Genomic DNA, 72089 nt, shown 5'->3' with positions numbered 1-72089 from the left:
AAATGTCACTGAACAAGTTAGATCTTATAACTTATCGGTGAATAAACTACAATTAACATGGGGTTAAATAGTGGTGCTGTGTTGACATGGATTTGATAAACGAGGGTCTTGGTTCTTCAATTTTGTTTTCTTTGACTATTCGAGCTATTTTGCTATATTCATTAAAAATCGAACCAAGTTTGTTTTATCCTTCTTTTTCAACACCCTGTTAATTTCTATTATGCATTGTTTGGCCTACTTTTCCGTATTCTTGATATAGCAATAATCGATCTTTTTATTTTGATTAAATCATGTTAATGATGGTTTTCAAAGAATGTCCTTTAAATTTGTATTCTTTAATTATGCAAGCCATTTTTCTATATGTATTATAAATTGTGCACAGTATCTGATATACTTCATATTTAGCACCCTAATTTTATTAAATCTTTATTGTTTTACCTACTTTTCTCTATCTGTTATTTTGTATTATTTATGATCTGCACATTTGCCCGTTTTTCTCTTTTCTGTACACCCCATGCAGACCCTCTTTTGTGACGAAACTAAAATAAAGTAGAAAAGAGCAGATGGTATGCCAATAAAACAATTTTGCACCTTACCAGAGAGAAGAATATTGACAGAACAAATATTGACACACCATAAACCATACCAGCCTGTATCGGCAATTATCACGTAATGGTTTATATCTTACTAACGGTGATATGTTCTGTGTTCCATAGTTTATGATAAAGTACAGAAATACTTAACAAATTAATATTTTATCATTGATATTCTACAGTTTTATCTGATCTTTTGCAAGAGATGAAGCATGCTATATATGGATGGTATTTATCGCTACGTTCTATGTTCCATAGTTTATGCTACAATACAGAAATACTGAACAAATTAATATTTTATCATTTATATTCCACAGTTTTTTCTGATCGTTTGCAAGAGATGAAGCATAATCTATATGCATGGTGTGTATCGGTCAAGCTTGAAATGAAATATTGATTAACTATTATTTTCTAAGAAATGTACTACTCGAAGTTATTTTGTAAACCAGTTAATATTTTTGTTTCCACACATCTACAAATGCTACTTAATTTTGGTCAATTAATTGTTGCTAGTTTAAATTCCTTTAAAGAATAGTAAGACACCTAAATTAAAAAGATTCATAAAGTATGTTTGATCAAAATGAAAATAGAGAATGGTAAATGGAAATATGTCAAAGAGACAGCAATCCAACCAAAGAACAGTTAACAGCCGAATGCATCAAATGGAACTTCAACGCATCGAAAATTTCCCACACTCAGAGGTGGTCCTCAGCTCGCCCCTGGATAAAATTGTGTGCCAGTTCAGTGCAAATGGACGCACACTAACTTCATTACTATTTTGCATATCAGTTATTAATTTTACAACCATAGTTCATGTTCTTCTGCTCTCTACATCAGCAAATATAGTTCAGCTCCTTCACTTGTTTAAAATTGAAACCTGTCCAGAGATTTGTTTGTTTACGCACTTTTTTAAGTTACTTGTAATCAATTTGATACGTATTACGGATATTGACCGAGATGGTTTAGATTTTTTTTACATGCAAACACTGTTCAACTGGACACCAAAAATGTGCAACGATTTCAAGTAAAAGTACACGGAGTCCCTATTGAGATATATAAAGTCTAGTACAAACTGTTGTTTCGCTGTGTTGCGTCTGGATATAAAATTGTTTTTGTAACATTATATGAGCATTTCACGAAATCTAGCTCATTAACTGAATATAAAAGTCATTTTGAACAAATACGTTCATCATATATTTATCAATGGACATTTATCAACCGGAATTTATTAGTCAATGACGTCGGTAATAATTTAGTTTTATTTTCCCGATATTTCTCAAACATATATTGTCAAAATCGGACAATACGGTTAACATCCTGTTTACGTTTAAAGAAGTTTATAGTGTTTGATAGTATATGTGACTTCTAACAATATTGCACTAAATTCAAATAGAAAAGAGCGACAGAAGATACCAAAGGGATATTCAAACTTATAAGTCAAAGACAAATTAGCAACATGGCAAACAATGACAAAAAATACACTTAATATAGTCAACAGTAAACTGAGCAACACAAATCAAACCAAATATTTTAGCGTGATGCATAATGGCAAAATGCGCATTTGGAGCAAAAAAATGGCTCCAATAATGTAATTCAAATATGAACTTGACTGCTACTGAAGTACTCAAAGATCGATTTAACTTTCTCTTTCGGGAAAAAAGTGTTGACAGTGACATTAAGCTGGACGTAACGATACAAAAAGGCCAAATTAAGTAAGATTTTAAGAGAATTGAAGACCCAAAATTCATAAACATTTCGTCAAATGCAGCCAAAGTAATCTATTTGTAATACTTAGTATGTTAAATGTTCTTATACAAAATGTGTTACGAGCGTAACGTTTTAAATTTCTGTTCTTTGCACTCTTTTTTTGTTTTAGTTTCTTTATTTATTTTTACGGAACCACCTCAAAATAATATGTACAGTATTGATAAACATATTTATTTTTCAGCATATTTAGATCAATAGATTTTCATGCACACAAAGATAAATTAAATCGAAATCCAGTTAAATGGAAATAATCGTCTAAATGGAAATTTTTCAGAGATTGCTTTTGATTGAACTACGATAAATCATCAATAATTATGCGCGATAAAAGATACCAAAGGGATATTCAAACTTATAAGTCAAAGACAAATTAGCAAGTCCATGGCAAACAACGACAAAAAACACACTTAATATAGTCAACAATAGACTGAGCAACACAAACCAAACCAAATATCTTATCCTGAAACATATTGGCAAAATGCGCAGTTGGTGCAGAAAAATGGCTTCAATAATGTTATTTTAATCACAGGGGGGGGGGGGGGAGTGTTGGTAACTTCGATATTCTTTTGGTAGGGGTGTGCCATTTTTGCCTAAAAAAACGTACCCATTCTAATATAACATCCACTGAAATTAATTCCGATAGTTATATAAATATTTAAGATAGAATGACCTATACTTGTAAACAATATTAAAAATATGATCCATGATTATATAAGCACTAACTCATCATAACTCATAATTCATAAATATACCAGCCACCATTAAGTTTTTATATTATATATGAATTGACATCGTTTGGTGCACATATATTTTATCGTTATATATACGCATAATAATTGACCATCAATAATATAAGTTTTATACATGATATGTAGAGCATACCCCAAATCAATATACAGTTATCAAACGTAAATGCATTTTAATATATGATGTCATTAAAAAAAAGGGTCATTTTTATAAAATCTCGCAAAACTATGACCCATATTTTTGGCACATCCCCGTATACCCAATAATAGGAAGTTAAATATGTACTTGACTGCTACTGAAGTGCTCAAAGATCGATTTAGCTTTCTATTATGGGAAATAAAAGTGTTGACAAAAAAAGACAAATTAAATAAGATTTTTAGAGCATTGAAGACCCAAAATTCAAAAACATTTGGTCAAATGCAGCCAAAGTCAACAAAAAGTGTTATGAGCGTAACGTTTTAAATTTCTTGTCTTTGCATTGTTTGTTTGTTTTAGTTTCTTTCTTTATTTTTAAGGAACTACTTGAAAGTAATATGTACAGTATTGGTAAACATATTTATTTTTCAACACTTTAAGATCAATAGATCTTCATGCACATACAGATAAATTTAATCGAAATCCAGTTAAATGGAAATAGTTGTCTAAACGGAAGAGATTGCGTCCGATTGCACTGCGATAAATTTTCATGTTCGATAAAGACATATAAATTAGCGTGAAATAAAATATATAACTAAGTTTACAAAAGTGAGTAAGCAGATTAAAAGCAAAGGAAATTATGCTTCAAAGATAGAAAAGAGAGATTAATAAACCAAAAATAGTTCAGTATTTATATGCAATAAAGATTTATGCATTTTCTTGTAATTTTGCGTGATAAAGATTTATTCATTTACCTTTTAGAAATGATATCAAAATTACTAATTTAACAAAAATGAAACGAGGGAACAAATGGAATGTAAATTATACATTGAAGACAAACAAACATTTCCGAACTTACGCCTCCAAATTAAAGTACATCTTTTATTATGTGTTGTAATGATTTATAGAGCTACGTGTAACAAAATATAGGAAAATCACTGGTCGAACAAAAATGAAGACACAAAATAAAAAGCAAACAAAATGATAGTACTTTCAAGTTCAAAGAAAAGAAATCAACCAGCAGACCGAATAAAAACAGATCATAAGTACGCATATGCAAAAACGGTTTATATATTTATAGTAAAATCATATTTATAGTAAACCAAAAACGAATGAAAAGATCAAAAAGCGAAGGTAGTCATCTCACTTTCAGCTTCATAAAAATATCTAATGAGTAGTGAAATAATTGAATGTACAAAAAATAGATAATATATGAGTATATCATCAATAATTTCGTGATTTAGACATTTAGTTAAAAACACTTGTAAAATCTCGTATAAAACAGAAAAAAAGTAATAGAATGACAAGCAAAGTAAATCATATAATTGTCAGCTAAAAAGCTAAAGCAAATATATAAACTTAAACTGTCATATGATAGAAAGATAAATATCCCCAAAAAATATAAGAGATGAAGGTGTAAGAAAATAAAGCAATATTACTAATTTACATAAAATAATAAACAAACAATACAAAATTAGGAGAATCACGTATAAGATTTTAAAGAAAGGCAAACCATTAAAGAAATTAAAAGGAAATCCTTCCGACCGAAAGTTTTAGTGTATCATTAGTAAATATGCACAATGAAGGTGTAATAACAATACAAAACAAGAATGTGTCCCCATTACACGGATGCCCTACTCGTACTATCATTTTCCATGATCAATGGACCGTGAAATTGAGGTCAGAACTCTTATTTGGCATAAACATTAGAAAGATCATATCATTCTTCCGACCAAGGGATTTGGTGTATCATTAGTAAATATGTGCAATAAAGGTGTAAAAGCAATACAAAAAAAAAGAGAAGAAATATAACGAAAAGCATAGAAAACCATAATATATACTTTCTGTGTCAAGAAAGATGTAACGAGAAGTAAAATTATAAAATAAAACAATTAGTTATTACCTCGGGAAATTATATAAACATAAACAATGTGCTTTAAGAAAAATAGTAAAATCAAGGTTTTACAAAAAAAAAATAAAGGAAGGAATAAAATTAAAAACAAAAGATATTAGTTTTGTAATACAACTGCTTCAGTTTCAAATGAGGGGTATTGAATATCACGAATATAGAACGAAGAGAAAAAATAAGAATGGATTCGATAAAGATATGAGTTTGCCATCAGTTGATAACGGTAAGTGGGATAATAATTTAAACATGATACAATAAAGATGAAAAACAGAACAAAAGTAAAGAACATCAAATAACTTTCTGTATGAATGAAATGCAAACTAATAATTCAATGTTAATGATAATAAAAAATCATAGATACCAGGACTCAAATCGCGTACAAAATTTGTAATATTTCGTGCGATTACTTTCCTTTATACAATATATACTACGTTTCGGCAAAGTAAGAACAAATCTTTTATTTTAAGTGTTCCATTTTTCGCCATACCAACTTAAAATTTGGTAGGCAGTATGAATAAGGATGTACGTTCTAGATTTTTCTTAATTCAACCTGATAAAGAGATAAGTGTTATTTTTATTCACACAAAGATAATTTATTCTTAAACGCAGTTATAAAGAAATAATTGTCTAAACGAAAGTATTGCAGAGAAAGCGACTGATCGAGCAGAGAGGAAATCATCAATTGTAATATGCGATAAAGATTTTTACAGACACGTGTAAGAAATTATGACATATTTACTGACTTGACAAAAAATAAGCATATGAATTACAATTGAAAGAAATATATCACTTTCAGCTTCAGATAAATATAAATAAATACAAACACAATTTTTTTTCTAATTATCACTGAACTAAGGAGTAGGTCCGGTAAGAACCCTTTTTGGCCCCAAAATATAACAGTTTTACAAAATTGTTAAAATGTAAACTTTAAGTTATTTATTGGCCAGTTGAATGCTTCTGCTACATAAAAATGGTCTGTTTTTGACAATACAATTGACATATATCAGGTTGTAGCACCATTTAATCATGCTAAATTACTGAAATCTTCAAAATTCTATCATTTTAGATAAATTTTAGACGGTTTCCGTGTAAAACGAAAGTGGTCGCATTCATGTTCATCCCTAATATTGAAATGTAAGTTGTATTTAATGATAATACATAACATATATAAAGGTTGTGGATGAACACGGAAGCGGCCACTTTCATTTTTGACAAAAACCATCTGAAAAGTGACGTTTTTTTTTGGCATATTTGAGAGATTTTGCATATTTGAGCTTGAATCGGATCGTTTTTATTGACTAAATCAGCTAAAATCTTTCACATTTACTAATTGAATCAAGTGAAATAGACACTTAAGTGTTTAAAAAGTGGTCAAAATCTTTCGTCTGATGAAACTGAAATTTGAGGCCAAAATGAGTCCTTACCCGAACCTACTCCTTTATATATATTTGTTTAGGGGCCAGCTGAGAACGCTTCCGGGTGCGGTAATGTTCCGCTGCTTTGGAGACCTGTTGTTAACCTTCTGTTGTTGTCTATTCTATGGTTGGGTGGTTTTCCCTTTGACACATTCCCCATTTCCATTCTCAATTTTATAGAAGATTATATTTAGTAATGTGCGATATAAATTTATGAAGTTTAAATGGTACAAACTGTCACTGATTAAATAAAATAAAAAGTTTATGAAATCACATCAAAGGAACGCAAAAATATAGAAAGTAAAAAAGAAAAAGAAAAAGAAAATCATAACTAAAAGTGTGCAAGTTTGTGATACAGTTTCGTGTAGGAAGTAAGATGATATAATAAATTGAGAAAACAGGGTTAAAAGCATTCTCTATAAACAAAAATCAATTAAAAATGATGGAAGAGAATACATCAAAACTAGTTAGTAAGTACAAATTGTTTGCTTTGAATATGTATATGGTTTGTAAAAGTTGTTAAAGTGTACAAATTATAATATGTACCAAATTTTTTACAAGATGTCAGTTATATGAATTTCTTAACACAAATGGTTGATACAAGCACACAGTCTTCATTTCGCATACAACATATGTCTGTCATATTTCAATTACTACATGACAGATCTAGAGTCTAATACTGGGCACTGAAAAAAAACCAAAACATTACAATAATACAAAAGGACTTTTTGGATTAATAGTTTATATAATCATGGTCTAGAAAATGTAGAAAAATCACTTACTTATAAAAAAAACCCAAAGGAAAAGTGTTAAAAATAAGGAAAACATATCACTGTCTGTATCAAAAAACATCAACTAAAGTTAATATAGAAGAAAATGAAAATAGTAGATCATAAGAAAGTGTGTGCGATAAAGATTTATACAGAAACAGTATATTTAGTAAACTCACTTATTTAACAAAACACGAAGATTTTAAATGAAAAGCAAAGGAATTTATATTACGTTGTATATCAAAGGAAGGAGAAAAAAGAATGAATTCAAAAACGATTAAAACATTTAAGAAAACAAATATAATAAAGACTTCGATGCATGATAGAATAAAGGTAGACACATCGTGCGTTGATAACGAAACAAATAAACCTATATTATATATATTTTAATAATACATTAAGAAGTACTCCAGTACTTCAAGGTATCAGTTAAATGCTCGCAGTTACAACGAGGGAGCTCAAAAACAATGTTGCAAATTAAGATTGAAACTAAGAGAGATAATGACAACCCTCTACATATCTTAGTACCGGAAATCAATAAAAAGTACATATAACTTATATCAGTACATTTATAAGAAAAAGCAATACTTAAATATTCTGTACTAGAAACTTGGAACAGTAACAATAAAATTGGTTGAATGAGCGCTTGTGTTTAACGTGGTCGGACAAAGCCATGTGCTCCTAGACAGTCACTGACATCCAGCAGATAAACTGGAGTCATACTGACCTTGCAACAATAATCTTACCATATATACCAGGATTACAATGGTGTGTGCTAGACGCGCGTTTTCTTATAGGCCTGGAGAAGAAATTTGATCATTCTCTCATTCATTATCACTGAACTAGTATATTTTTGTTTAGGGGCCAGCTGAATGACGCCTCCGGGTGCGGGAATTTCTCGCTACATTGAAGACCTGTTGGTGACCTATGCTTTATGGTGTTATTTTTCTATGGTCGGGTTGTTGTCTCTTTATTTGGCCTTTTTAACAAAATTGTTTATTCGAGCGTCCCTGATGAGTCTTTTATAGACGAAACGCGCGTCTGGCGTATATACTAAATTTAGTTCTGGTATATTTGGTGAGTTTATTTGATTCATTGACTAATTTCCAGTCTCAATTTTATTAAAGATTATATATCATCAGTACTTTTCGATTCTAAAAATGTTATTAGCAAGGCACTTTGTAATCTTTCTTGTGAATTTGTCAGAGTTGTATAAAAGGTAAGTCGAACCCAAATTAGCTTTTATATGTCCAAACAAATATAAGCCGAATTTTAAAAGAAGAAAAAAAGAAAAATAAAGTACGAAGTTAACGACATTGAGGACCCAAAATTCAAAAAATGTGTTTCCACATACAGATACTTAATCGGATAGACAAAAAAAAACCAATCAATTTAGAACCTTCACCAAATCAATGACATTTCATATTAAGGATATTGACCCAGATGGTTTGGATTTTTTTTACATGCAAGCACTCGACACTAAAAATGTGCAACGAGTTCAAGTAAGAGTACACGGAATCCCTATTGAGATATAGTCTAATATAAACTGTTGTTTCGCTGTGTTACGTCTGGCTATAGAATTGTTTTTGTAACATTATATTAACATTTCAAGGAATCTAGCTCATTAATTGAAAATAACAGTCATTTTGAACAAATAAGTTCATCATAAATTATGAAGTGATATTTATCCACCGGAATTTATAACTCAAATGACGTCAGTAATAATTTATTGTAGTGTTTTTTCCCGATATTTGTCAAATATATATTGTCAAATCGGACAATACGGTTAACTTCCTGTTTACGTTTAAAGAAATGTATAGTGTTTGATAGTATATGTGACTTCTAACACTAGTGCAAGAGAATCAAGAATGTAGTTATAATAAAAAAGAGAGTCAACATATACCGAAGGGACATTCATTTTCATAAATCAAAGACAAACTGACAATGTCATGGCATAGAACGACACATTAATACACATAATAAAGACTGCTGTTAACTGAGCAATAAAACCATCCCCCGGAAATAATCTCAGTTTCTCTAAAATGGTAAGCAGACCCTTCTCTATATGGAACACTGGTCGCGACAGTACTTTTACAAAAAAGATAAAAATTCTTTAAACACAAAAGAGTATTTTGAACTAAGGAATGTATAGTTACCTTCCTCACATAAAGCTCTGATCATTTGTCTAACTTTGCTGTACGTTTAAACAAAGGAAACAAAGGTTTTTACAGCAGAATCCCATTGAGTGTGAAGCCAAAGGTAATATCTTTTGTTAGCTGGCTTCTTAGCTGAACCGTAAAGTCATTGTTAGGTTAGGTAAATTACCCTATTTTAGACTAGTCCGACAGAAAACCAATCGATCTGTCCGTTGGATTAATGTCACCATGCTACTTTGAAAGGAGGGAAGTATACCTTACCTTATAAAGACTTCACGGTTCAGCTAACAAGCAAGCTAACCAAAGATATTACCTTTGGCTACACACTCAATGGAATCCGCTATAACAGAACTATTAAGTTGGAAATAGATGATACAAGTAAAGGTCAATTAAGAAACTGAAGAACACTCAGGACCCGAGATTCAGAATCTTTTGTGTTTGAGCTTTTGATTTTACCATTTGATACGGGACTTTTCATTTCAATTGTCCGCGGAGTTAAGTTTTTTTTGTAATTTTGCTTTGTGTCAAAACCATTAAAGTTATCTGTTCCTGGGCTAGAAAATCTTTAGTCTCTCGAACAACAAAAAGTTTTATAAATATCTTATTCATTAATATTCAATAATAAATGACATTCCATGACAATACACACCTTCTGACTACTTTTGTGTTGACACACGAGTTTGACAGTTCCTGAAAGAAGTTAATTTGAATAAGCATCAAATATTTATGCTGCCTTTTGATTTTGATGTTGTTTGCATTCATCGTGCAGTATACAAGTATTGTCGTCACACGATTAGGGGGTACAGAACACCTAAAAGACTTAACTCATTTAAAATTGTTCATATGTTTAATGGCTAGTAAAGAAAAAATCAGTTAATTTAAGATCAAAATTAGTGTTGGTAAACTACTAATTATTCAATTTAAACATTCCTGTAAATCGTTTGGTTCACAATCAAGGAAAATATTTTGTCAACGTTCTATGAAGATTTAACAAGCCAAAATCGAAGTGTTGGCTATCCCTTATTTTTTCTTTTACACGCATAGTTAGACAGTTTAAAAAAAAACGATGTACAATATTTGATAAACATCTTTATTTTTTCAACACTTTAAGATGAATATATATTCATTCACTCAAAGATAATTTAAATCGAAATGCAGTTATAGGGAAATAACTGTCTAAACGAAAATCTTTTAGATATTGCTTCCCATTGAGCTTAGAGGAACCAGCAATAATTATGCGGGACAAAGATTTATAAATTAGCGTGAAAGAAAATAAATTACTTACAAAAGTGAATGAACAGATTAAAAAGCAAAGGAAATCATTTAACTTTCATCTTCAAAGGTGGAACGGAGAGAATAATAAACCAAAAATAGCACAGAATTTATGTGTGATAAAGATTTATTCGTTTTCTTGTATTGATGTGTGATAAAGATTTATACATTTACTTTTAAGAAATGATATTAGTATCACTAATTTAACAAAAACAAAAATAAAAAAGGAATTCATATTATAAACCGTGAGCATCAAAGGAAAGCAAACCTAATACGAAAGAAAGAAGAAAACTGATTCTTACTTCAAAAATTTGGCGTACTTGTGATCTCCAACTTACAGTGCGTCTATTATCATGTTTAATAAAGATTTATAGAAAAGAAAGTAAAATCACAGATTGAACCAAAAATGAAGGAATTGTGAATAAAAACCAAAGAAAATAAGCAAGATAAATGCAATCATGTTTAGCTAAAAAGTAAACCAAATAAATATACATATAATAGATACTTTGGATTCATTTATTTTCGTGGGTACCAATTTTCTTGGATTAAAAAAAATCTTCGTGTTCGTTGATATTTAATTTCGTGGTTTTGCCGAGACTGTAAATATGAGCCTATATAAAAGTTTGTATTCGTTGAACATTTAATTTTGTGTTTCTGCTGTAACCACGAAATCCACGAAAATTGGTATCCAACGAATAATAATGAATCCACAGTATAAGAAATTGAACAAACAATGAATATTATAAGTAATTCTGTGTGATTATGGTTGAAGAAAGTGAAGTTATATCACTGATATCTAAAATTGAAAAGGAACAAAAGGCCAGGAAAATTATTTCAGCTTTAAAGGAACTTCAAAGGCTAAAAGTTAAAAAAGAAAGAATGAAATCAACAACAGCGTCTAACCAAGATTTTGCGTATATCATTTGAGCTTTGTGTTAACATGCCTGCCATTGTTTATTACTTTAAAAAATGATTTCAACATGTGCAATGTACTTTTATAAATATATCAAAGTCAAGGTTGTACAAAAAAAGGAAGGAAAACAATACAAAAATAAATGAAATAGTATATTATTACTTTCAGCTTCAAAGGAAGGTTTATGTAAAACAAAAAAATAGAGCATCATCATTTCCCGATATAGCTTTTCGCATGTCATCAGTTATCACGTGTAATGAATATTTTCACATTCACTTTCAAGAAAATCTTGTTAATAACTCATATAAACAAACATGAAGAAACAGAACAAAGAGAAATGAAAATCAAATAACTTTCTGTATGCAAATAAAGCGAATTATTCCTAGGAAGGAAAGAATGCTACAAAAAATAAAGTAGTTATGTGCTTTAGTCTCTAATGAATGCTTTTATCTATCTACTGAGTAGAAGTTGTATTTGGCTTTAACAAGCTTTCAGTAACTGCATGTACTCTGAAAGTGTACTTTCGTGTTGTTTTGATCTGTTAACACAACTTGTATAACAAATATCATATCCCTGACTTAGTACAGGAATTATCTTTAGTAGAAAACGGTGGATTAAACCTGGTTGTTTAAGTTGATCCTTGATATTTATTTGTTTGTTGAATTGTTTCACTCTAGTCATAGCTTGCTGTTCATTGTGAGCAAATGCTCCTTTTTGAAGGCCGTACAATGACCTATTATGGTTTACTTTTTACATATTGTACCTTGAATGGAGAGTTGTCTCAATGCATGGCACTTATACCACGTCTTATTATTTCTTATCAGATTTATACATTTCTTCATAATCTTATTAAATAGTAAAATGGTAAATCACGGATTTATATAATAGAATAATTTGAAGCACGTGGCATCATGTTCCTTTTTTTTTACCCAAAAATGAAAACTATACCTCTTGATTGACAAACCAAACTAATACTTAAATATGCCATATCTGATAAATGATATAAGATTGATTGAATATTGTTGTTTCATCATGGCGAGGAAATTTTTGCTATTGGTGTAGAAAGCTAGGTGCCGGGAGAGTATTCCAGATGAAGGTCTTTTTGGGGTACATTTATCTTTCCGGAGAACCTGATATCAGTTTTGGTGGGATTCGTGTTGCTCAGTCTTTCTCTGTTATGTTTTGTAAACTATCGATTGTTTGAGATATTTTGTTTTTTAGCAACTATATTATCTGTTTATTTTCAACATAAGTTTGAATGTCACTCGGGTAAATTTGACCCCAATTTATACATAAATTGTGTTTAACTTTGTTATGTTCCGGCAAATATCGTACTTAGTATGTACACGATAAATTTAATGCGGTCAATGGTCAGATTATTTAGAATAAACGCATTCTTTACTTAAAATTTCTACAGTATGTCAGTATGACCAAAGATGTACATTATTTTTCTTAATGGATAAGTGTTATTTTCATTCACAGAAAGATAATTTCATCTGAAATGCAATGAGAAAGAAATAGGTGTCTAAACGGAAGATAAGAGTGTGATCGAGAAGAGAGGAAATAATCAATTGTTATGTGCGGTAAAGATTTATATTGTAACGTGTAAGAAAATACAGTAGATAAACTACCTTGACAAAAACTTAGGAACTGAATAAGAAGTAAAAGAAAAATAATTTCATGTTAAAAATGGCAAATAAAAGAAGAAAAAAACCGAAATGTATAAAAACAATAGTGGATTATAAGTAATACAATTCGATAGAGATGTAAAAATTATTTGTTAAATCACTACTTTACAAAAAAATGTAGATACGGAATGAAAAGTAAATAAACTCATAGATTTCGTCCATTATCAAACATTTTTCAACTAATATGAAAAGTATAAACAAAAAATACTGTACCATAATTAGGTATGTATGATTAAACTTCATACAGCTATGTGTCAATAAATTAACCAAAATACACCTTTTTGCTTCAAATACAATCAATCAAAAATAGAAATAAATATTTAAATAAATAAGGATCCTGATATGATGGGGGTTTGCAGAATATTAAAATAACATAAAACAATGTGAACAGAGGACAATGGGTATAAAATATAAAGGATCTACAATAAATATTTCATTCAAAGGTAAAAAAGTGGAAATGGGGAGGGAAATATACAAAATACAGAAAAAAAACCAATTAAGACCATCATCAATAAAAGAAAAAAAGCGATATATATTTAACTGATTGTTTTGTTTAATCTATTCAATCAATATGGAATGGTTATTAATGAGTATTGGGGAAAATTTGTAACAAATTAAGGAGATAAATGTACGTTTTCTGATTAAGTTACTTGTCGTCTTTTTGTACATTTCTTTAATCAAGTCGTCTTGTTGATTAAAATGAATAATGTTATCGAAGACAAATGGTAAGAAAAAGCAACCACAATTTTGTCAAGTAGAAAAACGACCTGTATTTCGCATGAGTGACATACACATGTTATAGATTAGTTTTCATAGTGCTCGTGAAAGATAAAACTGCTATATTACTGTTAAATGGTTATACTAGTAGTATTGGAAGATTCACTGATATTTTAAAGTTAAATTGTCAGAGAAACTAAATTAGACTGCTATCTTATCGCTTAATTGTCACGAAAGTACTATTGGAAGAATAATTGCTATCTAATCGTTAAATTGTCATACTTAAGGTGGTACCTAACACTACAGGGAAATAACTCTTTAAAAATCAGCGTAACGTTTTAATTACGTTGTGTTGTTAAAGGAATATAAGGCTTCTCAATGATCAAAATTAGTGTTTGTCAAACTGCTATATAACCAGTATATGTTTTTTAATGAAATGGTTGGTTTGAAATTTTTCTATTTTCGTCAAATGGTCGAAGGAAATACTTTGTCAAAATTTTATGAAAATTAAACGAGCCATATTAATTTTAGTGATGGTGTTGGGTACCACCTGAATAGTACTTGTGGAAGATAAATCTGCTATTTTACCGTTAAATTACTACCGTTAGTACTATATTGAGATAATATTGCTAATTGACTGTTAAATTGTCCAGGTACTATTGGAAGACACACTGCTATCCAATCGTTAAATTATCAGAGCACTATAGCAAAAGAAACCCTGTTATTTTACTGTTAAATTGTAATAGCAGTAATACTATTGGAAGTTAGAACTTCTATTTTACCGTTAAATGCAACTTGCATTGCGTTAATGAGATTTAAAACATACTCTTTTGGTTGCATTATTATAACCAATCAATGCCGATCCTGTAAAATACCAGTTTCAAAGTGAGATCGCAACATACCTTGTATTAAAACGAGATCTTAACGAGATCTTGACCTATCCCAACGTAGAGCTCGTTACCTTTATGTATTGATCAGATAAGACATATAGCAATAACTCTATTATCATAGAAAGACGAACGGCCTTATTGTCAGAGTATTATATTCATTTATATTATATTTTCCCGTTAATTTGTCAGAGTATTATTGGAAGATATAACTGCTATAATAACGTTTAATAAGACTTGCATTGTGTAAAATGAGATTTTAAACATATTCCTTTGTATCTGTTATATTGTAATAACAGTAATACTATTGTAAGTAAGAGCTGATATTCTACCGTTAAATGCAACCTGCATTGTGTTTATGAGATTTTAAACATACTCTTTTGTATGCATTATCATTAACTTACCAAGCAATGCCAATCCTAAAATTATAACAGTTTTTAAGTTAGATCTCGACATACCTTGTATTAAAACGAGATCTTAAACATATATTTTCCCGCTAATTTGTCAGAGTATTATTGGAAGATTTAACTGCTATATTAACGTTACATGAGACTTGCATGGTGTAAAATGAGATTTTAAACATATTCCGCTGTATCCATTATCAGTAATTTACCGATCAATGCCAATCATAAAAATATAACAGTATTAAAGTGAGATCTCGACATACCTTGTATCAAAACGAGATCTTAACGAGATCTTGACATACCTCATCATAAAGCCAATCATGAAAATATAACAGTATTAAAGTGATATCTTGACATTCCTCCTTGTTACCTCTTAGTATTGATCAGATAAGACAAATTGCAATGACTCTATTCTCATAGATAGACGAGCGGTCTTAGTTAGCATATGTGATGATTGATACATGTACCTGATTGTGTACGACATAAGGATTATTTTCGCAAAAGGTAAAATTATAAACTTTTTAATTTTTAATTGATTATTTATACTGTTGGTATAATACACGTAAATTTGATTTAAAACTTACTCCTTTTATGAATTATCAGTAAGTTACCGACCAATGCAACTGATAATTTACGTAAAAATTAAAATCACAAAAATACTTAACTCAGAGGAAAATTCAAAACAGAAAGTTGCTTATCAAATGGCAAATTCAAATGACAAAACACATCAAACTAATGGAAAAAAACCTGTCATATTCCTGACTTGGTACAGGTATTTTCAAATAAAAAATGATAATCACGGATTCTCTAAAGGTAAAGTTAAAATGTAGTATTTAAAAAAAAAATATGTTGATATCATTAAAATAATTCAACTGCATATATATTACAAATCTGAGATTTTTTTTTTATGCTACGATATCGAATATATCTTGTAGCTAAGTCTTGGATTTTCTATGTCGATTGTGTATAGTGTTGTCTGTCTTGTAAGCCATGACACTGCTTTGACCATGCTGTGTATTTCTTACTTTGTTATCTAAACTCACAAATCAAAAAGTTGTATACTGATATTCTTATTTTACTAATAAAAAGTTTTTAACAAATAAAAAATCATAAATATTTTGTCAGTCAGATTAATTAGCCTTATTGATAATGTATTCGTTAGAAAAAAGTAATCAAAATAAAAAAGTCACATATTTTATCAAAATCTTTTAAATTTCAAATAAAAATATTAACTTCATCGTGTTTCTTCCATGTTTATGACTTATAAATCAGAAATATGTTATATGATTTGCTCAGCACCGTACAGTTATCGTTTCCGTCCCGGGACTAATTCCCTTTACTCCGTTTATCATTGATAGTGTGAAGAAGTATGCGAATCGAAGCTAGAACTGCCTGGGACTTTGATAATTTTCCGACCCGTCACAAGTTCGAAAAGAGTGTCGTTGCCCTTTTATATCTGAGTTTCCCGCATATTAGACAAATTACATAATTCTCAACTCAACCTTTTTTTTAAACTTTTTGCTACCATTCTTGTCTTTACTTCCATTTAGCTGTCGTTGTACCTTTGTATCCAACTTTACCGTCTTTTAAACAACTTACGCAATTCTCAAATTTTACACTGTCTGATGATATTCTTGTCTTGACTTAATATATAATAATGAACCGCTTATTTGGTCCTTTGATTGATAATTGATGACCGATGTTTGTAATATCTGCCGTTTAATGATGTTTGCTCCTCTATTTTTTTTAATTTTAGCCAGAGTTTCGGAATCCTCTGGTTTTATCCATATATTGACATTAACAAAAAATGCCCACTAACCCCTTTTTTTCTTTGCATATTTTTATTACACTCAGTTAAACAAGCCATATTTCAAAATCATATAAAATCCTTGTTATTTTTTCAAATTTTTTAAACAAAAAGTTGCCAATGTTGAATGTAGGAAAAATCTAGAGAGAATTATTTCCCGCCAAATTTTCAATGGCTGATATCTCGGAAACTAGCACACGGACCCTCCATTTTTTTCTGCTTTTTTAGTTTCTTTATTTATACACTATCAATTTATATCAGTCTTTTAAAAAGCTTGTTATCTTTAAACAGAGTAGCGAACCTCCTTAACGCCATTTAAAAAGACAACCGCGCTGATGCATAATTTAACTTCACCTTCCAATTACAAAAGCTTGTACAGTGTATTGTTTTTATGCATTAACGACATTGGTGGTCTCTTTGTGTTCATGTGCTATAAAGTGACTTTCTGGTTTGTTTTGTTTCCCTTTCGAATTAAAAAAAAAATGTTTCTATTTGCTGTTATAATTGTAAAAATAAATAAATTCTGTTTGATTAAAATCGACAAAGTCGTTTGTTTTAAACGATGATCACTTAAAAGTTATTCATACGTGAAGTACGCTTTCAACAAAATGTGCAAATTTCATATTTTCTTTCGTCAAATTTATTTAAATTTATAGCTTTGGTTATTTCAAGTATTTTTTTATAATCAAAAGTAGAAAACACATATAATTCTGTCTTTTTATCAATAAATGTGTTATTTCAAAACAATCTGCAGAGAGATTTTGTTTATCTTATCTCCATACGTTTAACAGTTTGATATCGTTTTGCTATCAGAAACATGTGTAAATTGTCGACAAATCTTATCTAAGTATTACATTTCTTTTATAGCGGATATTTATTCTATCGATGAAAACAACTAATTTTAACACACAACAAAGCAAAGCAATTGGACACCTATGTAGTTTTACTATATTAAGTACAGCAGTTTTTCCTGAGGTATTTTTTTAGCTCCATTATTATAATACTTTCAGGGATCGACTATTTAACTTCAAAATGCTGGCGATATTTATTTATTTTTTGGGGGGAGGGTATGGTTATCTTTTTTTAATCCCAAATTTAATTTAAATAATATATATTGTGGTCACCTTGGATACGCATGCTATGAAGCTGTTACTTTTGTACTTCTTTGAATTCATTTCACCCATTGAATGTTTATTGTTACATGGCTTGTTTGTTTTGTTTTTTGCTCTTCGGTTTTCTGTTGATTCATTGTTTTCCTCTTATAGTTGATGTGTTTTGTTCAGCTTTAGTTTGTAATCAGGATTTGTTTTCTCTCAATCGATTTATAACTTTCGAAAAACTGTATACTACTATTGCCAGTATTGTTGAGATTCAATCAATGAATGAACTGTATTTCATGTTATGGATACGTACTTTCCGCGTTTTCGCCTTTTCGCCTTTAAATTCTGAAGAACAACAACGGAAAATGTGAAATAGCCTTACGCGCGTTTCGTCTACAAAAGACTCATCAGTGACGCACGAATCCAAAAAAGTTAAAAAGGCCTAATAAAGTACGAAGTTGGAGAGCTTGAGGACCAAAATTCCTTAAAGTTTTGCCAAATACAACTAAGGTAATCTATGCATGAGGTAGAAAAGCCTTAGTTTTTTCAAAAATTAAAAAAGTTCTAAACAATAAACTTATAAATATAAGACAAAAAAGGACAATGAGTAATAATCAACTTATCCTAAAGTAAAAGAAATCCTGTTGGTTCCAGGTCCCATTAGATAGAACGTCTTGGAGCAGAATGTGAAACTCTAAACTTTTCGCGATCGAGGTATTTGTAAGTCGTGTTGGTAAACTGTCACTACATAGTGTTTAATTGAGGTTGGTTCTGCTTATTGTAGAATTCTAATCATTTACTTCTTTTTGGTTTAATTGAATGCATATGGTATTCAGTGTTCTGTATAGGGAAATGTCTAGATAAGGTATATCAATCAGCGTGGTTCTCATTTATTTTAGTTGTTAAGGGTAGTGAAGTAGGACTCAATTCACCCACACTGTTAATTTATGATTTTTCTATATCAAACACTCTATACTAGTATTTTAACATTCACATCGAAAATCGAACAGTTTAAATGAGTAAAATACCCATCCCTAAGCATACCACATTTTGTATCATGCTTTTGTTTAGATATAAGAAGTTGTGGTATAAGTGCCAATGATACAACTCTCTTTGTTATAAATGTAATGTACTGATTGAATAACTTTAATTTGTAAATTACATTAATTTACGCGGCAATCAAACGTTGCATTAAGAGACCAAGACGTACGAACTTGATGTAAACATGGTAATCATTCTTTTAAGATCTCGACTTTGTTTTTAGCTGTAATCATCTAATTTATTAAACAATATGATTTTGCTTTATATTTTCGAAGAAAACGAGTCTAAACACAGATGATTGTTTCGATGTATCTTCTTTTCTTTATGCCCTTACAACTTGTCATAAAAATGATTAGGAATTTCATATTGGATATACTGTAAAATGCTGTTTTCAGAACTAGGTATGGAATCGGTATAACAGAAATTGGTTAAAAGGAAGGACAGTATGTTTTTGGTCATTTCTTGTTCTTTATTGCCAAGAAAAGGACAGTGCATGAATACTTGCAAAATTTTAAGGATTCTTGGTAATTTCCTTAACACGTTAAAAAATTAACCTTCCAAAATTCACTAATAATCCGACAGCTTTCTCCGTTGCATTTCACCCATCTATTAATTACACAACTCCTTCTGGTTAAATATTTATTTTCTCCTATTGTTTACATTGTTTCGTCGATGGAAGCATGTTTGAGGTATAAAAGTCAGTGGATTGGCCTAATAACAGATTTTCATTCCATGAAAAAAATCAATCTCCGTTCCAATCGACCCTCCATGAATTACACGACTCCTTCTGATTAAATATTTGTACCCTTTCACTGTTTACATTGTTAGCATGGTAAAGTATAAAAGACTGCTGATTGACCTTATGACAGATTTATGATATGGGTTTAAGCTCAATTAAATCGTGATAAAATTCTCTGCGCTGCAGCAGTGATTATAGATAATTAAATCCTCACCGTGAAACCGTTAAAAACGAGCCTTGATGTATTAAATGATTATCAGAATCTCATTTCCAAATTACTTTTTAATGTTTTAAACCATTAGCTCAAACATTTATAATTGGTCTTAATAGAAAAACAAGTTTCAGAAGGTAAACAGATAGAAACTTTTATCACGTTTTCGGCTTTATGTAATTTAACCCTGGTTAAAAAAAATATTCAAAATTTTGTTTTTCTCTCTATACCATGTGTCCGTTCGAGTTATTTTAAGTGACACAATTTCCTTCCATTATCAGAGTAGTAAAATACTTTGTGTATAATAGGTATATTTTGCGTGCAATGTTTCAACTCGGTTTCATTCTGCAAACATACTAATGTGAGTTATAGAACGTCATTCCATGAAAATTGTAAGTTATATTTGATTATTTTATTTTTTTTAGAGTACGCAAGTATTGATTTTGTGTAATTGTAAAACACACATTTTCTTCATTACAATATGCAATTTTTTTATGGAAAAGAACAGTTTTGTTCCAAAAAGCGTGAGATTTTGTTCAGAAATGTAGAGTTTAGTTTTTTTGGTATTCAATAAAATATTTATTTCATCTTTTTATTCATTCAATTTTTTTTTATTTGCTTGGAAAAGAAAGATATCAGATAAAACATTATTATTTGAAATTGAAAGATTTTTTTTCTTATTTTATGTTCTTATGTTTTTTTTGTGAGTAATTTTGAAATACACATTTTCCTCATTACAATATTAATTTTTTTGATAAAAAAATAACAGTATTAGGAAAAAAAACATCTTTCCAGAAAACTAAATTATCTTTGATTTATTTTATTCTTCATAGAAAGGGCGTATATGCTTTTTTCTAATTGTAAAATACTTATCTTCTTCTGTATTTTCTTCCACTCAGGTAAAAAGTTATCGTTCATCGAATACCAATAATAAATAAGATGATACTTTGAAAATATTGACTAATAATTTGCTCTGGTTGCGATATAACCCTTAGCTATGGAACGACGTAATTGCACTCGTCAATTAATCAAACCTATCAATAAAATTAACGGTACTAATTTTCTTGCACCAGATGCGCATTTCGACAATACATGTCTCTTCAGTGATGCTCGTGGCCAAAATATTTGAAATCCAAAGCTTATATAAAAGAAGAAGAGCTATAATCCAAAAGGTCCAAAAAGTATAGCCAAATCCGTGAAAGAAATCAGAGCTTTGCACGAGGGAGATACATTCCTTAATTTATAATAATTTCTATCATTTTGTAACAGCAAATCTTAATAACACAAAAAATCCGTATTTTCATGCCAGTACCGAAGTACTGGATACTGGGCTGGTGATACCCTCGGGGACTAATAGTCCACCAGAAGAGGCATCGACCCAGTGGTAGTAAATAAAATTAACGGTACTAATTTTCTTATTAATATATGCTTCAAAAGAAAGTCAGTGTGATTGACTGTTGATATCGAAGGTTCATAAAGAAATACAAATTCAGTTTGCAATAAATTATGATGATAAATAGTTCGAAATCTATTTCAAGCTCTTTTTTTTACAGATAAAAGAACAGTTATTGGTGTTTATCGTCAGTTATTTGTTTATTCGATAAATAGTCCAAGTTTTAATCTGGTCGTTTCATTGATCTTTCGACCGGTTTCCCTATTTCATTCTTAGACCTATAACATCTAAGTACATCATAAGCATTTTGCTTATTGTTAAAGGTCGTACTTTGAATTTTAGCTAAAATGATTGACCTTTTATTCTGTCGCGTTATTAATTATATCATATCTCTTTATTTGTCATAAAAAAAATTGCTTAATTGATCATCGCTTGCTGATCAACCAGTTACAAATATTTCAGACATATTTAAAAACGCAATTGTATGTATTGACGTGAAGCGTTAAATCTTAAGTGTTCCAGAAGGGCAGGCAGATCTTTCTTCTATGTGTCATCCGACGTAGTGTAAAAATTCGGTAATACTTTCAGTGGTCAAATCATGTGTTTCTTTTTTAAATGTATCTTTGTAAACGAATTTGTGAATAAATATTGTTTGTGTAACATTCAGTTACAAATATTTCATATTTAACAAGAAAATATCAAATGAATTTATTAACGTTTAAATGATCATACAGGTACAAAATGCCATCATTGCTCAAAAGCTTTAATAAGCACTGATTGATATATTACTGTTTGCTCAAAAGTCAGTAGCAAATATCGTTTAAATCATTTAAGTATTACATGTGATCATAGTATTTTGCTTGTTGTTTTTTCCCCATTTAAAATTAATTGTTCTAGTAAGAATTCGCTTACACGTCTGAAAATCGAGCGTCAATGATGAGTCTTTTGTTGGCGATACGCACGTCTGGCGTTAATACACAATTTAATCCTGGTGTCTATGATGTGTTCATTTTCATCACTATTGACCAATTTATGGTCACAAGTTGTATTGGTGTACGAAAATGAAGCGCCAAAAAATAATTACCGACAATCTGCTTAAAACTGACAACTCAAAATGGAGTCAAAGGCTCCTGCCACGTGCGGTGTGGGTAGATAAAAATTGATAAATATTTCAACTTCATTTTCCAAACACAACATCTTGTATAGTGAAGTGTTGAAATGCATAGGCTTCGTGTTGAAGACCTTACCTTGGCCTATAATGGTTTATTTTCATGAATTGTGCCTTGAACGGAGTTTTCTCATTGGCACTTTTACTACATATTTCTCTATCTATAAACAATCTTGGTCTAATGTTTTCCATATACACTGACATGTCTTTGTCTTTTGTATCCATTGAAATTAGGACAAAAATGAATTCAACGTTGATTTTCATGAAAAATAGTTGTTGGGCTTGTTAACATTAAATGGCGTGTTTTATGTTAGTCGAAAGAAAATGTCAGATAGAAGAAAAAAGCCACAACCGCACGACGTTAAGCATAAATTGTTTGTGCCATCGTGCATCTAGATTAAACAAGCTTCCTATATTGCAACAAAACCTACAACCGTATATTTTCTTTCGTCAAATATATGTTAATATATAGCTCTATTTATTTGATTTATTATGTTCTAAAGCAGCAAAAACATATAATTCTGTCTTTTTATCAAATAATGTGCTATTCCATCATAACCTGCAAAAAGATGTTTTATCTTATTTCCATGCTTTTAACAGTTTGATATCATTTTGCTATCAGAAACATGTGTAAACTGACAAATAATCATATCTTAGTATTATATTTCTGTTATCGTGGAAAATAATTCAATCGATCTAGAAAAAACTAATTTCAACCTAAAATGAGACAAAGATGCATTTACCTCTGATATCGAACACAGCAGGTTTAGTTAAGGTATTTTTACATAGCGCCATTATTATAATACTTTTAGATAGGTTAAATCCTCCTAAAAGAATAAATTCGATATAAATTTAAACTTAATATTTATTATTTCTACATCCGGCCTTTCGGTCATAAAACTTAATAGCACGATTATCTTACTCAGACATCAACCAATCAACCAATCAAATCGTCAGATTTTGTGTTTTGATCAACAGTTTTGTATCGATTAAAGTTTAATGTTTGAGGCCCAGGTAGACACTCTTACTCTTAGCGTGTTTTATGCTAAAATTACAAGCTTTTCGTGCCATAATTGTATGTCGTGTTTGTAAGCTGTTGAAAGAGCCGTGGTGTAGTGGTTAGTGCATCGGACTACTAACACAAAGGTTCCTGGTTCGATTCCCGTTTGGGATGAAAATTTCAGGAACTCAATTTTCGGCTCTCCCTTGACACCATTTGCGAGTATGGTCTTGAGGAAACGATGATAGTCCGTCGGACGGGGACGATAAATGGCTGACCCGTGTTAAGAGAGAGCCATATCTCTTGCACGTTAAAGACACCCTTGTAGATTTCGGAAAAGAGTAGGCTAATGCCGCTACAAGGCAGCACTCGCACCCGCAAAGTGGAAAGGGATTTATATAAGTTGCAAAACTTGTTTCCCAATCCACTATAAATAAATATGTTTAAACTAAGCTGTTACTACAGTGAGTTACAATTACATTTACATTTAAATGTGTTTAGATCCTGTATGCTGAGTTTATTTAGATGAGTAAAGGTCAATATAACCAATTGATATTGGTTTGTTTTACTGTCTAATTCTGATCATTCACTGGGGTAAGCAATCACTGCATTGAGTTTCTAGTAAATATTAACATTGAAATGTGTCTAGATGAGTAAAGGTCAATACAATCATTTGACATTGGTTTGTATTATTGTAGAATTCTGATCATTCACTGGGGTAAGCTATAATTGCATTGAGTTTCTAGTAAATAGAAACGTTTAAATGTGTTTAGGTGAGTAAACGTCAATACAATCATTAGACATTGGTTTTGCTTACTGCATACTTCTGATCATTTATTGGGGTACGCAACTGTTAGTTTGGTGGCGTCATTAACATCTTATGGTAAGGATTTGGCTTATCGTTGAGTTTCCATCAGTGAATAAGCCTAACAATTAACAAATTAGACTAAACTAGAATTGACAAAGCTTTCATTTACTTTGGTTTAAATATGATAGATATTCATTTGTCTCTATAGGGAAATGTCTTCATGTTATATGACGTTAAGTGTGGTTCGTTGTTGTTCCGTCGGTTTGTCAATAGAATAGTGAAATAGTACTCAATTGACCCTCGCTGTTAGTTTATAATTATTCTATATAAAACAAATCTAATTTTAAATATTTATCAATACCGTTTTTAAAATTTCATTAAATGTTATGCTAAAATTACGAATTTTTCGTGCTATCATTGTATGACGTGTTGGTAAGCTGTTATTACGGTGCGTTACTAGTCAATAGAAGCATTCAAATGTGTTCAGATGAGTAGAGATCAATATAACCAATTGATATTGGTTTGTCTTACTGTAGAATTCTGATCATTCACTGCAGTAAGCTATCATTGCACTGAGTTTCTAGTAAATATTAACGTTTAAATGTGTCTAGAAGAGTAGAGGTCAATACAATCATTTGACATTGGTTTAGCTAACTGCATACTTCTGATCATTTACTGGGTTACGCCACTGTTCGTTTGATGGCGTCTTTAACATCTTATGGTATGGATTTGGCTAATCGTTGAGTTTCAATCAGTGAATAAGCCTAACATAGAATTAACAGGGCTTTCATTTAATCTGTGTTAAAAATGATAGGTATTCAGTTGTCTCTATAGGAAAATGTCTTCATGTTATATGACGTTAGGTGTGCTTCTTTGTTGTTTCAGCGGTATATCAATAAGATAGTGAAACAGTACTCATTTGAGCCTCGCTGTTAATTTATAATTATTCTGTATCAAACAAATTTAATTTTAAATATTTATCAATACCGTTTTTATAATTTCATTAAATGTTTTGTAAATATTACGAACTTTTCGCACTATAACTGTATGCCGTGTTGGTAAGCTGTTACAACAGTGAGTTACTAGGAACTATTAACATTGAAATGTGTTCACTTGAGTTAAGGTCAATATAATCATTTGCCATTGGATTTGCTTACTGTATACTTCTGATCATTTACTGAAGTACGCTACTGTTAGTTTGATGGCGTCTTTTACATCTTAAGGTAAGGATTTGGCTAATCGTTGAGTGTCCATCAATGAATAAGCCTAACAATTAACAAATCAGACTAAACTAGAATTAACAAAGCTTACTCTGTGTTAAATTTGATAGGTATTCAGTTGTCTCTTTTGGGAAATGTCTTCATGTTATATGACGTTAAATTGTGTTCTTTGTTGTTCCGTCGATATGTCAATAATATAGTGAAATAGTACTCAATTGACCTTCATTGTTAATTTATAATTATTCTATATCAAACAAATTTAATTTTAAATATTCATCAATACCGTTTTTATAACTTCATTAAAAGCTTTGGTTTTCTTTTGAGTTCATACAGTATGTATAATTCACTATATCACGTGGTATATGGTGCTGGTGTGATCAGGTGTGTCTTCACATTTTATTCCAGTCGGCTATTGAATATAAAATGTATTCTGCTTAGTTCACTCACACTAAGATTGGTAATGGAACAGTATAAAGGAGTGAAGAACCCAACCCAGCGTAGACCACGTTTTTCTTAAACGCTATTTAAGGAATAACTTGTTTGCCTGTCTAACATTGAAAAGGTGGTGCACACGGAATATTAAGAAAGTTTGTAAAAAAAATTCTTTAAACAAATTATTAGTGATTTCTTTAAATTTCACTTATGAGGAGTAAATTTATAAAAAAACCTTTGGTGAAGTCACGGTCACATGACAAAATTGAGTGTATGACCCGACAGACAAAACACTTTCATCATATTTCAAAGTATAAGATTTAAAGTAAAATATGAAACTTGTATAACACAATTTTTGTCTTGTATTCCCTTAATTTTGCTTTGATGCGAATGAGATGGGTGTATTTAAATTCCAAACATGTTACTGAACAACTGTTTGTGCTTTATAATTGTTTATTTTTATCGTTGTAAAATAATGTCTTAACGTGGGCAATGCTCCTGTTGATTCTAATTGAAAAATAAACATCCACTTTTCTATATTTTTACATTCAAATCGAAAATCGAACAATGTGAAAGACAATGAAGGATCAACATACCCATCCCCGCGCATACCACATTTTGTATCATGCTTTTGTTTTATTATAATGTACTGATAGAATGACTTTTGTATATTGTACGTATTAAAACGGCAATCAAATACTGCAATTAGAGGTAAAAAGTACGAACTGAATGTAAACATGGTAAACAATCTTTTCAGATCTTGTCTTTGTTTTAAGCTGTAATTATTTTATTTATTAAAAAAATACACCTCTACTCTATATTTTCAAAGACAACGAGTCTAAACACTGATAATTGACTGTTCTGTATGCCCTTACAAGCTGTCATAAAGATAGTGGATAATTTGTTATTGGATATACAGTAAAATGTTGTATTCAGTACAAGGAATGGAATATGTATCAATTTTCCAAGAAATTGGCTTAAAGCAAGATCAATGCATGTTTCCTTAATACATTTAATTATTCATGGCCATGCATTTGGTCATAAAATGGCATTTCTTATTGGATATTGTGTAAAATAATGTAGTCACAACTAGGGATGGAATTTGTATAAAGTTTCAATAAAAAAATTTAAAGAAAGGACAGTTGTTTTTTCTTCTGTTCGTTGTGGCCGTATAGATTGTCTGTCATAAATATGGTAATTTTTTTCTGATTGGATATTGGGTAAAATGATGTTATACCGTATAGCGGGTAATTTTTGCTTATTTTCACGGATAGAACAAAATCGTGAAAATAAATTCCACCAAATTAAAAGTGTAAATCCCAAGGTATTGATGACAATTTTGAAATCGCCAAAATAATAACCGCCAAAATATTTCGTAAACCTTATTCAATGGAAATCGCAAAATTTTAGAATAAGGGTCATTATTATTGATTGACATTGGATTTGCCTACTGTATACTTCTAATTATATATTGAGGTACGCCACTATTCGTTTGATGGCGTCTTTTACATCTAATGGTAAGGATTTGGCAAATCAAAGAGTTTCCATGAGTGAATAAGCATAACAATTAACAATTTATTTTAAGCTAGAATTAACAAAGCTTTAAACCCGAGAAAACAACCCGCTATACGATAACAATTAGGCATGGCATCGGTATTAAGTTTCCAAGATCTTGGTTCAAAGAAAAAAGGATAGGGCATGTTTTTTTGTTATTTTTTGTTCTTTTGACGTGGGTGTATTCTATCTAATATTATCATACAAACTATAGATAAGCAAAGTTTTATAATTTGTAGGTCATAGTGACCTTATACTCCCACAGATAACTGTTCTCCAATCCATTTCACCCAAAAAATCACTAGCATGATTTCTTCTTATTGAATATTTTCACTATTCCCCTGTTTATATTGATTTGACGTTGGTGGCTTGCTAACACGTTGAGGTATAAAACTTTCACTTCTTCGTTGATAATTAGGTGTTAATCAACCATTTTCTAAAATAAGAAAATGCATATACCTATTCAGCAATATGACAGTTGTTATCCATTCGTTTGTTGATTTGAGCTTTTGATTTTGTACATTACTTCTACTTAAGTTTATTTTCTTGTGTGTATTTTTTCGTATCGCGTTTCAGTATTAAACTTTTATTTCCACTAATGCTCCGACAGCATTCTCCGTTCCGTTTCACTCATCAATGAATTACATTACTCTTTCTGATTAAATATTTGTACAATTCTTTCTGTTTACATTGTTTCGACGTTGATATCATGTTCAAAGTCTGCGGATTGAAATGATGATAGATTTATGATATGGTTGTAAGCTCAACTAAATCGTAATAAAATTCTTTCCGCTGTAATAGTGCTTATAGATAATCAAATGCTCACCGTGAAACCGTTAAATGCGAGCCTGGGTGTATTAAATGATTATTAAAATCTCATTTCCAAATTACTTTTTAATGTTTTAATTCATTAGCTTGAACATTAATAATCGGTCTAAATAGAATAACAAATTTCAGAAAATAAACAGATAAAGAAAACATGCAATTAGGTTGGCTATACTTTTATAAAGTATACAGTTTTATGTTGTTTTAATGTTTGTAGCTTAACCCTGGTTAAAAATGATTCAGATAAAATTTAGTTCTTCTCTATATATCATGTATTTGTTGGCGTTTTATTTCAAGTGACACAATTTCCTTCCGTAAATAGAGTACTAAAATACACATTTTGTATAAAAGGTCTTCTTTGTTTGTAATGTTACAACACAGCTACATTCTGGAGAAATATCGGTATTAGATATAGAACGTTATACAAGTAAATATAAAAAGTGATTCTATTTATTTTGTTAGAGTAACAGAGTTTTGTTTTTGTGTAGTTGTAAAATACATTTTTTTAACCCCATAAAAATATTCATTTTTTTATAAAAAAGATTGGTTTAATGTAAAACAATTTCCAGAAGACTCGGAGTTTTCTTGTTTTCCGTGTATTTTTCAGAGTAAGGGATTCTTTTTTTTTTTTTTAAATTGTTTATCTTCTTTTTTATAAACTGGCATACAAGTTATCGTTCATCTAATACCAATAATAAATAAGATGATACTTTCAAAATATTGTATTTTAATTAGCTTTGGTTGTGATATAACCCTGTGCTATGGAACGCCGTTACTTCAGTCATCAATTAATCAAAAACATATACTTAAGGTGGTACCTAACACTACAGGGAGATAACTCTGTAAAGTCAGTGAAACGTTTTAATTACGTTGTGTTGTAAAGGGAATATTAAGCTTCTCAATGATCAAAATTGATGTTTGTCAAATTGCTATATAACCAGTGTGATTTTTCTGACAAAACGGTTGGTTCAAAATTTTTTAATTTTTTAAATTTTTTGTTTAAGGGTCAAAGTAAATATTTTGAATAAATTTTATGAAAATTAAACGAGCCAAATTAATTTTAGTGAAAGTGTTGGGTACCACCTTAAACTGAAAAAAAGTCAGTGTTCTCGACAATTAATATCGAAGGTTCATAAGAAATAAAAATTCAGTATGCAATAAATTATGATCAAAAATAGTTTGAAATCCATTCCATGCCGATATTACCGATAAACGACCAGTTATTAAAAAAGCCACAACCGAACACATCTAAGCACAAATGATTTGCCGTCGTAATTCATAAATGCATTTTGATTTTAATTTCTAGGATTGCAACAAAATCTGCAGCTGTATATTTTCTTTCGTTAAATATATATATAGATTTAAAGCTTTATTTATTTAGATTTAGTATATTCTAAAGTAGTAAAAACATGTAATTCTGTCTTATAATCAAATAAAGTGTTATTTCACCACAATCTACCGAGATAACTTTATAGTATCTTCATGATTTAAACAGTTTGATATCGTTTTGCTATAAGAAACACGTATAAACTGACAAATAATCTTAGTATTATATTTCTTTTATCGTGGAAAACAATTCAATCGGCCTGAACACTAATTTTAACTTCAATTAGACAACGATGATGATGCTTCTGATATCGAATAAATCAGGTTTAGCTGAGGTAATTATATAACCTCAAATGCTCACCCTTTTGAGCACCTCATATCATCCCTAGCTTTTGTTGGTGTTCGTGTTTTTTATTCTTTAGTTTTTTATGTTGTGTCATGTGTTCTATTGTTTGTCTGGGTTTTTTTCTATTCTAAGTCATGGCGTTGTAAGTTTATTTTCGATTGATGACTTTGACTGTCCCTTTGGTATCTTTCGTCCCTCTTTTATTATAATACTTTTAGATATGTTACATCCTCCTAAATGAATAAATTCGATATCAAACTAAAACCTAATCTTTATTATTTCTACATCCGGACTTTCGTTCATAAAATTTAATAGCACGATTATTGCACTCAGACATCAACCTATCAATGCGTCCGATGTTGTGCTCTGAGCACAACTTTTGTAACAATTATAGTTTTTTATGTTTGAGGCCCAGGTAGACAGTTTAGCAGAGAGTGTTAACGCTCAAAATACGAACTTGTAACGGTATGTCGTGCTGGTAAGCTGTTACTACAGTGAGTTACTACAATGTAGTTAATATAAACATTTGAATTGTTCTGATAAGCAAAGGTCGATATAATCAATTGACATCATTGGTTTTGCGTATTGTATACTTCTGATCATTCACTGGGGTAAGCTATCACTGCATTGAGCTCTACTTTAGTAGTAAATATAAAAATTTAAATGTATTAAGATGAGTGAAGGTTAATATAATCATTTGACATTGGATTTGCTTACTGTATACTCTTAATCATTTACTGCGGTACGCTACTGTTCGTTTGATGGCGTCTTTAACATCTTATGGTAAGGATTTGGCTCATCGTTGAGTTTCCATCAGTGAATAAGCCTAACAGTTTACAAATTAGACTAAACTAGAATTAACAAAGCTTTCATTTACTTTGGGTAAACTATGATAGTTATTCAGTTGTGTCTATTGGGAATGTCTTCATGTTATATGGGGTTAAGTGTGGTTCGTTGTTGTTCCGTTGGTATGTACATAAAATAGTAAAATAGTACTCAATTGACCCTCGTTGTTAATTTTTAACTATTCTATATCAAACAAATTTAATTCCAAATATTTATATATATCCTTTTTATAATTTCATTAACATATTCACCCTCGCTGTTAATTTATAATTGTTCCATATCAAACTTTTTTATTTTATTTATCAATGCCGTTTTTATAATTTCATTAAATGTTTTGCTAAAATTACGAACTTTTCGTGCTATAATTGTATGCCGTTTTGGTAAGCTGTTACTACAGTGAGTTGCTAGTAAATATAAACATTCAAATGTGTTTAGATGAGTAAAGATCAATTTAATCATTTGACATTGGTTTAGCTTACTGTATACTTCTGATTATTTACTGGGGTACGCCACTGTTTGTTTGATGGCAGGAATTACCTGTGAATGGGGACAAAGTCTATGCATTTATTTTTAAATCAACAATGTTAAAAAGAGAAACGGAAATACCGTAACGTTTCCGAGTTTGGTTCTGTTGTTAGGGATTTTAGTTGTGACGTTATTTAAGTTATGACGTCATATTCAATGTAATCAAAGAAACGCTGTCATCAGATAACGTTTTTTTTTATTAACAAACATTTTTTTTAATGAATTAGTAGTAGTTTCTATCTTATGGTAATGAATTGGCTCATCGTTGAATTTCCATCAGTGAATAAGCCTAACAATTAATAAATCAGACTAAACTAGAATTAACAAAGCTTTCATTTACTTTCGGTTAAATATGAAAGGTATTCAGTTGTCTTCATGTTATATGACGTTAAGTGTGGTTCGTTGTTGTTCCGTCGGTTTGTCAATAAAATAGTAAAACAGTACTCAATTAACCCTCGCTGTTAATGAATAATTATTCTATATCAAACAAATTTAATTTTAAATATTTATCAATACCGTTTTTATAATTTCATTAAATGCTTTAAATAATTTACTATCTCTGGTGGTATAAGGTGCAGGTGTGTCTACACAATGTATTACAGTCGGTTATTGAATACAAAATGTATTCTGATTTTAGTTCATCAACACTCAGACTGAAAATCGAACAGTATTAAGGAGTGAAGAAACCATCCCAGCGCAGACCAAGTTTTTTCTTAAACGCTATTTAAGTAATGACTTGTTTGCCTGTCTATGAAGGAATAACATTGAAGTTTTGGTGCACATTAAATATTAAGAAAATTTGTAAAAAACAATCTTAAAAACAATGATTACAGTCGTTTCTTATAATTTATTTCTAAATTTCACTTATTTCTCTTTGTGTTGCATTTTAACGTTGAGTCGTTTGTGTTTTCTCTTATTTTTGAGATATTGAGATAAGACGTGGCACGGTACTTGTCTATCCCAAATTCATGTATTTGGTTTTCATGTTACATTTGTTATTCTCGTGGTGTTTTGTCTGATGATTGGTCTGTTTCTGTGTGTGTTGCGTTTCGGTGTTGTGTCGTTGTTCTCCTCTTATATTTAATGCGTTTCGCTCGGTTTTGGTTTGTTACCCCGATTTTGTTTTTTGTCCATGGATTTATGAGTTTTGAACAGCGGTATACTACTGTTGCCTTTATTAGGAGTAATTTAAAAAAAAACGTTGGTGAAGTCACGGTCACATAACAAAATTGAGTCTATGAGCCGATAGACAAAACGCTTCCATTATATTTCAAAGTATAAGATTTTAGATGAAATATGAAACTTGTATAACACACATCTGTTCTTGTATTCCCTAATTTTTGTTTGGAGGCGAATGAGATGGGTGTATTAAAATTCTAAACATGTATCTGATCAACTGTTTGTGCTTTGTAACTGTTGGGTTGTTTTTTGTTGTTGTTGTAAAATAATGTCTTAACGTGTGATATGCTCCTGTTGAGTCAATCTAATTGAAAAATAAACATCCTCTTTTTTATATTTTTACATTCAAATCGAAAATCGATCAATCTGAAGGAGTAACATACCCATACCTGCGATAAACCTCATTTTGTATCATGCGTTTGTTTAGATATAGGAAAGTGTGGCATAAGTGCCAATGAAACAACGCTCGTTGTTATGATTATAAAGTACTGATAGAATGACTTGTGTGTATTGCAAGTATTTACACGGCAATCAAATGTCGCGTTAAGGGATCAAAAAGTACGAACTAGATGTTAACATGCTAAACATTCTTTTAAGATCTTGCCTTTGTTTAAGCTGTTATTATCTTATTTATTAAACAATATACCATTGCTTTATATTTTCAAAGAAAAAGAGTCTAAACACAGATGATTGTTTCTATGTATCTTCTGTTGTTTATGGTCTTAAAAGTTGCCATAAAAATGGTAAGGAACTTGTTATTGGGTATACTGTAAAATGTTGTAGTCACAACTAGGCATGGAATTTGTATGAAATTGCCAAGAAACTGATTTAAAGGAAGAACAGTTCACGTGTCTTTAATACTTTTGTTATTCATGTTATTCATGGTCATAAATTTGGTCATGGCATGGTAGGGAATTTCTTATTGGGTATTGATTAAAACGATGTAGCCACAACTAGGCATGGTATCGGCGTCAGTTTTCAAAGATATTGGTTTAAAGAAAGGAGATTGCATCTTTCTTTGCGACTTTATGTTATTTCTTGTAATTGAATATTTCTTCTATTTATCTGTTAATTTGATTTGACGTTGGTAGTTTCTACAGATAATCTTAATCCGTTCCATTTACCCCCATCCATGATTTACATGATTCCTTCTTATTAAACATTTGTACTTTCCTCTTGTTTACATTGTTTCGACGGTGGTAGCTCGTAAAAGTATAAAAGTCTGTCGATTAACCTAATGATAGATTTATGATATGATTTCAAACCTAATTAAATCGTGATAAAATCATCTCCTCTATTGCAGTGTTTATAACTAATTAAATTCTCACCATGAAACCGTTAAATGCGAGTCTGGTTGTATTAAATGATTATTAAAATCTCATTTCCTAATTACTTTTCAATGTTTTAATCCATTAGCCTAAACATTTATAATTGGTCTTCATAGAAAAAACAAGATTTAGAAAATAAACAGATAAAAAAAAAATTTTAAGAAGGCCTACTTAACTTTTATGAAGTATTCGGTTTTATGTTATTTTAATGTTTATAGCGTAACCCTGGTTAACACATGATTTAATTGAAAATTAGTTCTTCTCCCCATATCATGTATCCGTTCCATTTTTTTAGTGACATAATTTCCTTCGTAAATACAGTACTAAAAGCCAGCCGTGGTGTAGTGGTTAGTGCATCGGACTACTAACACAAAGGTTCCTGGTTCGATTCCCGTTTGGGATGAAAATTTCAGGAACTCAATTTTCGGCTCTCCCTTGACACCATTTGCGAGTATGGTCTTGAGAAAACGATGATAATCCGTCGGACGGGGACGATAAATGGCTGACCCGTGTTAAGAGAGAGCCATATCTCTTGCACGTTAAAGACACCCTTGTAGATTTCGAAAAAGAGTAGGCTAATGCCGCTACAAGGCAGCACTCGCACCCGCAAAGTGGAAAGGGATTAATATAAGTTGCAAAACTTGTTTCCCAATCCACTATAAATAAATATGTTTAAACTAAAACTAAAAGCCATATTGTGTATCAAAAGTATATCTTGATTTTTTTAAGATATAACTCGGTTTCATTCTTAAAAGGGAACAGTATTAGATACAGAAAATTGTGAGTTTTATTTTCTTATTTCTTTTTCAGCGTTTTGTTTTTTTGTGTAATTGTTTAATACATATTTCCGTCATTAAGATATTTTTTTAAAGGGAAAGAACAGTATTAGGACAATTCATCTTTCTAGAAAATGTAATTATCTTTGTTTTTTTTTAATTGTTAAAAGTAAGGGAGTTTTTGTTTTGTCTGATTGTAAAATACTTATACTCTTCTTTATTTCTTTCCACTGGAATAAACAGTTATCGTTCATCTCTTACCAATAATAAATAAGATAATACTTTAAAAACATCGTTTAATAGTTAGCTCTGGTCGTGACATAACCCTTTCCGATAATGCGATGTTTAGCAATCACCTATTAATCAAACATATCAACATAAGCTCAAAAGAAAGTCAGTGTGATTAAATATATTAATATCAAAGGTTGATAAAAGATAAAAATTTAGTTTGCAATAAGTTATGGAATCTATTTCATGCTATTATTTAACCTATAAAAAGACCAATTATTGTTGTTTATCGTCATACATAATTATTACTCGAATAAAAATTTAAGTTTAAGCCATGCTGTTAGTTTTCACACCTAGGGGCATTAATATATTTTTCTGTCTGTGCGTCCGTTCGTTCTTTCGTCCGTCTGTCCTACTGCACGTTTAAGTATTTGGTCAAGGTATTCAGATGTAGTTGAAAACCAGTCAACTTGAAACTTAGTACACATGTTCCCTATGATATGATCTTTTAAGAAATGAAAGCTTCTTTTTGTAAATTTATTGGGGTGTAAAAGCTATGACCGAAATACATTTTGTAAAAAGCGCAGAAGCGCTTCGTTCTAAAAATATGCGCACGGTCAACTTTTGTCTAGTCATGCACCTGGGCTAACAGATTTCTTGATGTATTATTGTTTGCTTCAAATCCAGTTGCAAATAGTTTATGTAATTATAAACGAAATAAAATAACTTACGTTTAAACGATCATAAATGTGCATAATATCATCATTTAACCTTAAAGGGGAAAAGGGGGGGGGGGGGGGGAAATACGAAATATAACTTACCCGTCAATTGATTATCATTGTTTGCTTGAAATCCAGTGGCAAATCTTTCATAAATTTGTTACTTTTTTTAATTGAATGTTAAATTTTATTCCATTGAACATTAATTGTTCTACAAAGAGTTACTAAACACATCTTAAAATGATCTTAAATTAGGCTCACACACACACTGTGTGTTTAACTCACCCTCTGGCGTTTTTGCACTTACTTAGGGCAATGTTCAATAATTATAAGAGTGATGATGAAAACAAGGTTATTGGGTTAAATAGTTATATCACAACTATTTCGTTTTTTCTGTTTGATAACTGCAGTATTTCGATGTGATAAAAATCAAATTCAAATCATAGCGCCATTGTTAAACATGACTCATATGAACGATACATTGGCGTACACAAGTGTTTGTTTGTATATTTTGGAGTTTAGAATGACAACCATTTTCCCAGAGCTAGTACAGATTTTTCTTAATCTTAAAGCCGTCTTCGAGTTCTTAATTTGCTCGTTGTGTTGAAGAACCTTTCGGCTGTTTTCTGCTTTTGGTTTGGCTGTGGTGTCCCTTTGACATATTCTCTATTTCCGTTGCTAATTTTATGTAGAAGACCTTTAAGTTGTAAGTAATTTCATTAACTAATAATCTGCTCAACTAAACTTTTTCAAAGATAAAATATGATAATCGAACAAATTGCAATATTTAACAAGTCTCTGCTATAAAATGCGATCGTTGGTTATCGATCTAGCCAAACAGATGATTGTCTGAGTGGAAGTTGTAAATGGTATCGCCATATGTATACCCCAATTATAAAGTCGATTCAGATTGTTTTTAATGGACTGATTAGCACTTAGAAGCAGTTTTATATCTGTGATTTTATAATTCTTATTATAAAAGGTATTGTTGACATCTATTTTCTTTAATTTAAATTATAATTAGCAATCTTTTGGAGTCTATTATTTTCAATACTATTAAAGCGAACTGTTTGAATACTACTTTTTAATTTATTTCATTTGAAATGAAGAGATTATCTCTTTGATGCAATTTAATCTCTATGAATTAACAATTCTTATTAGAAAAAGGTACTGTTAATACTTTCTTAATTATCAATTTTCTTTCATATAAATATTTAATTTTCAATGATTAAACTGTTAGAATATTGAAAGTATTTCTTTCAATTATTAAAACTTAACTTATTAATTTCCTTTGAGGTTTATCGGAGAGAAATATCTCTTTAACGCAGATTAATCTCTGAATTTAATTCTTATATTAAACAGGTACGATAAACATTTTTTTACTTATCAATTTTCTTTTGATTGAAATTGTTATGTCCAATGCTATTAAAGCGAACTGTTACGGCATTGTCTTGGACCGAGTACCAATATGTTTAAAAATAGATTAGGTAACCTGTCGAAAAATTTGTATAGTCGGTAATATGAAAAGGTATATTGTCTTTAATTGTTAATTATCATTTTTAATATCATACTAATGGCACGTGTTTATCACTTCGTAATTATAATTACAAAAAGTATTGTTAACTCGCAGTTTTGTTGGCTTATCATTGGTTGATTTTTTTCAATGTTAAGCAAACTGGAAGAACATGACTTTTAAATGTTCGTCGAGTTTGAATTGAGAAATGAACTCTAAGGGGCAGTTTTAAATCTGTGAATTTAAAACACTTATTTTAAGACAGTAACAATCAAAACAAATGAGCAAAGAAAGTCTCACGAAACCAATGGACATTTACATTAATGGGAAGGGTAAGCATTTCCTGCACCGTATACGGCACCCGTCGTGTTCTGTTTTGTATTTACTACTTTAATGTCTCGCTATGTTTTATCTCATGTTATAAATGATATTGTTTTTCTTGTACACCTGTATGTGAGGTTAAAAGTACAAACAAGTGAAGTTTACATTCCGTCTTAATGACTAATAATTTTTCTTTGATTTAATTTATTTTCAATTCTATGCGAACTGTTTGAACATTACCCTTTGATTGACTTTGATTAGAAATACTAACTCTTAGTACTGAGCAAACTGTTTTTTAATAAGTTAGCTTTTTCTTTTATTATCGCTATAGGTATGAACCAGGTGTTGTATGCGTCTTTATTAAACTTTTATCAGAGTTATTTTTTTTAAAAGCTCATATTTTTATTTGTTTTTGCTCTTGTGTTCTCTTTTGAATAAACAAATGTTCTAAAAATTTAGAGTAGCTGATATTGTTTTTATTATATATATATATATAAATATTACATAATTACGTCTTTCAAGGGTCAAACAGGACCTCCTTTGAATAAACAAGGCAAAAATTTAGATCCTTTCCAAAGCTGGCTTTGCTCGTTGTTGTAGGTCGTACAGTAATCTACAGTTGTTAATTTCTGTGTCTTATGATATCTTGTAGAGATTTGTCTGATTTGCAATAATATCACATCCTCTTTTTTTATATAAATTCCCCCAAAAGATAATTTCCTTTCTTCTCATGTAACAGAGGCTATTAATTAGATCTTTTTAATAAGATCATATTCTGTGTGAAATCGTAAGCACGCAGTCTGGTAGTTATGCAGAAAATAATTCATTACTCAATCAAGGATATTACGATTTAATTGAATGTATCGTCTTTGCGTTCAGGTGAAGATCCAAGATTTTTAATAGAGAGAGCGCAATTCTCAAAACATTTGGACGATTTAATGCTAAAATTTGATAAATTTTCTTATCATTAAAATTATAACCAATCAACAGAGGGGGGTGTTCGCCCTCTACACCACATGGATTGCCTTTCAACACTAAGGTTCTTAATAAATAAAAAAGTTACTACCACAATATGGTCGACAGGCCTAACAGTAGTTAGTCATAAAAGTCAATTAAGATCTTAATATAAAACTTATTTTGCACTGATTATGTCGTTACGTTAGGTCCGTCTGTATGTTTTAAAATACAAGTTTGAACGTTTAATCATTTAGATAAGATATTAAGATTTTTTTTTATCAAAATCATGAATAAGTTACTTTGAAATGTTTGACTAGCTATAAAGTGTTCAATTGAATAGAGCTGCAAACAAAATAACGTTAAAGTCATGAGAAACCTCAAATTAAAAAAAATATGCATATGTTTTTTTATAACAAAATGGATAGTTTTCAATTTACAACTTATGTACATATACCTTTTTCTCAGGAAAATGTTTAATTTGTTCACATACAGAAGATGTTTACTTATTTTCAATTGTTTGCTGCTTCCAGGAAGCAATTCGCCGACATATTTTCCGTATGCATAGTAACCTGAGCGTGACCCTCCTCGTAAAAAATCCGGTGATCGCAATACGCATGGATCTGTCATTAAAATAAACAATTATCTGATTAAACATGTTAAAGACTTGCTCAATATCCATGCTTTTTGTTATTTGTTTACTTTAAGGTAACAATCGGTAAACTTCGGCTTCAAAACACTGCATTAAAGAGCAGCTATATTTGTTAAAAAATAAAAGACAGATAGAAAAAAAATTGACGATTTTACGATATATTTGCGTAAAAAATGATAAAATCGTGGACAGAGGTCTAAGTTTATGATATATAAATGCATTGGTTTAAGAATTGGATAAACATTATTTTTCACAACTAACTCGTTTCTTATGACTTAAAGTACGAACGAACGATGCATCGATATATTTTGTCTTCCCATAAGGTATCATAATAAAATAGGAGACATTACAATTTGTAAAGAAACAAAAAAAAAATATAAATAGTTGCAACCATTGATACCCATTGCCACATGTGGAGCAGGATATGATTACACGTGAGTACAACCCTATTTTTTTGTTTGGGTTTATTCTGTATGTACTATTAAAATGGTTGGTCTTTTTTCCAGATATGGATTCGTCAGTTTATTTTCGACTTATGAGTTTGAATTTTATATTTCGTCTCTCTTTCTCTTCTTGAAATGGCGTAAAGAATATTTAACATATCGCCCATAGGGTGTATATAAAAACAAACATGTCAAGATTAATAAATTCTTAACAATGAAATAAAGCAGACTTCCGATGCATTTCATAAAAAAATGTAGTAAAAGTATAAAGAATATTAAAATTTGACACCAGGAAAGTCTGTCTTAATGAAGAAAAACTTTCAATCGTCATTCACGTTTTTTTTTATCTATTTTCTCTGGTAAAGAAAGTAAGGCGAAATCTACACCAGTGTTACCCACATAATTTATACTTACATCAGAAAGCATAGAGTGTATATAAATAAAAACAAGTCAAGGTTAAGCATTTCTTTACATGAAATAAAGCAGATTCCTGATGTATTTCATTAATGAGGATAGTAAAAATTGACACCTAAACCGTCTTGCTCAATGATGAAATGCATTCATTCAATCGTGATTTACAAATATGTTTCCTTTGATCTATTTTCTCGTGTAAAGAAAATAAGGCGAAATCTTGTACTACACGAATGTTACCTACCAAATAAGACTTGTTCCCGGAATTTTGCTTACATGAGCAACGATAGGATGTATATAAATACAAACTAGTCAAGATATAGCATTTCTTAACATGAAGTTAAGCAGATTTACGATGCATTTTATTAAATTGACACTAGAATAGTCTGACTTAATGAAATGCATTCTTTTGTGATTTACGAATATGTTTTCTTTGATCTTTTACCTGATATAAAAATAGTTTTCTTTTGTCATGCAAAATCTACATAGTTCAAGCAAACAAACAAAGTATTTGAAGAAATATATCGACATTTAACTTTTCCTTTTCGCATATTTCCAGTTTCAGAACATTTTATATTAAGAATGTCATTAAGTCTTATTACTCAGAAAAGGATGAATCTATGTAATCTTCATTAACTTTAATTAGGATTTGGTTATAACTAAATCAATGAATCAACTACTTTACAATTTTATCATACTAGTATTGAAATTACACATATTTTAAACTCATTCTTTATCATTCATTTCTGAAGTGAAAAATAGATCAAAGTTGAATTTCATCAAGCTTGCATTAAAAAATGTCATGTATTCATGCTTCGTTTACAACAATATGACTTCGGTCTTCTTGTATAAACTGCGGAAGAAAATAATGACCGTCAATTGACTTCTTTCATCTGTAAAGCGTACATTTGTAGCAATAAAAACCTTGTCAAAGTGGGACCTTGGTTAGGCTGTGGTGGATGTGTAAGTACGCAGAACCTTTAAAACATTGTTCTGATATGTCAGTTGGTGTCCTGTTACAAGGTATTTCCCTCTGTTCAACTTACCTGAATCCTTTTTTTTCAGTGGCAATATAAATGACCGCATTTCAGTCCAATTTTCTAACCTTGCAGCCGAACTTAAATGTACTTATTGTATTTATTGTCTCTTTTTTGTACACGTGAACTTTTTGCCACTGGACATGAAGAAACAATTCAACAATCAATCACAACAAAGAGAATAGGACGAACAGTGTAGCTGAGTATCTTATTATCTGTTTCTAATACAAGTAATAAAAAATATGAAAATGTGGTATGATTGCAAATGAGACATCTATCCACCAAAATTGATTGATTGGCAGTTGGCTTCGCTTAACGTCCAGTGACAAATATATCATGCATGTTAGCAAACATTTTAACTGGCTCCTGAAAATGAGAGCATATTGGGTAATATTCATATAACAGGCGTCTAAGAGTTGTTACAAGGTTTCTTAAAGTACAGAGAGTGTGGCACTCTCCTTCTTTACACAAGGTATCGGATTTAACGTCCCATTTCTGGCCGTATATGTGTTTGTGTTCTGTTATATTGTTCCTTTTAAAATTGTTATACGATGATGACTGATGTACCCATATTTTGACCATTTTATTTATTGTGTCCGTTTATTCAACGCATCAATGTAAATATAACGGAATTTTGTGAGACTGTCATTAAAATGAAAGGGGTTAGCGCTACAGAACCAGTTTTTATCCACCATTTTCTACATTTAAAAATGCCTGTTCCAAGTCAGGAATTTGACAGTCCTTGTCCATTCGTTTTTGATGCGTTTTGTTATTTGATTTGGCCATGTGATTATGGACTTTCCGAATTGATTTTCCTCTAAGTTCAGTATTTTTGTGATTTTATTTTTTCTGACCGGACCTCTATAATCCAACAACCAAATTACGTAGTTGTAACTATAGGTCACTGTATTGTATTAAACAGTGATCAAACCCAATACCGTAAAGCTATTAAATGCAAACGAGAACACAAACGAACTTGTTTTTATAAAACAATAAACGAACAACAAATATGATATACATCAACTATAATGCTCAATTCAATATAATAATCGTTTTAATAACGCTTGGGACATAATTAACAGCCACTAGACATCATAAGATTGAATCAATAAATCTATTATTTTATATAATTAATGTAATAAATGGTTATTTACTGCACTCATATTTCGCTTTAAATATTTTTATTTTTAAAATGACGGCGTTATGGTTCCTTCTAGGGCAATGCATACGATTTGTTTGTCATCCAAAATTGCTTAAAGTAGTTAACAATTATTATTTATCCTGCAATCAGCTTACTATGGTATAAATAATATGTACACAAAAAGATTGTTGCTCTTTGTGTACTTGTACAAATAAGATTTCCTGTTACCCCCCCCCCCCCCCCCCTTTGGCTATGTTGACTTAACGATTATATGGATATTTCGTTTTCCGTAACAGTTCCTTTTGAGGTCCTCTTTGTAAAAAAAGATGATTTCTTTGAAAAATTAGAGACAAGGATTTGGATTTAAACAACTAGAATTTCAAGTGACGGGCGTAATTTCAAATTGTTATTTAGATCAAGATCGAAAGGCAATATAAAAGAAAACTATAATAATGTTTTTATCTTTATACACAGTTATCGAAGACATACTATTGTCAAGATCTATTATTGTTATGACTGGGAGTTAAAATGTAAAATAAAAACCCGAAATGTTTAATCGTCAGATGTATTTCCAAGATGGCCCTATATTTTGACGGGTACAATAATCTAAATGGATAAAATATAATATAATGTTTATTCCTCGGACAAATTATTCAAGCTTACTTCCGAAATCGGTCATTATTGTGACGGGGAATCAGAACGTAAATGGATAAACCAAGAATGTTTATTCCTCGGACACATTATCCAAGATTATACTTCCGAGATTGTTCTATATTGTGACGCGGAATCAGAATTTAAATGGATAATAAAGCATTACGCTTTACTCTTCGAGAATATTATCCAAGATATATTTCCGAGATCGCTTGATACTGTCACACATTAATACGAATCGTGAGATAGACAATTTGCTTAAGGCTTATCGTCTCAAATTTTAAACAAAGCATGTTGCGTAAGATAGTTGGAAACCGGTAAACTGCGACAAATACGTCAGTTTTTAAAACAATTTCCTGTAGTGATTTCTCATTAGTTCGGAAGCTGTTATTCCATATATTCGGAAGCCTTGAAGATGTCTAGGAAATGACTGTGTATTAACATAAGTGATAACGTGTCTATGATGACAGATTTTATACTTTATGACATCATGATGGTAGATTTAGGGGAGGTTTTTATTAATTTTGCAGTATTGATGATTTTAAATCATTTGTCACTATTCTTTATAAATTTTACCTGTTATTTCCAAGCTTAATCCTTTAGCACTCCATTATTCTCGGATTTGTTTTTCTTTTGTTGCTCTATTCTTTATACTAGTTTTTCTTCTGTTTCTCTATTCTTTGTATCGGTTGGTTTGTATTCTTTATCTTTTGTCCCTTATTCTCCACCCTGTTATCCCCATTTAGTCCCTCTTTTATTGACATTACTTTCGGGTTTTCTTCTAACGTTGTATACGACATGGTTTATTTTACATAACCCTACAAACTTTGCTATCTTCCTATTGAATAACCAAAGATATGTGGCAGTAAACATTATGTTCGAATTATCTACGTCGGGGAAGTGTATGTTATTTATTATAAATGGAAAATACATGCTATCGTTTCTTTTGTTGACTAGATTTTCTGCGTGAATGTTGTAATAATTTTGGTAGATTTATAACACTTTTTGATTTTCAAATTGAAAGGAGGGGGGGAAAGGGCAAATATGTTGCCATATCATAATTTCTCACAATTTATTCTATAACATGTTATTTTCGATTACCCAGTCTCTTATCATACGACTTCTTTGACGCTGGGTTAAAAATCTTTTGATCTGTCTAATTTTCCATTGATTGCTTTTTTAAAACACTAATGAAAGCCAATGTTTGTTCGACGCCTGTCAAATTTTGAGAAATAAATATGTGTTAATATCCATTTTAAAGTATACTATCATTTGAACCTTGATTATTATCTTGTGAATAATGTAAAATTTCAAATGTAAGCCCCATTTTTGATAATAATCTTAAACAATTAAAGGTTGATGTGTTTTTAAAACTTATTGAGACGAGACATGAAAAATTGATTGAAAACACCTGAAAATCGTATTAATGTTACATACGTGTGTTAACTATACTGCAATATGCATCTATAGTAATAAACTGTGGAGGATTTTATAAGTCACTCTACGTTTATTTATTTCTATACGTTTTTTAATATGTTAGCTTGGCTGTTGGTTTCGTAATTTGCATGGGTGTACTGTTTTGTTACGAAGTCTTTTTATAGTTGACTATGTAGTAATGTGTTTGCTTATTGTTGACGGCCACACGGTGACCTATTATTGTTAATGTTTGTGTCATATCGGCTCTTGTTAAATATTGTCTCATTGGCAATCACATTTCATCCTCTTATTTGTACAGCTACCAGTGCATTGAAATACGCTTAACGTTGAAAAGGGGAGAAAGGGGGGGGGGGGGGGTCGCTTATTTGTTTAAAAGTACATTTTCTTTAGAAAAATTATAGTGAAACAGTACTGTAAAATCTATTTTTTTCTTTTAAAACATTTTCATACATTTACTGCGGTTTGCAATCCAAGAACTCGCACGGCATTTGATAATCACGTTATATGCAATCTAAGTACGAGATCGATAACGAGAGACTGGTAAAACACGGTACACTGATGGAATAATAAGACATAATTTGTTCTTTTTACGATTTTATCAATACAGTATTTAATGATTTAAGTTAGACATTATATTTGATAAGTTAATGTTTAAAACTGTCTCGCCGTATATCTCATTAATGCGTGAATGTAAGGGAGCTACCATTTGATTTTTATGGGGGGGCTAGGATGAAATTTGAAAAAAATAGGCAGGACAGGAGTTATGAGTAAAAAAAAAAGGCAGGATGAGACACTTGCAAAAAAAAAAAGTCAGGACGACAATTTAGGTAAAAAAAAGTCAGGATAAACTAAAAAAAAAAGACAGGACCGAACAGAGTGAAAAATAAAAAGGCAGGACAGGGATTACAGCTAAAAAAAAAAGGCAGGACAAAATTTTTCATCCTAGCCCCCCATAAAAATCAAATGGTAGCTCCCTAAACAATGAAAGCAGTTATCTACAATGACCTGGTTATTGTGATTTTTAAATATTAAAGTACATATTATCTATAGACAGCTACCATATGATTTTTATGGGAGAGGGGGCGAGGCTAAAATATTTAAAAAGGATCAGACAGGAGTGACGTCATGCATGAGATTCGGGTTGATTTACAAAAAAAACGTATAAAAAAGAGAGAATTGAGGTGCTGAAATATAAAAAATGAAGATACCAGACACAATTTATAAATAGAGCATGATGGCTTAACCTGTCCTAAGTAAGGAATATAATGTACAGTAGTTGTCGTCTGTTTATGAAGTTCATACGTGGTTCTAGTTTTCGTTGGTTTTTTATTTATAGAATCAGACCGTTGGTTTCCCCGTTTGAATAGTTTTACATAGTTATTTTTGAGGCCCTTTGCAGCTTGCTGTTCGGTGTGAGCTAATGCTCCGTGTTTAGGTCGTACCTTAACATAAACTGGTGTACCTTTAAAAAATGTTGCTTGGATTGAGAGTTTTCTCATTGGCACTCATACCACATCGTCCTATATCTATATAAAAAACGGAAATAAAAAAGCCCATCATGACTGTCATAGTTCTGCCTCCAGAACATCTGCTTTGTACCCGGCTTTGTTGTTGATAAACAAAGTTTTACAAATGTTTTGTTTTCTTTACATTTCAATCCTATTAATTTTAGTGTTCCCACCAAACATGTCTTTTCTTTCAATTGTTAAAATATACAATAACAAATAATTTGTTTCTCACAAACCAATAATTAGAAGAAAGAACGGGCATGGAAAGTGTCTTTTATGTGACACTATATTTCTCTATTCAGGAAATAGATTGTCACCCTGTATGAACTCATTATCATAGTAATTAAATATCAGTATTAATGGTAACTCCAATGACCGACAATATACTGAAACGTACTGAAAGAAAACTTTTATTAAGCACACGCACTGAATAAAAGAGACACTGATTTAGTGAAGACGTTAGTGTTACAGGAATAAAACTCTAATAATGCTATAATGAATCTATGTTCTTAGATTCATTTAACCAAAGACGATTTTTTTATGTCTGTGTTAGGGAAGGATCATTTAATTTCCAGGAGAGGGAGAGGGGGTGTTTTTTCCAAAAGAAATATGATTCCCAGTTTGATGAAAAAAAATATTTTAGTCAAACAGATGACAAACAAAAATATTTGACTATGAATAAAGACATAATCCACTCCCCCTTGAAGTTAAATGGCTGCTCACTTACTACTTATTAAAATAAGACCAAAAAGAATAAAAAAGAAACGTGTCTGAGGCCAGGAAACTAACTGATTTTACACCAAAAATTCTTGTTAATGTATGGTATTGATATAATACATGCGTCGACTAAATAACTCATTACATTCATACTGATTAGAAGAGTTTGAATATCTCTCGACTCTTGTTTTAATAATGCATGAGCTATTTGCCACTGAACGTTTTAGCAAACATTGGCTTTTGTTTAGATTTTTGTCTCTTTAACACATTTCTTTTTTCCATTCTGTATTTTTATAGATAAAGTAAAATATAAACGAATTGCACAAATAATATGCTAAAATTGTAAGAAATACAAAGAAAAAACGGCATACTCGAAAACGTTTTATTCTTTCGAATTCGTAAGTAATTTGGCCGGCATCGATGTGCATCTTTTTTTGTCAACTCACGTAAACAAAGACAATAGAACGTTTCAGCAAGGACAGTACTTAATTAGTTCTAACCAGAATCTTAACGACCAATGCTAGATCAATATAAGCCTTTTTGCTTCATTTTGTCCGCAGCCTAATTTATTTATTGTCACGACTGATGCAATTTGAATAAAAGAGGGTCGGGATGGGGCTCTGTATTCTGAAATATTGCAGGGTCTTTATCATCATTGTGTTATATTTTAGCATTCGTCTTTGAGCAATCGGTACGCACATGTAAAACAATGTACACAAGACGTATGGTGAAATCAAACATTTTAATCACTATTTTATGTTTGTTTGCATATTTAATAGTTAAATTTCTCATTTTAGAATGGAGTCAAACTTCACAAATGGAACATTACATGCCATAGGTAAGTGGAAATTATCAATCGGAAATACTCGTTTGAATCCGCTACTCTTCGTCTTCTTAGATGAAATTACGGAATCGGCCGAGGTGTGAAACTTATATTTGAACATAATGCTATAAATGGGCAACACCTGCCTAGAGCATGCATCTACTTTTTGTGTGTTAAAGAAATTTTCATTTAAAATTCTTACCCACTTCAATCCACTTTTTTCAGTTCTTAAACTATCTGAATTCTGGATTTGATCAAATGCCTTATTTTTACACTTGTACATGTTCTTCAAAAAACTTATTTAGATAATATGATTTGCGCACTTCGTTCCTTCATCAAGCCGCCAGACGTCTTTAAGGTAGATCATAAGTATATACTTTTTGAGATAGAATTTTCTGATACTTTTTATTGCTTTGCTAAAATGAAGATTTTACCATGGTTTTTTTTCAGAAACAAATTAAAAAGTATGGGTCACCGTGCTTTTTGCCAAGCTATGGGTCATTGCAAAATTGCCTATATTTAGTTAAATTGTTCGTGAAAAAACACATTAGTGTACATAAAGAAAATCTATGAGATAAAATTATAAATAAATTGTAAAAAGATAGGTTTAATATAATGTTTAAGGAAAATAAACAGAAAAAATGGTGTCACCAAACTTGTTTGCTTGGTACATTGTACTATCGGTTCAGTATATTTTTTTATTAAAACAGTTATTTGCCTTTAAATTGCCTATTTGATAAAAGATATTTTTAAAACACAAAATTTAATATTTGTTTAAATATTCAGAATAAAATACAATAATTACCAAGTTTTTCTTTACATAAATAAACAGTCTACCCACTGAGGTTTCATATCCGTTTCCAAATTTGCAGATTGGGGCAAATTAATAGAGCAATTTTGAACTGCAATTGTATTATCCAAGATGGCGGTTTACCATGAATTTACCTTTATATAATGGTTACTAATTAGAATAGTAAATAATGGACCAATAGTACAGATAAATGGGGAAAAAAATAGAAAAAATAGGCTCAAAATATAAAGAATGGAGAACAAAGGGTAAACATTGTAAGAACTAGAAATAAAAACAAATGAGAACAAATAGTTGAAAAATTAAAGAATTCCGAATTGAAGTAGTCTAATCTAATTTCTATTATTTCTATCATACATTTGTATTTTTCATATTTGTATTTTGAAGGTCGCCAACCAGAAAGATGGGGATGGTGGACCCAGCAAATAGTGACACCGATTATCGTTCTTATTGGAATTGGCGGGAACATAATGTCTTTTTTACTCATGAAGACCAAATCCCTTCGCAAGAAATCCTACAGTCATTTTCTCTGTGCTTTGGCAGTATTTGACAGTCTATGTTTGATTAATCGACAGATCGCATTGATTCACCAACTCATGCACGATAAAAAGAAAGATGGTGTCTTTACAAATTACAGCGACATTTCTTGTCAAATTTATAGCTTTTATGAGCACGTGTGTTATCTAATGTCATCATGGCTAATTGTAGGAATGGCTGCTGAGCGGGTTGTAGCGATGTGCTTGCCGTTTAGAAAGACAATATTGAGAACACAGACCGGAGCAATCGTGATGATCATTTCAACTTTTGTTCTTATGTGCATTTCTCAAATATTCCGTTTCATAATGATAAAAAATGTAGGCGGTAACTGTGAAGGCGATATGGACACACATTCAGAATATTTGAATCTACACATATATTTTTACCAGTTTACACTCGTTCTAACATTACCGTTTATATTGGTACTTGTTTGTAACAGCATGGTAATCTATCAGATACATCGAGTGAGAAAGGCTGCTTCTGGTAACACGAGATCTCGCGTTGTAGAACGATCTCACAAAACAACGTTGATGTTACTTGCCATCTCATTTACTTATCTCGTAACCATGCTCCCTCTTGTGGTAATATCATTTGTATGGCAGGTAACTCTAGAGAACCAGGACATAGAGATGGTTTTCTTTCTGATGCCTTTTCAATCGTTTGTCTCCGTTATATCTTACTGTAATTATGGTGTGAATTTCTTTATATACATTCTGTCAGGTCGATCTTTCCGACTTGAACTCAAGAGGATATTCCGAAGAGAAAGACATCTCAGTATGTCTTCCACAAGAACAAGAGAGGAGGTAATGAAGCTTCAATAAATATCTTATGACATACACCATGACATATGTGTGACATATCGTTTAACGTGTTTTTCGGAGTGACATATGGTACTATAGCATGTCTTAGAATCGACATCAAATTTAGGATCGTCAAATAAGTACCATCATTCACTAATTCGACCGATTCCGTTTCTCGATCTCACAATAGAAGAGTACCGTATTCACCAGAGAGTTGCCGATTGACATTTATTTGTCATTTATTGTGCATGCGCATATCAAATTATATATGTTATGTGTTTTTGCTGTTAAACCAACATGGCTGTTCGTAAAAATCAAATCTACAATTTAACTGTGTGTTATTATCAGTGGTCAATGTTATAAAATGATTATTTTGAGTAATTTAAGCCAGATGTATGAAAAGTATTTGAGACATAACAGATTAACTAATTGTTGCCGTATATCAAAAAGTTCATACTTAAGTAATCAAAATTAATAAAATAAAATTTTGCTGATGTTTTTTTCTTTATATGATTAAAATTTTCTCTGTTACGATAGAAGTTTGTAGACTTGTACTTGTAGCGCTTTGTTTTGATTTTTAACTGTTTTAAATGACATATGTAAAAGAGGGACGAAACATATGTAAGGGACAGTCAATATCAAAGATCGAAAAAAAAATAACAACGCCATGGCTGAAAAAGAAAAAGACAAATAATAGTACACAAGACACAACATATAAAATTTAAGACTAAAAAACATGAACACAACCAAAATATGGGGTTCCGGAATGATTAGCAGATCCTGTTCCGCATGTGGCACCAATCTAAATTGTTTTATTTTACAAAATACATCCTACATGTACTGCTAGTTGTGTCTAATGAGTTGTCTATACTGCATTAACATGTTCTTGTCCTATATTTGTAGTTTATTTGTCGCTTAACGCTAAACAACTATCCATCAACACCATTATGCTCATCTTAATTTAGCGCCTGACAAATTTGGAACTTACAGATAAGGTAAAAGGTGTCGACATTAGTGGTTATCGTGTGTCATATTTTAATTGTTTTCTATTTGTTTGTAGCATCTAGTGTTAATGGCCCATCGTTGATAGTTTCGGTGTAATTGTTCACTATTTTTTCGATATTACTCCGAGACAAAATCATTTACGCTTTCTTTTTGGTTTCTTCTTTTAGTTATTTTTTGTCAGCGGTCTGCTTATTTGTCCCATTGACGTATGCGTGTCTCATACATCCTTTTATTCATTCGTTCAAATTTAGTCGGTTGACATTATTATTTGTAGAATCTAATGGTAGTGACAGATCGTTGATCATTTCTCTGTAATTCGTCACTCGGTTTCACTATTTTTATCTAGAAACGCCCCAGCGACAATCATCTATGCAGCCTTCTTGATCTCTGTTTGGTTAGGTTTGCTAGAAGGCTGTTGTTTCATTAACGTATGTCTGTCACTTATCTTCTTTTATTCATTTACATTTTCACGGTTGACATCTGTATTTGTAGAATCTAGTGCTCGTGACAGATCTTTATAAAATTAAAGAGGTGTTGTACGATTACTAATTAGATCCTTTCTTTTTACTATATTTGTAGACACGCCTCCGCGACAATACCCTGTGTAGCCTTCTTGTTGTCTTTCAGTTATGTTTGTCAGTGGACTGTTATTTCATTGATATTTGTATTTCCAATATCTTCGTTCACATTTTTACAAGTTTATATGTATATAATAACAATCTATGTAGCCTTGTTGGTGACAAAACTTTGTTGGTTATGAATATGTGCCATACTTCTTTTATTCATATACCCATTTATTTAGTTGATAATGTTATTTGTAGAAACGAGTGTTAATGACAGATTTTTATTGTTTTTGTGAAATTATTCACTACTTTTTAGAATCGCCTCCGCGACAATCTTCTATGTAGTCTTCTTGATGTCATTTTTGTTATATTTGCCATGGGGTAAATTCAGTTTCTGTCTTATTGACGTATCAGAATGTATATGTATCTTCTTTTATTCTTGCACATGTTCTCTATTTGTAGATGTGGTTTGATTGTCAATGAGAAATGATAGATTTAGCATTCTTGATGTCTATTGTCTATTGTCTTTTGTAGACGAAACGTGCACGTGGTGTATATACAAAATTTAGTGCTGGTATCTATGATGACTGTATTTAGTTGTGTTTGCCAGTGGGCATTTGTCTCATTGACATACAGTATGTATATCACATATCTTCTTTTAAAATGCTTGCACATTGTATTTGTATCTAATGCTAATGACAGATCTTTATAAAATTAAGGAGATGTGATTTGATTACATATGAGGCCAACCGCCGCGACAATACTCTATATTGCCTTTGGGATGTGTTTTCGGTTATTATTTTTCAGCTGGCTGTTGTCTCATTTTTATTTTCTCTTTGTTCATATACATTTCCCGGTTGAGACATTCATCGTAATTGTGTAACTTTTCACTACTTTTCTAGACACGCCTCATTAACGCTTGTTTGTCTTCTTTTATTAGTGCGCATTTTATTGCTTGCCGGTGAAGTGACATTTGTAGAATCTAATGTTAGTGACTGATTTTTAAATGTTTTTGTGTACTTATTATTTTATCATTACTTTTCTAGAAACACCTCCGCGACAATACTTTATGGACCTTGTTGGTGACATCACAACTTTTTGGTTTTGTATGTCCAATAACTTGTTTAGTTCATACCCGTTTCCTCGGTTGACAGTTGTATTTGTAGATTTGAGTGTCAATAACAGAATTATATCGTTTTTGTGCAATTTTTCACCTTTTCCTAAGATCCTCCGCCGTGGCAATATCTAGATGCTGCTTGGTGTCTTTTGGTTATGTCGTATTAATGACGTATGTTTGTACCATGTCTTTTTGTATTCGTTCACATTTTCCTTTTACTATGTTATTTGTAGAACTAAGTGACAAATCTTTTATCGTTTCATTGTTTTATTGCACTACTTTTCTAGACACGTCTACGCGACAATATTTTTATTTTTGGTGAGTTTTCGGTTATGTTTGCCCCCCGGGCAACCGTCTCATGTCTCCGTTAATTCATACACCTTTGTTTGGTTGACAATGTTATTTGTAGAATGTACTGTTAATGACAAGTCTTTATGAATTATGGAGGTGTGGTATGATTGCTAATGAGATTCTTTCTATGGAAAACATTTTCATGACTATTATAGCCACAATACCTTGTTTTGCCTTTCAGTGGTATCTGGGTTATTTTTTTGTTTGTAGGCTGTTATGCATTGTTGTATGTATCATCTTTTGGTCTTAGCATTTTACTCTGTTAACCATTTGTAATTCGGCAATAAGTAAGACAAGTTTGACTCCAACGTTGTTTATAAGAATTAAACCGAAACAAAGCAAAACAAATTCATGTCGACTTAAAACATTCGCGCTTAATCAATACCATTGCTGAGCATGAACGGAAATCAAAATAAGTTTGTTTGTTGTACATGGCAGATATATATCTTAAAATACATGTACGTGGAATGGATAATTACTGCTTATAGAGATGCCGAACTAACAGGACAACGCATTTTTCTTTAAGAAAGTCTTTTTTTCCTAAATGATTATGTTGCCTCGGAATTTCTCCTCCAAGTAGAATTTCTGTTTCTTTAAAAGCGGTCATGTCCGATTTGACAACAAAGAACCACGATTTATACTGCCACTAGTTGTTTTCATTTCCTAAATATACTAAATATTTATTAAAGGTACCAGGATTATAATTTAGTACGCCAGACGAGCGTTTCGTCTACATAAGTCTTATCAGTGGCGCTCAGATCAAACCAGTTAAAAAGCCAGACAAGTACAAAGTTAAAGAGTATTGAGGACCCAAAATTCCCAAAAGTTATGCCAAATACAGCTAAGGTAATCTACTCCTGGGGGTAAAAAAATCCTTAGTTTTTCGAAAATTTTTAAGATTTGTAAACAGAAAGTTTATAAAAACACAGCTATATTTTGTGCAATGTCAATTTCATCATGGATCACTTTCCTACAATCGGAGATTCATTAAGGGATGATAATAAGTTTCAAAGAAAATTTACAATTTAAATTAATGTATTGAATTAGGTTGCAGCATAAAAATAATATTAGGTCAATGTCAGAAAAATATAAACTTTTTCTTGCTCGGCACAAAACAGGGGAAGGTTTCGGTAGAACCTCGTCCTACCCAGTTTCTCAGCCTTATATAAAAAAAACTTGATAGTTTTCTGACATTGACCGAATATTGTATATTCACATGCTGAATTGCCACTCTCATTAACACATATGCAAAGTGAGGAAATAAGCATGCAATAAATGGAAATTGCATACACTTTTAATTTCCAATCTAATCAAAATGCAAATCCTTTATTCACAACAACCTCGCACTGACTGATGAAGTTGATGACTTGTGATAGGCTCATTCTAATTTTAAACTTATATGATAATACCTGTAACGCCACTTTGAATTGGGTTAAGTTTACCCGAAATTTCATGGCTAACATGTTCAGGATGTTTCATTTCCTGATAAAAAGAAGTTATATTCAGTATTTTGAAGACTAAATGAGATTTCAGAGGTTGAAATCCTTCCAATAACACAGTGCAAGTATACCAATAAACTTTATTAGTATTTAAGTGTTGCATACCTTACTTTTTTGTTTGCAATATGTCTGTACCAAGTCAGGAATATAGCATCCATTTTTCACTGGTTTCGTTAATTGGTAGCATTTGATTGTATACGTTTTTATGGACGTTTCCTCCTTTTTGAATGTTCTTTGGAGTTCAGCATTTTTGTTTTACAGTGGAACCTGTTTAAAATGAACCTCTTCGCGACTTGGGATTTTGTTCGGTTATGGCCGATGTTCGGATTTATTAGCTTCAAAATGCATTCATTTAATATGACGGTGCTCAAGAACATGTTTGGTTTTTACAGGTTTTCTGTTTAGCCAAGTTTCACTGTACTTTCTTTGCTACCTGTTTTTATGATACAGCTGTTTGTTGAAGATATGGAGAATACAGCTGCTGGTTATCACAAGCAAATCATAAATTACATCATGTAAAGAAACCTATTGTCGTATATTACAATATAAATGCAATCTTCTGTCATATATTACAATATAAATGCAATCTTCTGTCATATATTACAATATAAATGCAATCTTCTGTCATATAATACAATATAAATGCAATCTTCTGTCATATATTACAATATAAATGCAATCTTCTGTCATATATTACAATATAAATGCAATCTTCTGTCATATATTACAATATAAATGCAATCTTCTGTCATATATTACAATATAAATGCAATCTTCTGTCATAAATTACAATATAAATGCAATCTTCTGTCATATACTGCTATACAAATGTTATGTGTTACAATATACATAAGAATTTGTAACATGAATGATGATTTTTCATTTGTTCTTCGAGATAGTTTACTAATTTCATTTCGCTATAGAACCAGGTTTAATCCACCATTTTCTACATTTGAAAATGCCTGTACCAAGTCAGGAATATGAAAGTTCTTGTCCATTCGTTTTTGATGGGTTTTGTTTTTTGATTTTGCCATATGATTATGGACTTTCCAAATTGATTTTCCTCTGAGTTCAGTATTTTTGTGATTTTACTTTTTGCTATACAATTGCATGAACTACAGTGAAACCTGACTAAACCGAATCCTGCATAAACTGAAAACTTGTATAAACTAAACATGTTCTAAAGCACTGTCATATCAAATTGCATGCACTGTGAACCTGATAAAACCGAACATCGGCCAAAACCGAACACAATCTTAAGTCCCGAAGTGATTCGGTTTAAACAGGCCTCACTGTAAATAGATATTTTAGGCAGAGCACTTTACAATCTTGCCGTTGTCCGTTGTCTTTTCATTTAAGAATTGAATGCTTCTTTTTGTAACTTTATTGAGATGTAAAAGCGTTTACCGAAGTGCATTTTGTATGATGCGAGGAATCGCTTCATTTTAAAAATACCCGCACGTTCAACGTTTTTACAACCCTGTGAATTTACAAACAGAAACATGCAATACTTATTATTACATTTTTTTGCTAGGATTACAAAAAAATCGATTTTTATCAAGTTTTTATTTAATGTACCTGAGCAATTTATTGTGGGACCTCGTGTCATGATGAATGATTTTTTTTTGTGTAATGCAATAGACTAAAGAATAACCCGAGATTGTAGTGTAACGTATTATATATCTGTCTCTTAACACGGGACAGCAACTTAACGTCCCCTTCTTACGGTCTATCATAGTTTCTTGAAGACCATACTACAAAATGGTGTCAAGGAAGAGCCCCCGGAACCAGAATCGAATCAGTAAACTTTGATAGTAGTCCGCTGCACTAACCACTACGCCACGGTTCTCTTATTCTGGACTTTGCATCTCATAAATAAAGGCAACAGTAGTATACCGCTGTTCAAAACTCATAAATCCATGGACAAAAAACAAAATCGGGGTAACAAACCAAAACCGAGCGAAACGCATTAAATATAAGAGGAGAACAACGACACAACACAGAAACAGACCAATCATCAGACAAAACACCACGAGAATAACAAATGTAACATGAAAACCAAATACATGAATTTGGGATAGACAAGTACCGTGCCACGTCAGACAAAGACAAAGATGTATCTGATTGCTTGCTTAACATAAGCAAAAAAACACGTCATCGATATAAGGATTAAAAGTTTGTATGCTAGATGGGTGGTTTGTTTAAGTGACGCTCAAACACATAGTAATCAGCAAAAGGAAAAAAGAATACAGAAAAATTGTCAAAAGAAAAAAGAAAAGACCCCATCAAGAACCTATTCCAAATGTATACATTCGATTTGATGACTTCTGTTTTAGACGCTTCAATAACTAAATGCTCTACCAATAATGTAAATCATACAGTTCGGATGCGTTGAATTTTATAATGTATTAATAAATTTCCAATACAATTTTTCCGAAATCATTAATCCGAAACTTAATTGTTAGCATGGCACTTATTATTAGATAATTGTATTGAATATTCACATGGTAAACTGTTTAAGATAAATTCAAAAGATCTCAAACAATAAAAAGATTGGTTTTTAGAGAAAGAAAAACCTAGCCGACATTTTGACCTATTTAAAGGACAAAATGTGGTTGTATAATATTTGAAAAAAAGAAAGTTAACGGAGATTGTCTTACGTTACACTTATATTACAAAGATAATCCAGTCAGTGAATCATGTTGGGGCGAAAATATAGATCAGTCGAGACACCATAGAAATAGTAATTGACTAATTTTTTTTTAAAGAACAAAGAATAAAGCTTCATGGTCACCTCTTTGATAAAGTCCTCCATTTAGTAAATAAAAAGAAAACGAGGATTGTCTTAAAGATAAAACTATGTTCTAAAGATGAACAAATAAATAATTCATGTTGAGATGAATAGAAAAGAAAGTAGTAGATTAGGCCGTGAAGTCATAAAACTTTTAAGTCAGTTTGTTGTACTCATACTCCAAAATCAACCAATCAAGGGTGTCTATCACGTGCACGAGATATTTCCACTCTTAACATGCTTAACACGGAACAGCTATTTATTGTCCCCTTCCGACGGACTATCATCGTTTCCTCAAGACCATACTCGCAAAGGATGTGCAGGGAGAGCCAAAAATCCAGTCTCTGAAATTTTCATCCCGAAACGTGAATCGATCCAGGAAACTTTGTGATAGTAGTCGGATTCACTAACCACTACACCACGGTTCTCCTATACTGGACTTAGGATATAACGACCCAGACAAAGACAAAGATATATCTAATTGCTTGTGTTAACATGAGCAAATAAACACATCATCGATATAAGGATTACAAGTTAGTATGCTAGATGGGTGGTTTGGCTAAAAAGACGCATCAGTGACGCTCAAACAAATAATAATCAGCAAAAGGAAAAAAGAATACAGAAAAATTGTCAAAAGAAAAAAAAGAAGAAAGAAAAGACCCCATCAAGAACCTATTTCAAATGTATAAATTTGAATTGATGACTTCTGTTCTAGACGCTTCAATAACTAAACGCTCTATCAATAATGTAAATCATACAGTTCGGATGCGTTGAATTTTATAATGTATTAATAAATTTCCAATACAATTTTTCCGAAATCATTAGAACGTAAAAACTTAATTGTAAGCATGGCACTTATTATTAGATAATTATATTGAATATTCACAAGATAAACTGTTTAAGATAAATTAAAATGATCTCAAACAATAAAAAAAATGTTTTTCTGAGAGAACAAAACCTAGCCGACATTTTGACCTATTTGAAGGACAAAATGTGGTTGTATAATATTAAAAAAAAGAAAGTTAACGGAGATTGTCTTACGTTAGCCTTATATTACAAAGATAAACCAGTCAGTGAATCATGTTGGGGCGAAAATATAGATCAGTCGAGACACCATAGAAATAGTAATTGACTAATTTTTTTTTAAAGAACAAAGAATAAAGCTTCATGGTCACCTCTTTGATAAAGTCCTCCATTAGTAAATAAAAAGAAAACGAGGATTGTCTTAAAGATAAAACTATGTTCTAAAGATGAACAAATAAATAATTCATGTTGAGATGAATAGAAAAGAAAAAGGAGTAGATTAGGCCGTGAAGTCATAAAACTTTTAAGTCAGTTTGTTGTACTCATATTTCAAAATTAAACAATCGAAATGCTGGATGTCTGGGGTTGAAGTCATTAAACATTGCTCTGTGCTCGGAACACAAAAATCATGCTCGAAACACAAAATCCAGTATTTTCATTGGTTGATTCTTGAGTCTGAGAACAAAAATCGTGCTCGAAAATTTTATAATCGCAAGGCCAGCAAGGACGAAACAGAAAACATAATTGATTATTGTTTCCAAGAACAAGCATACGGTTCTCCATTGGTAAAAAACATCTGAAAAATACACCGATAATGCTGTTCAAAAATTAAATAGAATTAATAATTGAAATAGGGTGAGTGTCAAAGAGGCAATAACCTATCCGAAGAGCCCAAGGTCAACAACTGGTATTCAACACATCGAGAAAAATCCATCACCCTGAGGAGGGCTTCAGCTGGCCCCTTAACAAAATGGTATGACACAAGCAATTGTAAGTTTTTTTTCGAGTCTACTTTCTACGACGCCTTGTTTGTTTCATTTCGATAAAGAATTGTAGTTTGTTTTTTAAAATCAAAACACTGGAGACTTAAAATCATGCATGTAGACCTAAAGTCCATAGCGGAAAATGTAAAGTTCAGCGCTATACGTTTAAAAGGTATGCGCTGTAGATGTACGTCTAGCAATAAAGATGTAAAACCAATAGTTGAAATTTCAAACTCTCTCACTGAAGATATAACATTTAGCGCTGCATATATAAAGTCTAATGATGTTAGAGCGCTGTAGATATAGTTAAAAGTCAAATTCCCTAGATGTCCAGCGATGTTATGATATGTACCGATTATCATGTTATCTGCATGTTGATATCGTAAAATATCAGCTGCGAGACATAATATGAAGCTTTTTGTCGAGTGAGCGTAGATCAAAAAGCCTTCATATAATGTCAAGTAGCTGATATTTTACCATATCAATATGCAGATAATCTGTTAATCGATTTATCGGGCTATATTTGCGTGTTTCGGAAGTGTTTTTTTTGTTTCGCCAGCACACAAAAGATGACTCGATAAGTTCAGGTCAAAGTTATTAACGTCGGTTCAAACATTGTGACGTCGCTGATATGTCCGGGTCAAATTTATTAAGGCCGGGTTAACGTATTTGACGTCACATAGACCTGATACGGAATAATATTAAGAGCTGAACAGAGTGATATAGACAGAGGGACGACCGATAAACATGTATACATTTATGATATACCTATAAGCTGTATTGCTTTTGGTTTGAAATAAACTAAATCTTATTACGTATCGATGGTCTCCTATAGTAATAATATTATTTACAACTCAAATCACTTCATTTGTCAGATTCCTAATCTAATGAACAGCTGCCCCATAAACGCATGATACGTCCATTGTGTTTTCAAAGAATGAAGTTTCAATAACTACTCAATGTCAAATCAGAAATTTATGACAAACTAAAAGGAATGTTATCTTAACAGGTATCAACCAGTCACCAAAGATTTAAAGATATTTTCAAAAAACTTTACAGTGAATAAGACCACATAACTCGTTAAAGTTAAGTCTATTGTTATAAAAATAAAAACAAATAAAAACAAATGATGCTGTATACAATTCAACCTTTGATAACAGGGCATCAGGATAGACGAGGATTGTCATAGACTAGACACTATATATTATAACGATTAAAAAATGTAAGTTTGTTGTTTCTAAGAATTAACTACAAATAACCTGTTTAACCCGAACCTCATCGGGACTCTAAATTTGCTACAGATTAAACGATGTTAGATTTTACCAGGTTCACAACGCATATAATTCTATGACAGTGCTAAAGAACGTGTTTCGTTTATACAGGTTTTCGGTTTATGCAGGATTCGATTCAACCAGATTTCACTGTAGTGAATTTTGTACCAATTTTAAACTTTTACAAAAGTGAACATGTAGAATTATCCAGATTTAACAGAACTTCATACAGATAAAATTTAGATGATAAATTATTTTTTTCTTCGCACAATGACCAATTAGCAAATCATGTTGAGTCGATAAGAATAAATATTACTAGACCAGACAAGAGAACACAGAACGAATACTTCATTTTTGTTTTGATAGAGAAAGGCAACAGTAGTATACCGCTGTTAAAAACTCATAAATCCATGGACAAAAAACAAAATCGGGGTAACAGACTAAACTGAGGGAAACGCATTAAATATAAGAGGAGAACAACGACACAACACTACAATGTAACACACACAGAAACGGACCATGATTAAACATGACGATCCTTTCTTTGATACGTGAAACACATCGGAAGAAAATATAATGATCATGCTGATAAGAATCTAAAGTACAACACAAAAACAAATAAAAAATGTGTCAATTTTCGTATTATTTACAATATGAAGTAACAAAATTGTAAAAGTTTAAAAGTTTGATCGTTTTTAACTTTGATACACTTCTCTACAATCAGTAGGTGTCCAAATATAGTGCTTTTGATTGTTTGTTTGAATGTAACGCAACTTGCAGCATAATTTGAAAATATCATAATGTCAGTTTTTTTGTGTTTTTTTTAAACACTAGAAAACATTTATTGTTGAACACACCTTGCAACGATTGCTTTTTAAATTTAGTTTTAACATGCATATGCATGCACGAATACAATTACAATTAGGATTTGTAAGCAATATTTGAACCTGTTTTCTACAAATAACAATCAGTAACACTAGAACAATAAAGAATCTTAGACATCTGGATGAAACTAATCAAAATGCTCACACCAATGACGGGCGAAAGACGATGTTATCTTGTCTTTATTACAAAGGGTATTGAAATATTCTTTCCGAAACAATTATCGTTAATCTGAGTTATAAGAATCAATTGACACTTCCATCAAAACAGAAGAAAATATACTACCTTCAGGGTGTACTTATGTGAGGTTTTCGAATTTGTGTCAAATTGTCGGACTCTTTGGTGTTTTCCCATACGATACAAGGAAAAATCTTTTCCCCGCTTACACCTCTTAAGTAAATCCTTAAGTACGATTTGAAGGAATGAATTGGACGTTTCACCATTTTAACAACATTTTGAGCTAAAGGCACCTAATTTAATTTGAAAAACAATAGTCGTAATTGTTTTGATATTTTGATCTAGAATGATTAGCAATAGTTTGCCTTGAGGTTATCAGATTTTTATATATATAAATAAAGAAGATGTGGAATGAATGCTTATCATACAACTCTCAATAAGAGACCAAAATGATACAAACACTAACAACTATAGGTCACCGTACGATCATCAACAATAAGCAAAGCCCATACCGCATAGTCAGCTATAAAAGGCCCCGGAAAGACAATGTTAACCAATTCAAACGAGAAAACTAACGGCCTTATTTATGTACACAAAATGAACGAGAAACAAATATGTATCACATAAACAAACGACAACAACTTAATAACAGGCTCCTGACTTGGGAGAGTCACATCCATACATAATGTGACGGAGCTAATCATGCAAGCGGGATTACGAACTTTAAAAATCAGTTGAAAAAGGCTCAACTCATCAGATGAACAAAAATACAAGTGGACGTGGCCTTGCTCTAGGTAGTTTGTGAATACACCATATCTATTAAATTCAAAAATGATCAGATTTCATATCTTTTGAAAAAAAAATGTTCTATATTTCTAGTCAAATTGTAAGCAATATAAACGTATCTGGTATTCTACAAAAAAAAACAATAAAAAAATCTCTGACATTATAATGAAACTAATCATAAGTCTCACACTACATGCACTAATGACGGGCGAAAGGTGGTGTTATCTTGTCGGTAATAGTGCGAGGATTGAACGATACTTTACAAAACATTCATCACTAAATAGAATAGTAAAAATCAATGTATCAGTGTTATTGACACTTCTTTGGTAAATAAAGAGGGGAAAGTAACAAGCAATCTTTGGTTATTGAAAAAATATACAATGGCAAATTATATCTAAATTGTGTATATTAAAAGTGTTCTGGTAGTGAATACAAAAAACAGTGTGTGCAGCGGTAAATCATATATAAATTGTGTATATTAAAAGTGTTCTGGTAGGGTATAAAAGAAATAACTGTGGTCTGAAATAAGATACTTGCACAAAGCAGCCAAATAGTTAAAATAATATGCTTAAATAAGTATGTAGTATTGAAAAAGAACATATGTGCATTTGTATACATGTCATAGCACTGTTAAGGCTTCTATCTAACTTTTGACAAAATTAAATTTAAAGTTAAAATGGTTTATTATCAAACTCAAAAAAATGATATTTGACAGTGTAAACTGCCTTATCCGACATCATGTTTAATCCGCCATTAATTTCCTAATGAATTATATTAAATAATAGATGCATTTTTCTGACGGATGAAATGTCGTTTCTAACAAAATATTGTCAATAGGCTCTTTAATAACATGCACTTTGCCTCAGTGGTTGTATAAAGCGAAATGATTTTTGATAAATTCTATTTCAACATGTTTGAATTAGAAATTATCAGGGGCTGTTTGAAGCGAAATCAGTGTTAATAAGATCTCTCTAAACATTCATAAATTGAAATCATCAGAAGCTTCAGAACGCAAACTTGTTGTTAATAAAACCGTTAAAAACATGTTTAACCCCGCCGCATTTTTGCGCATGTCCCGAGTCAGGCGCCTCTGGCCTTTGTTAGTCTTGTATTATTTTAATTTTAGTTTCTTGTGTACAATTTGGAAATTAGTATGACATTCATTATCACTGAACAAGTATATATATTTATTTAGGGGCCAGCTGAAAGACGCCTCCGGTTGCGAGAATTTCTCGCTACATTTAAGACCTGTTGCTGACCTTCTGCTGTCGTTTTTTTTTTCTATGGTCGGGTTGTTGTCTCTTTGACACATTCCACATTTCCATTTTTACTTTTAACATAGAAATTAATAGTGGATTAACTATATCGTAAAAGAAATGTAATCAAATACTTTAACCAATTGTAAATCAATTATAAATCTTATTCAATCAAAAGTAAGAAAATTAGATGGCAATCATTGAAAATTATATCGTATTTAGATCAAAATAAACAAACACAATTTAAAGGATCAGAGTACCAGCTTAATTTTACATCATCTCTTTACATTTAGGACGGCACCAGGCACCGAATTTAACACTTGGGATAGATAGGTTTCAAGCGAACCAATGTGAGCAACAGTAACCTCCCTTGGATATCTACATTAAGAAATTCCTTTAAAAGTCAGCCAAACTCAACTTCTTATACATATCAATGAGATTTATCAGGTTTTTTAAGGAAGACTTGTCTTAATAATGTGTGTATGAATCTTTTATAAAATTTGCTTGCACAGCATGTTTCAAGCGATTTAGTCAATTCAGAAATCGAATTACCTTTTCAAAATGGCGATCAAGGGAAACAACTCTTACTCAAAATTATATCAACTCGAAACACATCTTTACCTTGGTAGATAATTGTAACACCTCACCTGCGCATTGATGAAAGAGGCTTCGCGATAAATTGAGGGTCTTAATGGGGTTTTGAAAAACCAAATTAATGGGCCCGGCAATACTGGAGTAAAATACACCAGATTTTATTTTAATTGTGGTGGTGGAGGGGGTTAAAGTATGAAAATCAGACAATTAAGCTGCGAGGCTATAGACGGAATAGCAAACCAATTTATGCTTTTTGGTAGACTCTCTGAACTGCCTCGTTCTGAAATCCAACAGAAAAATAGAATACGTACTTCAACACCAGCAAGTAGCAATCGAAAGGAAATATACAGGTGCTAAATTATATCATCGGCAATTTATTGAGTATTGGCAGACCAATATAAAGTGTAAAATCTTATCTTTATAGCTTCCGAACGAATAGTCATAGTTTCAAAACAAATAGGTAATTGGTTTCAAATTATTTTACGACGTCTGAACATATCAATTATGCGATCTATTTCGATTTGCTCAATTCTTTCGTTTTCCGGTTTAACGATTAAATATAGTAATTTCATTTCGATAATAGTCATAGTGTGAATTGATTGTATTCAAGTACAAAATGAGTAAAACAAGTTCAGCAATTTTCATTTCATCTAAATACTTTGACATGAAATTTACATTTTTTTAGTTTTTGAATTTTTAATATTTTTTTGAATTTGTCAATTATAGGAATTATCATAATATGGCTTATTTTCTTTGCTACATTAATTTATTCATTGTAATGTTTAAAAGTACATGATTGTATAATTTTACATAGTATAATAAGGTAACTTCAATAACTTATTGACAAACGATAGCTCCCGCATATAAATCATTTACCTCGCATCGTCGCCTCGCTTCCAAAACCAATCTATAGAAATGCTCGTTTTATGATTGTAAAAAATATTCATATTTTCCCTGTACTTAGATCATTTCAATAAGATTTATTTTGAAATAGACTGTGAATTCAATCAAATTTATTTTAATATCTTCATAATGAAATTAGTAGTATTTTTGCTTCATAGTCAAAATTGATAATACTATATAATAAACGATATTTATATCATTAGTTCATACTATTAATAAATTATAATATTTTGATAAGGGTTCACCTTTGTAACAATTTTGTTTTATAAAATGTGTACTCAAATTGTTGAACGAAAAAATGGACCTTTTACACCTTAAAAAAAGTTACATTTATGGCATGGTTTCATGCAGCTTTTTTTTTTTTTTTTTAAGAATAAATAATCTTGATTGTCACATAAACAAGTTAAGTCATTCCAATTGATATTTTATAGTACGTCTTACTATGTTGTGATGCTATATCACTGTTTCAGAAAAGGGAGTGGGTTTGGTACCATTAAAACGTGTAATCCCGCTGCAATTGTTTGCACCTGTCCGAGGCGAGGAATCTGATGTTCAGTGGTTGTCGTGTGTTTAATATGTTGTTCATAAGTGTTTCTTGTTTCTCATTTGATATATAGATTAGACCGTTGGTCTTCCCGTTTGAATGGGTTTCCACTAGTTATTTTTTGGAGCCCTTTATATCGGTGTGAGCAAAGGCTCCGTGTTGAAGACCGTGCCATAACCTTTAATGGTTTATTTTATAAATTGTGACTTGGATGGGGAGTTGTATAAATGGCACTCATACTACATCTTTCTATAACTAGGTAAATCAAGAGCCACTTGTGCTCAGTTCTATTTTCTGTGTATTTGTCACAACTATTTTGCAATATTGGACTTAATGCTCTTCAACCTTGTACTTTTTTGGCTTTCTACATATTTTAATCATTTTTGCTTTATGAGCGTCACTGATGAGTCGTATGAAGACTAAACGTGCGTCTGGCGTACTCAATTATAGTCCTGGTATCTTGAATACTTATTAAAAAGGAACATACACATTATAAACAGATGTTGTTGTTTTTTAAATTCTGTGAACTTGAAAAAGTAGTAATAACTGCAATTATTTTTATAAAAGTTAAGACTTTTTATCAAACGAAAAAATACTAGTACTGTGATGTATCTAGTAACAAGCATCCAAGTGTATGTAAAAGTCATATACGGTATTTAAAATAATTACTAATACTGTAAACCAATTTATTTTTTAGGATACATTCTTTCGCGTTTAGCACTTGCTATCCTAATTCGCCGTGATTGATTTCGAAATTTTAATATTTAATATTTGCTTTGTGCACTCAAAATACTACTCGAGGATTATAAGCAACTCGCCAGTAAATAAAATGTTATATATTCTTTTGCAAATAAATATTCATTCATTCAAACATCCATAATTATAATTGAAAATGTTCATGCATTGTTGAATGTCACAGTACACGCAGCACAATACTATAGCTAATCAACTAAGTTATCACATAGGAGACTTGGCATGGTAGCCGATGAGGCGGTTCTATTATAAAGAAGATGTAGCTTGAAAACTTATGCAACGATCTTTTGCCGAAGACAAACAAATTTTATATTGTTACTGAGCAAGAGTCATACCGTAGATAGCTAAATTACCAACACCAAATAAGGAAGAGTACGATTGCCAAAGAGGAACTACCCCACAGAATTAAAACAAAAGTTGATTAAAGGACCTCTGATTCCATCATATTCTACGTTTAAAAATTTGTTGTCCATTCGTTGATGTATTTTATCAATTGATTGACAGTTGATTTGGGACTTTCCGTTTTATAGCTCAGTATTTTTGTAAATTTACTATTAACTTACCTGTCTTCAATTAAGTGGTAATTAATGCAAGCTATACCTTATTGAAGTTTTAACATAGGTAGACAATATATTCGTGATTATTTTAGACCTCACTATCACTAAAAGCTTGCATCAATTATATCGATTCTGAATAGGACAATTTATGTAATTTCTATGTCCGATAAGTATAAGTGTTGTTGACTGGTTTTTTAATATTTTTTAACAATCCTTTTACACCCACTTATTTGTATTTCCTTATTTGTTTTAACTATTTTCCTCTATTTTTTAATGTTTACATTTTCTAGTTAACCGCGTCAATCTCTGCCCATATTTTGCATTATCATCATTTGGTATAGATAGAACACAAATTGTGTTGTGATAAACCAGCAACATTCTTTGTGTACCTGTCCAAATGTCAGGAGTTTGTAATTCAGTGGTTGTATATCATTTTTTTTTATTGTTTTATATAAAAAAAAAACAGGCTGTTAGCCGTTACCTCGTTTGATTTATTTCCCATTCATGTTTTGTCATTTTAGGACTTGTATGTCTGATTATGCAGAGTGTGTGTTAAATTCCGTACGGTGATTTCTAGTTTTTAACTTTTATATGATATATTCTTTCAGATATCTGACACACTTAACTTATCAACACATTTGGAAGGGTTCAGTAGAACCACCAACAAATATGTAAGGGTTCCGCAGAACCCAGTGTCTCGCCTACTTTTGCTGTTTGTCGCAGGCCAGACAAATATGAGGAAATCTTTAAAAATGTTCCTCTAGATACTATATTTGTATTGAAAAAAGCGACTGTCCAAGTTTGATAAAAATCAGGATACCTTTTGAATCTTATAAAGGTTTTTAAAAACTTTAACTGAAGACTGTATGTTATGTTAACTGGAAGAAAAACTATGACCATTTATAAGTTTAATATGGAAAAATAGGAACAAATTTTTAACAAAATGTTCTTGTAGGTACTAGCGTTTGATCATAACCAAGCTTGTATCAAAGTTTGGTACAAATCTAGGATAGATTAAGTTTAAGAAAGGTATTTAAATTTTAAAACCTTTTACCACAGTGTTGATGTAATGTTCCTGGCAGAAAAACTAAGTCCATTTATAAATAAAATTCGGAAAAACAGGAGTACTTTTCTTACAAAATTTATTTCGTGATGATATCTTTCAATCATTAAAAAGCGTCAATCCAAGTTTGATAGTAATCCAGGATTCAAAAATTTAACCATAGAATTAATATTTGTAGACGCCACCGACGACGGAATGAAGGATCGCTTTTTTTTCGATTTTTCGACAAAAGTCGAAGGCTCGACAAAGGGCAAACATTAAGTTAGGTCTATGAAAACAATCAACTTAAACAAATACTTTAGATTGCAGAGATAAAACTCTGACTTCCTTGGCCACTATTACTGGCAGATCAGTGAAGTCAGACAATGAGCCAACTTTTCACTTATCTTCACTGCAAACAGAACAGTCTGAATATTTATTAGCTTTTACACCAATAATCTTTATCGCCTTATCCTTCAGGAAAGAACCAACCTTCACATAATACCACTTTGCCAGTGTTACCCAGTGTCTATGGAGGAAATAGAGAACTTAACCAGTATTTCATGACACCTAATATTCTTTGAATGCATGTGTGTATCATACAGATGATGGAGTGGTTTTTGTCTTAAACTGCATGGTAACTTGTAAAAAGCAAGACTTCAAAAGTGTTTTCTGTTCTCAAACCATAATATATTATAATTAAACCTGTCTATTGAACTGAAGACAGGGTACTCTTAAAATATTTACTTTTATTGTGTTCAATAATGATCGTGTTGGGTTTTTTATTTTCTTTTTGTTATGTTGTGTCACATACTATAAATATGTAGCTTTATGTCAATAAAGATTTGAATTGAATTGATATAATTTCCATAATTTATTAGTATGCAATAAAGGACAGATTCACAAAGACAGCATCTTTTCCTGTGAATATTTATATAGACACAATAAGATATGGTATGCTTTTCAAAAAGGCAACAACCCAAAAGAGTTCAAATGATGGGAATATAAGCAAATATAGTCACTGGACGACCTTCAATAATGAGGAAAACATCAATACCATAAAGTCAACTATGAAAGGGCCCGAAATGATTAATGAGATACACTGAAAACTAACTGTTTAATTCTTTATATGATTTTCAGTTTGTAAAAACAGAAATGCCGGTCAACAATGTGTTTCTTGATATTTGTTTTGTTTTATTTACTTAATAAAGTTTTGTATACCCTTTTCGCTGGTTGCTGTCAACTAATGTTTAATATAAAAGTGGGAGGTTTGGCATGCCACAAAACCAGGTACAAACCAGCATATTGTTCTAAACAAAAGTCCGGAAAATGACCATTGATATATTATAGCTCATGTCTGTGTGTGTTACATTTTAATGTTGTGTTTCTGTTGTGTCGTAGTTCTCTTATATTTGATGTGTTTCTCAGTTTTAGCTTTCAACTCCAATTTGTTTTTTACTCAATCAATTTATGAATCGGTATATCACTGTTCCCTTATTTACCCAAAATTTAGGTGTTGTTATTCATTTATACTTATTGATATTTCAATATTGAAAAAAAAATGGAATCTAAGTCTTTTAAAATTTAAGAATTTATGTCTTTGAATGTTTTTTCACATATTTCTTCCTATATTTCTTCACATTCATGTTCCTTCACATGTTCCTTCACCTATTTCTTCTTATAATTCTTCACATGTTTCTTTACATATTTCTACACATGTTTCTTAACATGTTAAACATTAAAACTGTGTCCAGGAATCACCATTGGTTTGTCTACAAAAGAAAGTAAATATCAAAATCATATTAATTTTAAGTCACCAGCATAGCTTGAAAAAAAATCTTTGAAAAAATCCCATCATAGAATTATTTGTATCAATTATTGTCCAGGGGAAAATAACATCACGCCTCTGGGTGCGACATTTGTGTGCTGCGTTGAAGATCAAACGGTGGCATTTGGCTCTTTCCTGCTCTTTGGTCGGGTTGGTGTCTCTTGCCATATTCCGTTTCTATTCTCGATCTTAACCATGCATTGGATTTTCTCATTGTGGAAGGCCATACAGTGGCCTTTAATTGATAACATCCACTTCATTTTAACTAGGGTGGACAGTTGTCTCATTGGAATTCATACGGCATTTCCTTACTTGTATCATTTTGAAACTTTGGTAATTTTATCTACCATTTTTGTTCAAGTTAACACGATAACCTCCTACTCATGTTAATGTCCACCTTTGATTATTCATGTAAATGGGTTCACCGGTTGCTGCTTCATTGACACCTCCTTTTATTGATGCTGAATCTATTATTTTACTGTCTTTTGTTTAGCAGAAAATCGAATTCTCATTTTTTCATACACTTTGTCTGCTCTTCTTCTACTTTTGGTTTTGGCTTGCGTGACCTCCTTTGAGCAGTGTGTACATTATTGTGTACCCCCCTTTTGTTTGTTTTGTTTACTATATCAAGAAGCAAAGTCCCTTATACAGATAGATACAATAAATTGGATGAAGGTCGTATTTTCGGCAGAGAAAATGACTGTAGGATTTCTTGCGGAGAGATTTAGTCTTCATGAGTAAAAACTACGTTATATTCCCGCCAATTCCAATAAGAACGATAATTAGTGTCACTATTTGCTATTTTTCTGTTTGGAGACCTTCAAAATTCAAAATTGAAAAATACAAATGTATGATACCTATTCATATAAGGTAAACAAGAGTTTTCAATTGAGTATTTATAATATTTTCAACCAATTTTTCTCAATTTGTTATTAAAAAATATGCCCATTAATCTCTAATCTTTATATGTTTGCCCTTTGTTGTCTATTTAATACGCGTCTGGCGTATAAAATTATAATCCTGGTACTTTTGATAACTATTATATAATTTGAGCCTATTTTATCTATTTCTTTCCACATTTATCTGTACTATTGGTCCTGCATTCACATTTCTCACAACTCGGCCGATTCCGTACCTTCATCTTAGATGATGAATAGCGGATTCTTTCGAGGATTACCAATTGGTAAGTTTCACATTCGTCACAACTCGGTCGATTCCGTATCTTTATCTAAGATGATGAGTAGCGGATTCTTTCGAAGATTACCAATTGGTAAGTTTCACATTCGTCACAGCTCGGCCGATTCCGTACCTTCATCTAAGATGATGAGTAGCGGATTTACCCGAGGATTGCCGATTGATAAGTTTCACTAACCTATGGCATGTAATGTTCCATTTGTGAAGTTTGACTCCATTCTAAAATGAAAAAAAATAACAATTTAATATGCACACAAATATTAAATATACGAGGCTTATCGAGGAAATAAAATGTCTGAACTTGTCATACGTTTTAGCTTGTGAATATTCTTTTACGTACATGTACTGATTGCTCAAAGACGAATGCTTTAATATGTAAAAATGGTGATAAACACCCTAAGAGAACTGGAGAACCCCATCTATACCCTCTTTTATTCATATTACATCTGTTATGACAGTCCCATCCCGACCCTCTTTTACTCAAATTACATCGGTCGTAACAGTATACAAATTAGGCTTGAGACAAAATGAGGCAAAAAGGTTTCTATTGATTTAGATTCCTTTGGTCATTAAGAATCTGGTAAGAAATAATTTAATTCTGTCCTTGCTGAAAAGTAATATTGTCTCTGCTAACTTTAAAAAAATCCCATTATTCTCTATTTTTATTTTTTGGCAGATAAAAAGATTTTTTTTAATTTATATTCTATTTTTCCATTTTTTTTTTGTAGTATTGGTAAATTTTTCTCTACTTTTTAAACCCCATTCAGACCTTCACACATAAACATTTGGTGCTAAGAAATTGTTTATTAAGTGTTTTTTTACGGTAAATATTTTACTTATATTAGAGTTTGGAGTCTGTGGACAAAATGAGGCTAATATTGATTACATTGCCTTTGGTCATTAAGATTCTGGTTAGAAATAGTTGAATGATGTCCTTGCTGAAAGTTCTTTTGTCTCTGCTTACGTGGGTCGATAAAATGAATGCGGATCTAATTACTACCGGAAGAAAAATATGTATTCGGGTTTGCCATGTTGTGTCTTTGTATTTGTTACATTTTTAGCATCATATAAGTGTCCTCAGAACTTGTTCTACTTTGTTTATAAGTATACAATGGAAACGAGAAATAAGTCAAAAAGACAGTTACCCAATCAAAGTGCAGTGTTTACTAAACGTACAACGGCAATTTAAAACATGTTCAGACCAAAAGTCAAGAGATGAGATATTCAAATTATTCAGATTACTAGTAGAATGAATTTTAATGATTTATTAAATCGGTGCTTTCATAACAATATTTTTGTGTAGATTGTTGTCCATGAATTTAGAAATGATAATTTTATTAATTGTCATTAAACATTTACAATGTTTGTGGCAATTCAAGTTTGGATAAACAATAAACAAGAAAAATATTTTTTTTTTATTAAATATACGAAAGTTGATCAAATAGACACAAACACATATGTGATAGATTCCTAATATTACAATATTCAATATCCA

General features: G+C 31.1%; 1 protein-coding gene across 1 annotated transcript; it reads left to right on the top strand.

The window, feature by feature from the left end:
• The first annotated feature begins 15751 nt into the window (after positions 1-15751).
• On the top strand, positions 15752-49741 carry LOC134719768 (FMRFamide peptide receptor frpr-18-like). The gene is made up of 3 exons (XM_063582727.1): positions 15752-15874; positions 47524-47564; positions 48745-49741. Exons 2-3 carry the CDS (start codon positions 47525-47527, stop codon positions 49713-49715), a joined length of 1011 nt encoding a protein of 336 aa, XP_063438797.1. The 5' UTR covers positions 15752-15874; position 47524; the 3' UTR covers positions 49716-49741.
• Positions 49742-72089: the final 22348 nt, after the last annotated feature.

The sequence above is a fragment of the Mytilus trossulus genome, chromosome 5 (genome assembly GCF_036588685.1).
Source record: "Mytilus trossulus isolate FHL-02 chromosome 5, PNRI_Mtr1.1.1.hap1, whole genome shotgun sequence".
In the NCBI taxonomy this organism is placed as follows: Eukaryota; Metazoa; Mollusca; class Bivalvia; order Mytilida; family Mytilidae; genus Mytilus; species Mytilus trossulus.
The sequence above is the reverse complement of the archived record's forward strand: the minus strand, read 5'-3'. Positions and strand labels throughout refer to the sequence as shown.

Coding starts and splice junctions, on each gene's coding strand:
- LOC134719768 (XM_063582727.1), top strand. CDS start 47,525: ATGGAGTCAAACTTCACAAATGGAACATTACATGCCATAG. Junction 47,565..48,744: donor TGGAACATTACATGCCATAG/GTAAGTGGAAAT, acceptor TGTATTTTGAAG/GTCGCCAACCAGAAAGATGG.